General features: G+C 51.3%; 2 protein-coding genes across 2 annotated transcripts in view; one reads left to right on the forward strand and one right to left on the reverse strand.

Moving 5' to 3' along the window:
- LOC133357039 (homeobox protein Hox-B4-like) overlaps positions 1–8151 on the forward strand; it is an 18237-nt gene extending 10086 nt beyond the window's left edge. Inside the window, exon 2 of the mRNA XM_061574782.1 lies at positions 2622–8151. Within this exon, the coding sequence (XP_061430766.1) occupies positions 2622–2911 (290 nt within the window). The 3' untranslated portion in view covers positions 2912–8151. The remainder of the gene's footprint in view (positions 1–2621) is intronic.
- A 9579-nt stretch (positions 8152–17730) lies between these two features.
- On the reverse strand, positions 17731–29163 carry LOC133358832 (uncharacterized). The gene is made up of 2 exons (XM_061577283.1): positions 28541–29163; positions 17731–17734 (listed from the first exon to the last, which is right to left on the reverse strand). The coding sequence occupies exons 1-2, from the start codon at positions 29161–29163 to the stop codon at positions 17731–17733; spliced, it is 627 nt and encodes a 208-aa protein (XP_061433267.1).
- Positions 29164–72089: the final 42926 nt, after the last annotated feature.

Below are 72089 nucleotides of genomic sequence, written 5' to 3' on the forward strand. Positions count from 1 at the left end.
CACTCACTAACTCACTCACTAACTCACCCACTAACTCACCCACTAACTCACCCACTGACTCACCCACTAACTCACCCACTAACCCACTAACTCACTCACTAACTCGCCCACTCACCACCACACTGCAGGTCCGCTCCACTTTGTCATCTTTCCTCGCGTCATCCGTTCTCTCTTTTCCGCCCCCAAGCTTTGATAGTGCCACGTGATGATGGTGCCGCGTGATAGTGCTGTTAGTTGCTGTCCGCTTAGCGTTTTGGGACCGTTGGGCCCTATCTCGTGTGTACGTATATATATAGATACCGTACGTGTGTGTATGTGTGTACCTACGTGTGCACAGTGGATACGTGTGTGTGAATTTATAGAAAGTCAAGTGTGTGCATATATTTGTTTACACATTTTTTTATTTAGCAACATTTCACCTTGATTATCCCGTGAGATTGAATATTTGATTTTGTAAACGTGTGTAAGAGTCTCGATTTCTCCTGTATCTGAATGACTGCGTTTGTGTCCGCGTCTGTGTGTGTGTGTACGTGTGTGTGTGTGTGTACGTGTGTGTGTGTGTGTACGTGTGTGTGTGTGTACGTGTGTGTGTGTGTACGTGTGTGTATGTGTACGTGGTGTGTGTACGTGTGTGTATATGTGTGTGTGTACGTGTGTGTGTATGTGTGTGTATATGCGTGTGTGTGTGTACTTGTGTGTATATGTGTGTGTACGTGAGTGGTATTGGCCACCCACCCCCTCGTGTGCCCTGCCGTCCTTCATAGGTGCTACTCGTTAACAGCACTTGCCCCAACAATCTGTTCAAGCTATACGAAGAGGAGGGGGATCTTTGTCTTTGTATGTTTATGTGCCGAGCAAGTGTTGTTAGCGAGCACCTATTGAGCTATGGGAGGGGTGGGGGGTCTTTGTCGGGCGGTGTGTGGATGTGGTGGCAGAGTAAATGAGCGCAGCGTTCCTCCTGCGTCGAGAGCTTGGCAATTAGACCTCGAACGAAGCAGCATGTCGCAGCAATATTGTCAAGCCCATCATCGTGCTGTTGCATGCATAGCACGGAATAATACACGCAGACACACACACGGACACACTTCTGATGATGATGATCACGATAATTCGGGACGTTTGGTATTCGGGTCATGGCTCAAAGGGGCACGGCTGCTGCTACGTTCCACAGACGGTGGAGGTCCTGCCCTGATGCTATCACGTGGTAATCGTTTTACCGCAGTATCAACATCGTCATGGTGTTGATACCTGGGTCGCGATGACCCGATTATCGTGGTTACATCATTAAGCTCGACAACGGAAATCGTCATCCCCACCGCCATCGTCATCATCGTCGCCAGCACCACCTACCACGAAGCTGCCATTCGCCGCGAAGTGGCGATAGCGTCACCGCAGTGCTTGTGCCAGGCTAGGTTCACGAGGAGAGATTAATCGAGAGTACGCGTGACACGAGCGTCATCATGGCATTTCCAGCGTTGCGGTGATGATATCTAACTCTTAACCTTGTGGCCAACACCACCACCATCATCATCTTCACCATCGTCATCATCATCATCATCATCACCCCCACCATCATCACCACAACCATCACCATCATCGCCACTACCCCCAACATCACCAACATCACCACTATCACCACCATTATCATCACCACTACCACCATTGTCATCACAACTACCACAACCCCCATCATCACCACCATCATCACCACTACCACGACCACCACCATCACTACCCTATCATCACCACCAACATCACTACTGTCACCACCATCATTATCACCACGACCCCCGTCATCACCACCACTACCCCCATCATTACCACCATCATCACCACGACCACTATCCCCATCATCACCACCACTATCACCACCACCATTATCACCACCACCATTATCACCACGACTACTACCCCCATCATCACCACGACCACTAACCCCATCATCATCACCACCATCACCTCGACCACCATCATCACCACGACCACTACCCCCATCATAACTACCACTAACCCCATCACCATCATCACCACTACCACTACTCCCATCATCACCACTACCCCCATCATCATCACCACCACCACTATCATTACCACTATCATTACCACTATCATTACCACTATCATTACCACTACCGTTATCACCACTACCACAACCCCCATCATCACCACCACCACCACGATCACTGCCCCATCACCACCACCACCTCGACCACCATCATCACCACTACCACTATCCCCCATCATAACCACCACTACCACTAACCCCATCACCACCACCATCACCTCGACCCCCATCATCATCACCACGACCACTACCCCCATCATCATCACCACGACCACTACCATTGCCACCACCATTACCACCACCATTACCACCACCATTACCACCACTACCATTACTCCCATCATCACCACCACTATCACCACCATTATCAACACCACTATCATCACCACCACCATTATCACCACTACCACAACCCCCATGATCATCACCACGATCACTGCCCCCATCATCATCATCACCACCACCACCACCACCTCGACCACCATCATCACCACTACCACTATCCCGATCACCACTATCCCCACCACCGCCACCACCACGGCCACCGTTCTCGCAGTGGCTCCGAGCTGCCGTGGAAACGGGGAGCTGAAGCGTGCGCGCACCGCCTACACGCGCTACCAGGCGCTCGAGCTGGAGAAGGAGTTCCACTTCAACCGCTACCTGACGAGGCGACGTCGTGTCGAGGTGGCCGGCGCGCTCTGCCTGAGCGAGCGCCAGATCAAGATCTGGTTCCAGAACCGGCGCATGAAGTGGAAGAAGGACCATCGACTACCGAACACCAAGGTGAAGGCGACGACGGCGGGCGACTTGCAAGCTGCCTCCGTGACGACCATGACGATGACTTAAAGTCGCTGGATTTTGGTCGGCTGCAGTTGTCGGTCCGTCGTGGGTCGCGAGTGGTCGCACGCGATCCTATTTTTCGATCGGTGTTGGCGGGGAGTATCGCTGCTGCTGCTGCTGTTGTTGCTGTTGTTGGTGATGATGGTGGTGGTGGTGGGTGTGATGTTGATGGTGGTGGTAATGATGTTGTCATCGTTTGTTTGATGATGATGATGGTTGAGATGGTTGTGCGTGTGATGTTGATGGTGGTGATGATGATGATGGCTGAGATGGTCGTGCGTGTGATGTCAATGGTCGAGTTGGTGATGATGATATTATTATTTTGTTTATAGCTTAGACGGCTGTACGTGTGTAAAGTTGATGATGTTGTTGATGATGATGGCTGATATATTTGCGCACGTGATGATGATGATGATGCTGCTGCTGTTGAGATATCACTTGTACAGGGTATAAAGTTCGCTTAGCCAACCCGCACTGACCAGCCTGGTGAAATAGCTCCTCCCCCAGGGCCCAGGCCCTCATCCAGCAGTGGATTTGGCAAAGAGGGCTCCCTCCGTGTCGTTCATGCGCACCGCGTGATCGTGGGTACTGCTTGCCAGTGTCAGGGCACTTATTTATTCCCATGAACTGACGCATACCGATGGGTACAAGCGTAGCACGGTATAATACGTACGCGCAGACACATACGCACGAGGCGATACCAAACAACGCGCACGCTACACACACGCGCGCGCGCACGCTTACGTTATACATAGAGACACAGCACAGACGCGCGCACACACACAACAACAATAGTAAGTCAGCACATTTGGAATCGCTGCCGTCATTCAGGGCAGCACAGCTGTAGTTCAACACACTGCACCTCCGATTAGCACGGGATTTTTGTTTTTTTTGCTACGTACGGTGCGAAAAAAGTTAAACGTACTGTGTGCACGCTGAGTGCCGTTCCAACCGATAACATTTTTTGTCTTCTTTTAACGGCCACCATCAAGCAAGACGGTGCGTATTTATAATTTTTTATATTACTATATTATCGGCAATGCCAAACACCCGCAGTGATAACTAGGGCGGCCCGCGATTTCGAACCGCGAGCCTCGACGGAAAGTGGCGGACTGGCGCACAATAAGCGCCTACTAAATTTAAATGCAACCAAAACAGCAATCAATATAACATGCTACAATCACAAATGTGTCCTGTACGTACCCGTGTTGAAAACAAACTGATATATACACACACACAAACACACACGTGGAAATAACGATGCACGCGTATGATACATGCGCGTGCACACGCACGCACGCAAGTAGCGGACGATGAGACGCTTCAGAGAGGAATACGCGTCGCCACGTGTGTGTCTGTAATAAAGTTGTACAAATGTTGTCAATCACACAGCTCGCTCGCACACGCACAGCGTACACCGAGCACCGGATTATAAGACGCACACCACACACCCTCCCCCACTCCCCCAACTTTTTCGTTAAAATAACGCAGGGCCGTTTTTACAATGCGGAGTGAAGGGTAATTAAATACACCGCTACACTCGTATACGAAACACACACACACGTGTACGCATACATACGCACTCACCACATATACACATATACAGTACTTGCATTCCTCCAATGGCCTACACACATTCCTTAATACACGAGCCTTAGCTCGCATGGTATATATATACACAACAATGTATTGTTCTTATATTACGCGTCGACAAGTCTTTGTCTTGACGAACTCGGCTCGTGGTGACGACGACGATGCGACGAGCAGTTGCTCGCAGCAGGCGCAGTGTTTGTGTCGGTGTGTGTGTGTCAGTGTGTCTGTATGTGTCAGTGTCTGTGTGTCGGTGTGTGTGTGTGTGTGTCAGTGTGTGTGTCTGTATGTTTGTGTATCGGTGTGTGTGTGTCTGTCGGTGTGTGTGTGTCTGTCGGTGTGTGTTTGTCAGTGTTTGTGTGTCTGTGTGTGTGTGTCTGTGTGTGTGTGTGTCTGTGTGTGTGTCAGTGTTTGTGTGTGTCTGTGTGTGTGTCAGTGTGTGTGTGTGTCAGTGTGTGTGTCTATCGGTGTGTGTGTGTCTGTGTGTATGTGTCAGTCAGTGTGTGTGTGTGTCAGTGTGTGTGTGTCAGTGTGTGTGTGTCTGTATGTGTCAGTGTGTGTGTGTCTGTATGTGTCAGTGTGTGTGTGTCTGTATGTGTCAGTGTGTGTGTGTCTGTATGTGTCAGTGTGTGTGTGTCTGTATGTGTCAGTCAGTGTGTGTGTGGCCACCCACCCCTCGTGTGTCGTGCCGGCCTTTGTCGGTGCTCGCTAACAGCACTTGCCCCAACAGTCTGTTAAGGCTGTACGGGGGATCTTTGTCTTTGTGTGTCTTCGTCGTGTCGGTGTGTGTGTCTTTGTCTTTTGAGAATGTCAGTGTGCCCGCCTTCATATGTGCTGGCTAACAGTACTTGCCTCTACAGTCTGTTAAGGCTATACGGGGGGTCTTTGTCTTTGTAGTGAACGTGTCTTTTTAAGGTGGGTGGCGGTAGTGTGGTGGTTGGCGCGATGCGTACCCGGCGAGCCGAGTTCGATTCCCGCTCACAACCAACATCGGAGACGATTATCTGAACTGGTTCTGGGCCTCCCCTAGGTCGACTCAGCCTCAAATGATTACCCGGTGACGGTGTGTAAAAATCATCGCCACTGGGGAGACGAAGGCGGCCGGGCGTGGTGCTGGCCACCCACCCCCTCGTGTTGCCGTGCCGGCCTTCATAGGTTCTCGCTAACAGCACTTGCCCCAACAGTCTAAAAAGGTTACACAGGGTAGCTGTATCTTTGTACGCGAGTGTGCTTGTGTCACACGAGGTGTGTGTGTGTCAGTGCGTGTGTCTGTGCGAGTGTGTCATTGTATGCGTACGGAGTGGTGGCGCAGTGGTTAGCGCACTGCGCTACGAACCCGACGACCCTCGGTGGTGGGTTCCCGCTCACGGCCAACATCAGTGACGAATAACCGAACCGGTCCTGGGGTCGACTCAACGCGCGTATAAACATGGGCGCCAGGGAGACAAAGGCGGCCGGGCGTGGTGCTGGCCACATCAACCCCGTGGTGCGCCGTGCCAGCGTTCACAAGATGCTCGCTAATAAAGCACTTGCCCCGGAAGCCTGTTGAAGGCTACCTGGGAAGCTGTGTGTGAGATGGTGTTTGTCAGATCGTGTGTGAGATAGTGTTTGTCGGATCGTGTGTGAGTGCGTGTCGGTGTACGTGAGTGTGTGTCGATAAGTGTGCGCGACTATTGTGTATGGCATGTTGAACTTCTTTCGCACCGTACGTAGCCAACCGTGCTAATCGGAGGTGCGCGGGGGGAAGGACAACACACCAAACACGACATATACTGCCGTCGGAGAGAGTGTGTTGACTTGTGCTCGCTGACAGCACTTGCCCCAACAGCCTGTGGAGGCTACCCAGGGGATCTTTGCGTGTCCCTGTGAGTGTGTTGTCAATGTGTGTCGTGTACGAGTACAGTCCAGGTGAGTGTTGTCTCGCTCGCGTTTGCGAGGGTTGTGAGTGTCGTGTGTGAGGATGCGGCATCGCCTCAAAGTGCACCTAGCCTGGCACCAGGATCCGTGGTGACGTCGCCGCCACTTAGTGGCGTGCGTTTGGTTACTTGTTGATATTTTTTGCGCGTGAGTGTTAGAACGCTATAGCGCGTTACATTAGTGCATTGGCCGCCCCTTGTAACTTATTCGTTATTTATTTGCTGGTTGGTGTCGTTTGTTGTTGTTGTTGTGAATAGTTGTTTACTTTAGGCTGCCACTCGGGGCGCTTGGTTGTTGTGAGCACGTGGCCACGTGTAGCGCGATCACGTGGGTACAACTGAGCATCCCACAGTGACTGCGTCACAATAAACGATGATGATGGTGGTGGTGATGATGTTAGACACTAGTTGTAGCAATTGTAATAGTATTACTCTGCAATATGAAGTATGCCGTTTTGTGTAAAGACACCTAGCCTGGCACAGACCCCCACCCCGCGTCCCCCCCGGCCCCTGACACAGACAGGGTATAAATGTCTCCGATTCTTGTCGGCGTGTGTTTAAAGGCGTGCGCGTGCATGCAGGTGAGCGTGAATAATCCCGTAAGAGAGTGTGTGTGTGTGTCTTGCGTGTCTCGTGTGTGTGTGTGTTGTCCGTGTATCTTGTGTATATACACGTGTGACGCTCGTGTGTGCGTGTCTGTGTGTATGTGGGGAGCGGTAGTGTAGTGGCTAGCGCACTGCACTTCGAACCCGGCGACCTGAGTGACGACTATTTGAATCAGTCCTGGGCCTCCCCTCGGTCGATTCGGTCTCAAATGAGTACCTGGTGTGATGCGTAAACATAACCACTAAGGAGAGACAAAGGCGGCCGGGCGTGGTGGCTGCCACCCACCCCCTCGTGTGCCGTGCCGGCCTTCATAGGTGCTCGCTAACAGCACTTTCCCCTACAGTCTGTAAAGGCTACACGGGGGATCTTTGTCTTGGTGTGTGTTTTTTTGCTTTGTGTATGTTGCGCTCGTATGTCTGTGTGTATGTTTATGATGTGCGCTCCTCGTCTTTCTGTGTGTGCGCGCGTATGTTCTTTGTTTATGTGCGCGTTGGTCTCATGAATAATGAATAAAGCGACATTAAACACTGAGCTGAGTGCACGTGTCTGCGAATTCTGGGCGAGAGGCGCCGTCATTAACGTCCTCATCATCATCAACATCATCAACATCATCAAGAGACCATCGATACTGATCATCATTGTCACATCGAGCACCAATGAAAGCCGGCACGTCACCAGGGACAATCGCCAATAGCCACATAATAATAATCATCATCATCATAATCCTTATCATAGATCAACTCTGCAATCATCATCGCCACCACCACGGGTCATTAACAACAATCATCATCATCGAAATCGAACATGATCATCCGAGCTAATTCGCCACGTGACATCATTTTCGTCATAATCATACAAACGGCATCGTCATCAGCGATCGTTATGACGTCTTGTAATTACCGATAATAACCGATGCTCAGCACGGGCGCATTATCGTCAAACAATAATGATCGTCATCACAATGATCACGGATAGAATCATTATCACGTCATAATTACAGATCGTCATCAACGCGCCTTGCAGTTACAAATCATCACAATGAACCATAAATGGGCAATCATTTGGTGGTGGTGATGGCGGTGGTGATGACGGTGGTGATGACGGTGGTGGTGGTGATGATGATGATGGTGATGATGGTGGTAGTGATGGTGATTTTGGTGGTGGTGGTGGTGGTGGTGATGATGATTATGATGGTGGTGGTGGTGGTGGTGATGATGATGATGATGCTGGTGGTGGTGGTGATGATGATGGTGGTGATGATGGTGGTGGTGATGGTGGTGGTGGTGGTGATGATGATACCGGTGGTGATGATGATACCGGTGGTGATGATGATGCTGGTGGTGGTGGTGATGATGATGGTGGTAATAATGATGGTGATGGTGGTGGCGATGGTGGTGGTGATGATGATGGTGGTGGTGGTGGTGATAATGATGGTGGTGGTGGTGGTGGTGATAATGATGATGGTGATGGTGGTGGTGATAATGATGGTGATGGTGGTGAAGATGGTGGTGGTGATGATAATGGTGGTGATGATGATGATGATGGTGGTGATGGTGATGGTGGGGATGCTGATGGTGGTGGTGATGATGATACGGGTGGTGATGATAATGATGGTGGTGGTGATGATAATGATGGTGGTGATGGTGATGGTGGGGATGATGATGGTGGTGATGATGATACGGGTGGTGATGATAATGATGGTGGTGGTGGTGATGATAATGATGGTGGTGGTGATGATGATGATGGTGGTGATGATGGTGGTGGTGATGATGATGATGATGGTGATGATGATGGTGGTGGTGATGATGATGGTGGTGATGATGGTGATGATGATGATGGTGATGATGGTGTTGATGATGGTGGTGGTGATGATGATGATATCGTGGACAGGTGTTGTTTGCAAGAACGGCGCCTCTGGAGTCAAGTGTCCGGATCTCGCAGAAGGAAGGACGCAACGGCGTGGAGTGGTACAATTACATTGTTTTGGCCGGTGATGTTCTACGGTGTACATTATATTATGTACAGGCAGTCCCCGGGTTACGGCAGGCCCGACTTACGGAAGCCCGACTTTACGGAAACGCTCCCATAAATCATGTTACCAAAAAAAATGCCCGTACGCGGAAATGTTTACGTGAGTTACGTAACCGAAAATAGTGCGGCGAGGTTACGGATGAATACGGCGGAGCGAGGCGGAAGCATACACACGTACAGAGACAGAACCCCCTGTATAGCCTCTAACAGACTGTTAGGGCAAGTGCTGAAGGCCGACACGGCGCACGAGGAGGTGGGTGGCCAACACCAGGCCCGGCCGCCTTTGTCTCCCCGGTGGCGATGTTTACACGCCGGGCTGAGTCGACGTGGGGAGAGGCCCAGGACCGGCTCAAGATGATCGTCACTGGTGTTGACCGTGAGCATGAATCGAACTCGTGGAGTCACTAACCACTACGCCACCGCTCCACACATGCACACATACGTGTGTGTGTGCACACACGCACACATGCACACATACGTGTGTGTGTGTGTGCGCACACGCACACGTGCACACATACGTGTGTGTGTGCACACACGCACACATGCACACATACGTATGTGTGTGTGCACACACACACGCGCGCTATGAATATGCAGAGGTAAAAAAATCTTACACGTTTGAACATCGGCATTGGGAAGACAAAAGCGGTCGGGATTGCCATCAGTCTCTTCGGATGACTTTTTGTGTGTGTCTCCCCTGGCACCAACGTCCACACACTGAAGCGGGTCCTCATTTGAGGCTGAGTCGAGCTAGGGGAGGTCCGGGATCGGTTCTCAGATCACTTTGCTTGCCGTCTTCTATCCGTGGTCGCAATGTGAACTGAGGTGGCAACGATTTGTGGTCACTCGGTGTGCAAACAGCTGCTGCTGCTCAGTGCCGGACTAAGCTAGTGCGGGGCCTGTAGCATTTGTTATAAAGGGGCCCTAAATAAATAAATAAACACGTAAATATTAAAACACAATTTTTTTACTTTCATAGGAAAGTTATTGTATTTTTTCATTTGCTATACAGCCAGATAATACGACAAATCGCTAAGCTTATACACGCAGTCGTTCGTAAAAGTTGAAGGCGGCATAGTACTATAGTAATAGAGCAAATGCAGAATCACTGAACCGGAATTGATAGCTTGAAAGCATTTAGCGTGGGGCCCTTGAAAGTGCGTGGCCCGTAGCTCCGACACGTGTAGCTACTACATTTGTAGCTACTACATGTGTAGCTACTACACGTGTTGTAGCTACTACTTTTGCTACTACACGTGTAGCTACTACATTTGTAGCTACTACATGTGTAGCTACTACACGTGTTGTAGCTACTACTTTTGCTACTACAGTACCATAATCCGACACTGGTGCTGCTGCTGTTCCCAGCGATCTTCCACAATAGTTCACAACAACGAAAACACGTGTTCCTGGTAATTTCCTGTCAGTGAATAAACCCATTATTGTTGTTGTTATTATTATGATTAATATTTGCGGTTTGTGTGTCTTATGTGTACCTGTGAATAATGTGCGTGTACGTACGTGTGATGTAGTGTATGATGCATGATAGCATAATACAAAAAATATGTAAATATAAATCGTTGGGGCATACTGAGATTCAGCAACTGACAACTTAATTCAACAACTCATCCATTCAACAACTCAATTCAACAACAAATCAACTTCGCAACTCATCAACCGAACAATTCGTAGACTGAACAACTTCAACTCACCAACTTAAAAATAAAACTCACCAACTCACCAATTCAACACCCCATCAACTCAACAACTATCGAATCTCGATTTTAAACTTTCGTGACTGCAGGGATTCATCTTCTTGGTTCTTTTGGTAAAGTCACGTAGAAGGGAAATAATAAAATAATAAAAATAAAACAATAACATTCTCACGACGTTTCGATTGCAACACAAGCAATCATCATCAGGTGTGAAAACCACAGCAAGAAAATTTTCAATTTTTTTTTCAAATTTCAATTCAACCGATGTAGACGCAACTTGGGGCATTACAGCACGACCCTCTCCAATACTAAACTCACCACGCAGCTCACCAACACCGCCACTAAACTCACCACTCAACTCACCAACACCGCTACTAAACTCACCACTCAACTCACCAACACCGCTACTAAACTCACCACTCAGCTCACTAACACCGCTACTAAACTCACCACTCAGCTCACCAACACCGCTACAAAACTCACCACTCAACTCACCAACACCGCTACTAAACTCACCACTCAGCTCACTAACACCACTACTAAACTCACCACTCAGCTCACCAACACCGCTACTAAACTCACCACTCAACTCACCAACACCGCTACTAAACTCACCACTCAACTCACCAACACCGCTACAAAACTCACCACTCAACTCACCAACACCGCTACTAAACTCACCACTCAACTCACCAACACCGCTACTAAACTCACCACTCAACTCACCAACACCGCTACTAAACTCACCACTCAGCTCACCAACACCGCTACTAAACTCACCACTCAACTCACCAACACCGCTACAAAACTCACCACGCAACTCACCAACACCGCTACAAAACTCACCACTCAACTCACCAACACCGCTACTAAACTCACCACTCAACTCACCAACACCACTACTAAACTCACCACTCAGCTCACCAACACCGCTACTAAACTCACCACTCAACTCACCAACACCGCTACTAAACTCACCACTCAACTCACCAACACCGCTACAAAACTCACCACTCAACTCACCAACACCGCTACTAAACTCACCACTCAACTCACCAACACCGGTACTAAACTCACCACTCAGCTCACCAACACCGCTACTAAACTCACCACTCAACTCACCAACACCGCCACTAAACTCACCACTCAGCTCACCAACACCGCTACTAAACTCACCACTCAACTCACCAACACCGCTACTAAACTCACCACGCAGCTCACCAACGCCGCTACTAAACTCACCACTCAGCTCACCAACACCGCTACTAAACTCACCACTCAACTCACCAACACCGCTACTAAACTCACCACTCAACTCACCAACACCGCTACTAAACTCACCACTCAACTCACCAACACCGCTACTAAACTCACCACTCAACTCACCAACACCGCTACTAAACTCACCACTCAACTCACCAACACCGGTACTAAACTCACCACGCAGCTCACCAACGCCGCTACTAAACTCACCACTCAACTCACCAACACCGCTACTAAACTCACCACTCAACTCACCAACACCACTACTAAACTCACCACTCAACTCACCAACACCGCTACTAAACTCACCACTCAACTCACCAACACCGCTACTAAACTCACCACTCAACTCACCAACACCGCTACTAAACTCACCACTCAACTCACCAACACCGCTACTAAACTCACCACTCAACTCACCAACACCGCTACTAAACTCACCACTCAGCTCACCAACACCGCTACTAAACTCACCACTCAACTCACCAACACCGCTACTAAACTCACCACTCAACTCACCAACACCGCTACTAAACTCACCACTCAACTCACCAACACCGCTACTAAACTCACCACTCAGCTCACCAACACCGCTACTAAACTCACCACTCAACTCACCAACTCCGGCGCTAAACTCACCACGCAACTCACCAATGCCGCTACTAAACTCACCCACAGCTCACCCACAACTCACCAACACCGCTACTAAACTCACCACTAAACTCACTAACACCGCCACTAAACTCACCACTAAACTCACCAACACCGGTATTAAACTCACCCCACAGCTCACCCACAACTCACCAACACCGCTACTAAACTCACCCACAACTCACCAACACCGCTACTAAACTCACCCACAACTCACCAACACCGCTACTAAACTCACCCACAACTCACCAACACCGCCACTAAACTCACCACTCAACTCACCAACACAGCTACTAAACTCACCACTCAACTCACCAACACCGCCACTAAACTCACCCCACAGCTCACCCACAACTCACCAACACCGCTACTAAACTCACCCCACAACTCACCAACACCGCCACTAAACTCACCACTAAACTCACCACTCAGCTCACCAACACCGCTACTAAACTCACCACTCAACTCACCAACACCGCCACTAAACTCACCCACAGCTCACCAACACCGGCACTAAACTCACCACTAAACTCACCCACAGCTCACCAACACCACTACTAAACTCACCCACAACTCACCCACAACTCACCAACACCGCTACTAAACTCACCACTCAACTCACCAACACTGCCACTAAACTCACCCACAGCTCACCAACACCGCTACTAAACTCACCCACAACTCACCAACACCGCTACTAAACTCACCCACAGCTCACCAACACCGCTACTAAACTCACCACTCAACCCACCTGCTTCAGGACGCGTGACGGCAGGAGGCGGAGAGAAAGGCGACACGGGAGGCGAGGACATCCACACGCTCCCAGCGTCCCCTCGCGGGGTCTATCCCCTATCATCCCCTCGGGGTCCTGTCCCCTAGACCCCTGCGAGGGAGGGTCCCCTCTGCTACCCCCTCGGTGTCACTGGTGATCTCCACTCGAGGCGCACCCCGAGTGAACTTGGTTTGGGGGTCGCCCTTCGCACGACAACGAGAGACACGAAAAGTTTCTCAAGTTGTGTCGCCAACCCCCCCACCCCCCTTCACCCCCCCCTCCCTCCGCCCCTCCACCCCTTCTCCCCATCTCTCTTCTCGTGTCTCCATCACTCTCCGATCGTCTCCCCGTGCCTGGCTATCTCTCTCCCATCTCCTCCTCTGTCTCGTCTCTCTCTCCCATCCCTCTGTGTCTCCACCTTCACCTCCTCTATCACCCCCCTCCTCCCTCTTTGTCTCTCTCTCCGTCTCTCTCTCTCTCGCGTCTCCCCTCTCTCTCTCTCACTCGCTGTGTTTGCTCTCCACCGCGTGAGTTATGAGCCTTCGCTGTCGCTGTCCGAGAGTCGGGGTTAGTTGAGAGGGCATCCAACTGCCCCCCCCCCAACTCTTACCCCTCCCCCACCAGCCTGACCGAACGTCAGCTGACCCGACATGACCTCACGTGACCTGACCTTAATTGACCTGACCCGACTTCTAATCGCCCCCTAATGCTTCCAATGTCGCTGTGATTCGCTGCGGGTTGAGCGAGTCGCCCTCTCTGCCACCTCTCATTTTGACACGAATTTGGCTACGTTGCTGCATGTGGCGTAGCCGATTCACCTTTGCAATACTTTTTCATTCTTAAATCGTTTCTAGATGATCATCATCGCCATCGTTAGCCATTCGTTTACCTGTTGTTGTTGTTGTTGTTGTTATTTTTTAGTGAGAGCTTTGGTAACTGCATCGACTGTTCCAAAACGAGTGGATGGATTTCCGTAGGTTTCCCCGAGGCGTTCGTACTTTGCAACTTTAATCTCGGTGTAGGGCTTCCATTAAATGAGATGTTTTCCGAACATTGGATTTAGAACCAGGAAGGAATACGCCAAGTTTAGGAGACATTAACCATCTCAGATGTGGTTCGATGGACGTAGTCGGGATTGCATCCAATGGGAATGTATTTACGGTGCATGAATTTTCGACTTCAAAATTTCGTGACTGCAGGAATTCATATTCTATGGTTCTTTCGGTAAAGTCACGAAGATAGAAAAAAAAATAACAATAACATAATAAAAATTAAGTGAATACAAATATCACGACGTTTCAATAGCAACACCGCTTGTTTTTATTCACTTTATCTTTTTATTTTATTGTTATTATTTTTTCTATTTACGTGACTTTACCGAAAGAACCATAGCATATACAATTACAGGGCAAGATTACGAAAATCAGGCGACGTTTTGGACAATGGCCCTTCTTCACGTCACACTAAGAGGGTGGGCAAGTAGAGTGCATCACCAATATGTATTTATTTAATACAGGATAGCAGGATTGTGAAACCATTGTAAATAAGGCCGCAGAGTAAGGCTCGCGATATTAATGAGCACAACAACAAAAGTCGTCTACAACAAGTTTACTTGACGAAAACGATGACATTTGTGGGAGGAACACCACTGGGAAAACGCAGCGCTGCATTGATCCATCATTTGTTTTATTGGGTTAGGCTGCGTGTTAATGTTGTGCCACGTGGTAGTTTTATTTCTCACGTCATATTTTTATGCCACGTGGTAGTTTTATTTCTGACGTCATAGTTGTAAACACGTGGCAGTTTTATGTCACGTGGTAGTATTAAGCCACGTCATCGTTTTAAACCACGTGGTAGTTTTATTTCTCACGTCATATTTTTATGCCACGTGGTAGTTTTATTTCTGACGTCATAGTTGTAAACCACGTGGCAGTTTTATGTCACGTGGTAGTATTATGCCACGTCATCGTTTAAAGCCACGTGATCGTTTTATGCTGCGTGCTAGTTTTATGTCACGTGGTAGTATTAAGCCACGTCACAGTTTTTACGTCACGTGGTAGACGTATGCCACGTGGTCGTTGTTATACCGTTAAAAATCAGTTCGTGTGTGCGTGCTAAGTGGAGTCTTACATCGTCGGAGCGCGAGAGGTGGCGACGGCTTTGAGAGAGGCCTTCATCCAGCAGTGGACCAATCGTGGCTGCTGGTGATACTTTTGATGATGCGTGCCATGATTAGACACGAACCCCTTACCCCCTGTGTGCACCCTCCCCCTCCCCCCGCTCTCACTCCCACTCGTATTGGTATCCCCGCATGCTAATGAGGCGACAGACGGGAGCAGGAGTCTGGGTTGGAGGGGTCAAACACTGGCCACGCTTTGTGTCTCGGCCTGGGAACGAAGAAAACTGGGGAGACAGGGAGTGGTGGTGGTGGTGGTGGCGGGGGAGACACGAGGGGGGTAGGGGACGAGGAGGGGGGGGGAGACACAGGGGGACAAGGGGGGACACGGAGTGACCCCCGCCGCGATTAAAGATTAAACTGACGCGACTCTCAAAAGCGGCCACTGGCACTCAAAGCGCACACAGAGCCGCGTGGCGTCAAAGTCACGGAAATATTAATGATGCCGGGAATGGAGGGGGGGGGGCACGGGGAGTATGGGGTAGGGAGGCGAGGGGGTGGTAGGGGTGAGAGACAGGGTAAAGAGGGGTAGAGGAGATAGGGGGGAGGGGGAAGACGAGAGAGGGCGAAAGAGCCAGAGGTGAGGTCTGGAGAAGAGAGATGGGAGAGAGATGGGAGACAGAGACGATTTAAATGAGATGGAGGGAGGAGAGATAGGGACGAGAGAGAGAGAGGGCGAGAGGGGGGAGAGGGGGGAGACAGAGGGTAGATAAAGGGAAGAGATAAAGGGGAGAGCGGAGAGGTAGGAGAGAGAGAGGTGTGGGGGAGCGGTGGTGCGGCGGTTAGCGCGCTACGCTACAAACCCGGCGAGCCGAGTTCGAATCCCGCTCGCGGCCACCAACACCAGTGACGATTATCTGAACCGGTGCCGGGCCTCCGCTAGGTCGGCTCAGCCTCAAATAAGTACCTGACGCGACGTGTAAACATCGCCACTGGGGAGACAAATGCGGTCGTGCGTGATGTTGGCCACCCAGCCCCTACGCGTGCCGTTCCGGCCTTCCTACGGGGGTGGGGGGGGGGGAGATATTTGTGTTGCTATTTGGTGCTTCGCGCACGATGCCACGAACCTCGCAGCACAGTTCGATTCCTCGGCCACGGCTGACATCAGTGGGTGAGTGAACAACCAATAAACCGGTAACCGTTTTCCAGAGTCGATTGCTGCTTCTGAAAGTCAGGAAGCGCTCGCCGCTTGGAGTGTGAATCGAAGTCGTGACGAATGCACAGACAGCAAGCACGCTGTCTCCAGCCGTTCTCAACACACCCGCCGGGAGATGGAGGCGAACCCACGAGGTGTGGATTTGCGAGCAAGCAGCGTGGAGGGGAATTCTCACCCCCCCCCCCCCACGCGCTCTCCACCCCCTTGTCGAGAAGCAGCAAATCCATTCAGGTCTCGCTCGCTGCACCCGCAACGCAGCGAGTCGGGAGTCAGCGAGTGGGGACTCAGCGCGTGCCGCACGAGTCGTGAGAGGGCTGTGGGAGCGGTGCCGCCTGCACATCGCTCGTGATGGACGACTGCTGCTCCGCTCCGCGCTCTGAACTCTCTCCACTCCACCCTCTCTCACTGCTCCACTCTCTCTCTCTCTCTCTGCGCCACCCTCTCTCCACTCCACCCTCTGTACCTGCTCCACTTCACCCTCTCCACTCCACCCTCTCTCACTGCTCCACTCCACCCTCTCCAATCCATCCACTCCACTCCACCCTCTCTCTCTCCACCCTCTCCACTCCACCCTCTCCACTCCGCCCTCTCCACTCCACTCCACCCTCTCTCTCTCCACCCTCTCTCAGTGCTCCACTCCACCCTCTCCACTCCACCCTCTCTCACTGCTCCACTCCACCCTCTCTCTCTCTCCTCTCCACCCTCCCTCTCTGCTCCACCCTCTCTCTCTCTCTGCTCCACCCTCTCTCTCTCTCTCTCTGCTCCACTCCACGCTCTCCCCACTCCACCCTCTCTCTCTCCACCCTCTCTCTGCTCCACGCTCTCTCCACTCCACCCTCTCTCTCCCCTCCACCCTATCTCTGCTCCACCCTCTCTCTCTCTCTCCACGCTCCCTCTCCCCGCTCCACGCCCCTCACCGCTCCGCTCTCTCTCCGCTCCGCGCCCCGCGTCACCTGCACGGAGCCCCGGGGGGGACGCGGGGGGGGGGGCGCCGTTCCTCGCCCCCCGTCACGCCGGGGATGACGGAGCGGGTTCACGCAGGGGACACGGGCAGCCCCCCCATCCGTCTTTGTCTCTCCGCCGATTGCGTTGCACTTTTGGCCCCGCGGCGGGGGAGGAGGAGGAGAAGGGGTGGCGGGGGTGGAATTGGAGGAGAGTGGTGGGGGTGGGGGACGGTGGGGGGAGGCCTTTGACCCCAGAACCCTTGACCTGTAGGGACCCCCTGCGGAGGGGAGGGGCTGTGTCGGGGTTGACCGCGGGGTCGTGAGGGATTTCACACTCACACAGTCACGTGGTCACACTCACACAGTCACGTGGTCACACTCGCACTGATACAATCACACTCACAGTCAGACTCACACTGACATAGTCACACACTCACACACGTAATTTCGCGCACACACCTATACAAAGACCCCCCGTGTAGCCTTAACAGACATTTGGTGCAAGTGTTGATAGCGAGCGCCTATGAAGGTCGGCACTGGCATACGTGGGAGCAGCCTTTGTCTCCCCTAGTGGAACTCTTTGAGGCTGATTCGACCTAGGGGAGGCCCAGAACTGCTTCATATCCGACCCTGTCACCCACATATACAAAACAAGACAAAGATCCCCCGTGTAACCCTTAACAGACTGTAAGGGCAAGTGCGGTTAGCGAGCACCTATGAAGGCCGGCACGGCACACGAGGGGGTGGGTGGCCAACACCACGCCCAGCCACCTTTGTCTCCCCAGTGGCGATGTTTTTACGCACAGCACCAGGTACTCATTTGAGGCTGAGTCGACCTAGGAGAGGCCCAAGACCGGTTGAGATAATCGTCACTGGTGTTGGCCTTGAGCGGGAATCGAACTCGCGTGGCCAGGGTTCGTAGCGCAGCGTGGCGCTAACCGCTACACCACCGCTCCCCCACTCACAATCACACACACATACACACGCACACACACGCACACACACAATCACACACACGTACACACACACAATCACACACACACGCACACACACACAATCACACACGCACACGCACACACACACACACGCACATACACACGCACACACACGCGCACACATACATATACACGCAATCACACACATACACACACACAATCACGCACACACACACGCACACACGCTCCACCGTTGCACGCCCACCGATATTTAAGGGAGCAAACCGTGCACCGGTTTCGACCTCGTAGGTCTCATCAGCGGTGCCGAGATTGCTTAGAACGGCAATGGTGCTGGGCTACCACGTGGTCCCGGCAAACTCCACCTCGCGAGTAAGACTCCCACTCGCGAGTAAGACTCCCACTTCAACGGGAAACGAAACCCCCACATCGGAGAACCGTGCAGGCGTAATCAAAAGCAAATGATAATGATTATCAATAATTAATTGTAGAACTGTGCAGTAGACATTATTATTAATAATTATTACTGTAATTATCATCGGCTCAGACTGATGTAGTGATTCGCAACGTCCTTGCGTACAGTAATAACATATTCCAAACACGCAAACGTAACGAACACCGCATGCACTGTGCCAGTTTCTATACGAACGCACATGTGATATTATAAACGAGCAAAAACATATCCACCCCTCTACAGAAGAACATTTTAAAACATTTAGAAAAATTACACATCACATCAGCTCCACTGCCATTATCAGGGAGCGAATATCTGAATCGGGTCTGGGCATCGCCTAGGTCGACTCAGCCATAAATGAGTAACAGGGAGAGAGAATGCGTCAGGCTCTCAATGGTCTAACACCACCGCCGGTCTGATGAGACGCTCAGAGTGAAAACCCGGTCCGAAGTTGAAACCAATATTTCTGCATAATTTCAGAAATATTGGTTTCAACTTCGGACCGGGTTTTCACTCTGAGCGTCTCATCAGACCCGCGGTGGTGTTAGACCATTGAGAAGCCTGACGCATTCTCTCTCCCTGTTACTCATTTATGGCTGAGTCGACCTAGGCGATGCCCAGACCCGATTCAGATATTCGCCCCCTGATAATGGCTGTGAGCGGGAACCGTAGCGCGGCGCCCTGAGCACTGCACTACCACTCCCCACAACAAGACAAAGATCCCCCGTATAGCCTTAATATTCTTTTGGGGCAAATACTTTTAGCGAACATCGATGACGGTGGTGAGATGTTAGCTGCCTCGGCCTGAGTTCGTGGGTTCAATTCCGACCCTGACGCCTGCTGCTGTATATTTGTAGTTTGCAGTGTCTCTTTCTCCCCCCGTGAACGTGTGGATTTTTCTCTGGGTCCTCCGGTTTTTCCTTCCACATTAAGAATCGACATCACGCGTTTAGAGCATTTGGCTGCTGTTCATGAACACGTGCTAAGCCCACTCCGTTGAGCTATCATCTGTGGCCAGGTCGCTTCTGAAAAGAGCTATATAGCTCAGTGGGCCCTACCTGGTAAAATACAAATTATACTCTTAGGTTTTTTCGGTAAAGTCACGTAGCTAAAAATAATAATAAAAATAAATAATAGAAATAAACTAATTATTTTATTTCTAAATAACTAATTTATTTCTAAATAATTATTTTTTTAATATTATTATTGATATTATTAATTTTTTATTATTTCTTACCTACGTGACTTTACCGATAAAACCTAAGAGTATGAATCCTTGCAGTCACGAAAGCTTCAAATCTAGAAAAAAAATAAAAATGTTTGTTTAGTTTTAGATTTACACGAGGGGGTGGGTGACCAGCACCACGCCCGCTCGCCTTTGTCTCCCCTAGTGGCAACGTTTGCACACCGCACCAGGTACTCATTTGAGCACGTAAACACAAACACACGTACACACAAACACGCGCAGACACAAACACGCGTACACACAAACACGCGCAGACACAAACACGCGTACACACAAACACACGCAGACACAAACACACGTACACACAAACACACGCAGACACAAACACACGTACACACAAACACGCGCAGACACAAACACACGTACACACAAACACGCGCAGACACAAACAGACGTACACACAAACACGCGCAGACACAAACACACGTACACACAAACACGAGCATACACGAATGCACACACGTGCATAACGTGTACTCAAGCCAAGCTATGGGTCGCACAGTGAACCCACTGTGGGGGGTCTGCGCTCCTTCAAGAGAGGGGGAGGAACAGCGACACGACACGAACTCTCTCTCTCTCTCTGCTGGAGCACTCTCCCCTGCCCGCTTCGTTGGATCTCTATGTGTCTCTGTGTATCTCTATGTGTATCTGTGTATCTTTGTGAGTCTCTGTGTATCTCTATGGGTCACTATTTATCTCTGTGTATCTGTGTGTCTCTGTGTATCTCTGTGTGTCTCTGTGTATCTCTATGAGTCACTATTTATCTCTGTGTGTCTCTGTGTATCTATGTGTATCTTTGTGTGTGTCTGTGTATCTCTGTGTGTCTCTGTGTCTCTTTGTGTCTCTGTGTATCTCTATGGGTCACTACGTATCTCGATGAGTCTCTATGTATCTCTATGAGTCTCTATGTATATCACTGTCTCTATGTATCTCTATGAGTCTCTATGTATCTCTATGAGTCTCTATGCATCTCTATGTATCTCTGTGTGTCTCTGTGTTTCTGTGTGTCTCTGTGTATCTCTGTGTGTCTCTGTGTATCTCTATGGGTCACTATATATTTCTATGAGTCTCTATGTATCTTTATGTATCTCTGTGTGTCTCTGTGTGTCTCTATGAGTCACTATTTATCTCTCTGTGTCGTTATGTATCTCTATGAGTTAGTACGTGTCTCTATGAATCTTTATGTATCTCTGTGAGTCTCTATGTATCTCTGTGAGTCTCTATGTATCTCTATGAGTCTCTACGTATCTCCATGAGTCTCTATGTATCTCTACGTGGCCCTGTGGTTCGTAGTTTGGGCTGCATGGTCACAGCGGCACTCTGCTGTGGCTCCTGCCTTTTGTTTTCCATGTATGAAGCGGATGCGTGCATTTGCGGTTATGATGGATTTTCTTGTCACATTTGGCTGCTGCTGTTGTTGTTGTTACTCATATTGTTGCTGCTGTTGCTGCTGCTGCTACCGCTGTTGCTGCTGCTGCTACCGCTGTTGCTGCTGCTACCGCTGTTGCTGCTGCTACCGCTGTTACTGCTGCTGCTACCGCTGTTGCTGCTGTTGTTGTTGCTGCTACCGCTGTTGCTGCTGCTGCTACCGCTGTTGCTGCTGCTGCTACCGCTGTTGCTGCTGCTGCTACCGCTGTTGCTGTTGCTGCTACCGCTGTTGCTGCTGCTGCTACCGCTGTTGCTGCTGCTGCTGCTACCGCTGTTGTTGCTGCTACCGCTGTTGCTGCTGCTGCTACCACTGTTGCTGCTGCTGCTGCTACCGCTGTTGTTGTTGCTGCTACCGCTGTTGCTGCTGCTGCTACCGCTGTTGTTGTTGCTGCTACCGCTGTTGCTGCTGCTGCTACCGCTGTTGCTGCTGCTGCTACCGCTGTTGCTGTTGCTGCTACCGCTGTTGCTGCTGCTGCTACCGCTGTTGTTGTTGCTGCTACCGCTGTTGTTGTTGCTGCTACCACTGTTGCTGCTGCTACCGCTGTTGCTGCTGCTGCTACCGCTGTTGCTACTACCGCTGTTGCTGCTGCTGCTACCGCTGTTGCTGCTTCCGCTGTTGCTGCTGCTGCTACCGCTGTTGCTGTTGCTGCTACCGCTGTTGCTGCTGCTGCTACCGCTGTTGCTGCTGCTGCTACCGCTGTTGCTACTACCGCTGTTGCTGCTGCTGCTACCGCTGTTGCTGCTTCCGCTGTTGCTGCTGCTGCTACCGCTGTTGCTGTTGCTGCTACCGCTGTTGCTGCTGCTGCTACCGCTGTTGCTGTTACCGCTGTTGCTGCTGCTGCTACCGCTGTTGCTGCTACTGCTACCGCTGTTGCTGTTGCTGCTACCGCTGTTGTTGTTGCTGCTACCGCTGTTGCTGCTGCTGCTACCGCTGTTGCTGCTGCTGCTACCGCTGTTGCTGCTGCTGCTACCGATGTTGCTGCTGCTGCTACCGCTGTTGCTGCTACTGCTACCGATGTTGCTGCTGCTGCTACCGCTGTTGTTGTTGCTGCTACCGCTGTTGCTGCTGCTGCTACCGCTGTTGCTGCTGCTGCTACCGCTGTTGCTGTTGCTGCTACCGCTGTTGCTGTTGCTGCTACCGCTGTTGCTGTTGCTGCTACCGCTGTTGCTGTTGCTGCTACCGCTGTTGTTGTTGCTGCTACCGCTGTTGCTGTTGCTGCTACCGCTGTTGCTGTTGCTGCTACCGCTGTTGCTGCTGCTACCGCTGTTGCTGCTGCTGCTACCGCTGTTGCTGTTGCTGCTACCGCTGTTGCTGTTGCTGCTACCGCTGTTGCTGCTGCTGCTACCGCTGTTGCTGCTGCTGCTGCTACCGCTGTTGCTGCTGCTGCTACCGCTGTTGCTGCTGCTGCTACCGCTGTTGCTGCTGCTGCTACCGCTGTTGCTGCTGCTGCTACCGCTGTTGCTGCTGCTGCTACCGCTGTTGCTGCTGCTGCTACCGCTGTTGCTGCTGCTGCTACCGCTGTTGCTGCTGCTGCTACCGCTGTTGCTGCTGCTGCTAACGCTGTTGTTGTTGCTGCTACCGCTGTTGCTGCTGCTGCTACCGCTGTTGCTGCTGCTGCTACCGCTGTTGCTGCTGCTGCTACCGCTGTTGCTGCTGCTGCTACCGCTGTTGCTGCTGCTGCTACCGCTGTTGCTGCTGCTGCTACCGCTGTTGCTGCTGCTGCTACCGCTGTTGCTGCTGCTGCTACCGCTGTTGCTGCTGCTGCTACCGCTGTTGCTGCTGTTTCGGGCTCAGAATGGAAGCGGGCGACAGCGGCTGGAGGCGGTGAGTCGTGCGCTCCGTGAATGCGCGCTCTGTCCCTCGAGACTCGCAGCTCCCAGACTCCAGACTCACAGATCCTGGACTTGAGACTCGCAGCTCCCAGACTCCAGACTCACAGCTCCTAGACTTGAGACTCGCAGCTCCCAAACTTGAGACTCACAGCTCCTAGACTCACAGATCCTAGACTTGAGACTCACAGCTCCGAGACTCCAGACTCACAGATCCTGGACTTGAGACTCACAGCTCCTAGACTCACAGATCCTAGGCTCACAGATCTTAGACTCCATACTCACAGATCCTAGACTTGAGACTCACAGATCCTAGACTTGAGACTCACAGCTAGCTCCGAGACCCACAGCTCATAGATTCCCAGCTCTTAGACTCTAGAATCACAGATCCTAGACTCCAGACTCACAGCTCCTAGACTCACAGATCTTAGACTTGAGACTCACAGCTCATTGACTCACAGCTCCTAGACTTGAGACTCACAGCTCCTAAACTTGAGACTCACAGATCCTAGACTTGAGACTCGCAGCTCCCAGACTCCAGACTCACAGCTCCTAGACTTGAGACTCGCAGCTCCCAAACTTGAGACTCACAGCTCCTAGACTCACAGATCCTAGACTTGAGACTCACAGCTCCGAGACTCCAGACTCACAGATCCTGGACTTGAGACTCACAGCTCCTAGACTCACAGATCCTAGGCTCACAGATCTTAGACTCCATACTCACAGATCCTAGACTTGAGACTCACAGATCCTAGACTTGAGACTCACAGCTAGCTCCGAGACCCACAGCTCATAGATTCCCAGCTCTTAGACTCTAGAATCACAGATCCTAGACTCCAGACTCACAGCTCCTAGACTCACAGATCTTAGACTTGAGACCCACAGCTCAGCTCCTAGACTCACAGCTCCTAGACTCACAGCTCCGAGACTCACAGCTCCGAGACTCACAGCTCCTAGACTCACAGCTCCTAGACTCACAGCTCCGAGACTCACAGCTCCGAGACTCACAGCTCCGAGACTCACAGCTCCGAGACTCACAGCTCCTAGACTCACAGCTCCGAGACTCACAGCTCCGAGACTCACAGCTCCGAGACTCACAGCTCCGAGACTCACAGCTCCGAGACTCACAGCTCCGAGACTCACAGCTCCGAGACTCACAGCTCCGAGACTCACAGCTCCGAGACTCACAGCTCCTAGACTCACAGCTCCTAGACTCACAGCTCCTAGACTCACAGCTCCTAGACTCACAGCCCCGAGACTTGAGGCGCGCCGGCGCGCAGAGCACTCGTTGGAGTCGGAAGCGATCCATCACGCGGTGCGCGCGCGCAGCCTCGCGATTAATTAACCCGGAAACGGGCGCGGATGCGAGGGAGAGCCGGGGCGAGGAGAGAGGCCCAGATACACACAGGCACCACTGTGAAGAGAGGTGTGGGCGTGAGGAGGAGGTGATGGAGGAGGTGGAGGTGAGGGATGATGTTGTCGAGGAGGAGATGAGTGTGTGCAAAGAAGTACGCGTTCTAGAGGACGATAGCAGAAAATGATGGCGATGATGTAACTTTCCTCACCGCGCCTACTGAACGTCTGTTAAATAGAGCTTCATAGCTCATCGGATTCCTCCAATCCAAATAAAGATTCTGATGATGATGGTGATGGTAGATGTGGAGTCGAACGAGGAAGAGATGTAATGAGAGGAGGAGGAGGGGGAAGATGGTGATGATCATCATTAGCATCATGATCATCATCACCGTGACGTCGGTGCGGCTGCTGCTGCTGATGATGATAATGCTGCTGCTGCTGATTAGGATGCTGCTGATGCTGCTACTGATCTCGCCGTCTCGAGACGCAGTACATCGCTCCCGTCCCACGATGGCGTTCCACTTCCAGCTCGCTGCGTCTCCCTGGCCGAGCAGAGGCGAGCCCCGGGAGACGCGCCCGAAGGTCAGGGGTCAAAGGGTCAGGCAGGGTTACGTTCAAGGTCACGCCTGGGTTAGGTTAGAGTTCGGCCAGGGTTAGGGCTGTGGTCAGGGTCTGAGTGTCTGCGTCAAGGTGGCTAAGACCACGAGTTGAACTAAAACGTTATTTTTTTTTTACCAGGTAAGGCGCCACTGATCCATGTCGCTCTTTTTCATAAGTGGCCTGGCCACAAACGATAGCTTAGGCGAAGTGACGTATTATCACGTGGATAAGTATAGCAGCCAAAAACTCTCAACGCGTGATGATGATTCTAAATGTGGAGGGGAAAACCCGGAGGACCCGGAGAAAAATCTACGCGACCATTAGGAGAAAGACACGCAGACTCCAAATATATAGCAGGCGTCAGGGTCTGAGTCGAACCCACGATCTCCTGTATACCAGGCAAAGGAGTTAACATCTCTCCACCGCGGAATTTTCTCCGGTCTTTCCCTCCACATTGAGGATCAATACACGCTTAGAGCATTTGGCTGTTGTACATTTCCACGTGATCAGCCGCTCAGTTCAGCTCTAATTTGTGATCGCCAAGTCGCTTGTGAAAAAATAGCTACGTAGTTCAGTGGGAACTTACCTTGTAAAATAGAAATAAATGTTTCGTTATTTTAGTTATTTAATCCGGGAAACTCAGAGCGGAGGAGTTCCGCTCCTGTTCACCATCACGACTCTCTCGCTCCCATCACAACTCTCTCCCACGTACCATTGGCCAAACATCCCCGTATCGTAGAAGAGCCTTTTTGGCGAGGCTTACCTGGCTAAATAATTAATTGTATTTATTGTTGTTGTGGTGGTGGTGGTTGTTGTTGTTGTTAAGCGCTTGTGATGAATCACACGCGCGGCGCCGTGACGGCCCCCAACATCGCCATCCCGGGCGCGCGCCGAGCAGCGAAGTCGATAAATCAGTGGCGCTCGCGCGGCCACGTGCTGGTGTGTCGGTTGTTGTTGATGTTGTTGTTGTTGATGTTGTTGTTGGTGATGTTGTTGTTGATGTTGTTGGTGATGTTGTTGTTGGTGATGTTGTTGTTGGTGATGCTGTTGTTGATGTTGTTGGTGATGTTGTTGTTGGTGATGTTGTTGTTGGTGATGTTGTTGGTGTGGATGTTGTTGGTGTGGATGTTGTTGGTGATGTTGTTGTTGGTGATGTTGTTGGTGATGTTGTTGTTGATGGTGATGTTGTTGTTGGTGATGTTGTTGGTGATGTTGTTGTTGGTGATGTTGTTGTTGGTGTTGTTGTTGTTGGTGATGTTGTTGTTGGTGATGTTGTTGGGGATGTTGGTGATATTGTTTTTGTTGTTGGTGATGTTGTTGTTGGTGATGTTGTTGTTGTTGTTGGTGATGATGTTAGTGATATTGGTGGTGATGTTGGTGATATTGTTGATGATGTTGTTATTGTGGATGTTGTTGGTGATGTTGTTGTTAATGTTGATGATGTTGTTGTTGGTGATGTTGGTGATGTTGTTGGTGATGTTGTTATTGTGGATGTTGTTGGTGATGTTGTTGTTAATGATGATGATGTTGTTGTTGGTGATGTCGGTGATGTTGTTGGTGATCTTGTTCATGATGTTGTTGTTGTGGATGTTCGTGATGTTGTTGGTGATGTTGTTATTGTGGATGTTGTTGGTGATGTTGTTGTTAATGATGATGTTGTTGTTGGTGGAGATGTTGTTGTGGATGTTGGTGATGTTGTTGGTGATGTTGGTGATGTTGTTGGTGATCTTGTTCATGATGTTGTTGATGATGTTGTTGTTGTGGATGTTGGTGATGTTGGTGATGTTGTTGGTGATGTTGGTGGTGATGTTGTTGATGTGGTGATCTTGTTAATGATGTTGTTGGCGATGTTATTGATGGCGGTGTCGTCGTCGTTCATGGGTTTATCTTTGTCCGTGGTGGTTCTGCCGTCGGTGGTGGTGGTGACAAAGACGAGAGACGAGAGATACAGCCAAGAGAGATGATGATGATAGTTAGATGATAACAATAATCATCATATAATTCACATTGATTAGCCTAGTAAAGTTTATTATGATATTAATCCGAGCTGAAATTTGGTTTACTCCATAATTGCTTAATTAATCCTGGGGGGCGGGGGGGCTTGTCTTGGTCCACTTGGTCCCCATAAGCGTCATTCTTCGAGTTTCCTTGGACCCGGAGCCAGCACCACTCAGTGGAGACACGTGGAGACACCAGGAGACACGAGGAGACAGGAGGAGACACGTGGAGACACGAGGAGACACGTGGAGACACGAGGAGACACGTGTAGACACAAGAGACACGTGGAGACACGAGGAGACACGTGGAGACACGTGGAGACACGAGGAGACACGTTGAGACACTAGAGACACGTGGAGACACGTTGAGACACTAGAGACACGTGGAGACACTGAGAGACACTGAGAGACACGTGGAGACACGTGGAGACACGTGGAGACACGTGGAGACACGTGGAGACACGTGGAGACACGAGAGACACGTGTAGTCACGAGAGACACGTGGAGACACCAGGAGACACGAGGAGACAGGAGAAGACACGTGGAGACACGCGGAGACACGTGGAGACACGAGGAGACACGTGTAGACACGAGAGACACGTGGAGACACGAGGAGACAGGAGGAGACACGTGGAGACACGTGGAGACACGTGGAGACACGAGAAAACACGTTGAGACACGAGAGACACGTGGAGACACTGAGAGACACGTGGAGACACGTGGAGACACGAGGAGACACGTGGAGACACGTGTAGACACGAGAGACACGTGGAGACACGTGGAGACACGAGAGACACGTGGAGACACTGAGAGACACTGAGAGACACGTGGAGACACGTGGAGACACACAGAGACACGTGGAGACACGTGGAGACACGTGTAGACACGAGAGACACGTGGAGACACCTGGAGACACGAGCTACGCGTTCGCGTTTCCTTGAAGTCATTAACTGTGAGCTGGTGGTGGTGGTAGTAGTGGTGGTGGTAGTGGTGGTAGTGGTGGTGGTAGTGGTGGTGGTAGTGGTGGTGGTAGTGGTGGTAGTGGTGGTGGTGGTAGTGGTGGTGGTGGTGGTAGTGGTGGTGGTGGTAGTGGTGGTGGTGATGGTAGTGGTGGTGGTAGTGGTGGTGGTGGTAGTGGTGGTGGTGGTAGTGGTGGTGGTGGTAGTGGTGGTGGTGGTAGTGGTGGTGGTGGTGGTAGTGGTGGTAGTGGTGGTGGTGGTGGTAGTGGTGGTAGTTGTGGTGGTAGTGGTGGTGGTGGTAGTGGTAGTGGTGGTGGTGGTGGTAGTGGTGGTAGTGGTGGTGGTGGTGGTAGTGGTGGTGGTAGTGGTGGTGGTGGTGGTAGTGGTGGTGGTGGTGGTAGTGGTGGTGGTGGTAGTGGTGGTGGTGGTAGTGGTGGTGGTGGTAGTGGTGGTGGTGGTAGTGGTGGTGGTAGTGGTGGTAGTGGTGGTGGTGGTGGTAGTGGTGGTGGTGGTGGTAGTGGTGGTGGTAGTGGTGGTGGTAGTAGTGGTGGTGGTGGTGGTGGTAGTGGTGGTAGTGGTGGTGGTGGTGTCACACTGATGAATGCGGAGGTGCATCCCGACTCCATGAGCACTAATTGATTAGGGGGAGGTTGTGGGGGGCGAATGGGGGGGGGGGAGATGCGACGCGTAACGTGCCGGCATCACATCCATCACCACATCTACAAAGACAAAGATTGTTGGGGCAAGTGCTGTTGGCGAGCACCTATGAAGACCGGAATTGTACGCGAGGGGGTGGGTGGCCAGCACCACGCCCGACCGCCTTTGTCTCCCCAGTGGCGATGTTTACTACACACCGCACTAGGTACTCATTTGAGGCTGAGTCGACCTAGGGGAGGCCCTGGACCGGTTCAGATGATCGTCACCGGTGTTGGTCGCCAGGTCCATAGCGCAGCGTAGCGCTAACCACTGCACCACCGCTCCCACTACGCGCACATCACCACATACATCACACAAGCATCACATCCATCACATCACATATATCACTTACACACATCACGCATACATCATCATACGCACATACACAACACACATACATCACATACACATTACGGATACATCACACACGCACCACATACATCACACACACATCACGCCCATGCGTGACATACACAAATCACGTTTCCATCACACACACACATCACGTTCATCGCACGCAAACATCAGATAGATTGTATACACAACACATATCTCACGTTACGTATACAGGCAGTCCTCTACTTACGATAGAGATGCGTTACGACGACCACCTCGTAAGTCAAAAATATCGTAAGTCGAAGATGGCCTAGCCTACCCAGGAGTCTTCAAGAATGGTGATGATTTAGCAAAACAGAGCAATTTACAGTACCGTACTGTATAAACTATACTAGCAGAAGTACCCGGCGTTGCCCGGGTGAAAAATATATTTCTTAATAACCTTACATATATACACAGATGGGCTGCTACCCCTGCTCCCCCCCCCCCAGCCACGATCTCCTCGGCCGCTGTGCAGTAGTATGTACGGCCTATAGTTTGGTGGTGTGTCGAGGCCTAGTAGCGTGCAGAGCCTCCGGCCTCGCCTAAATTGCCCACCCGGCTGAGGCTGGGTACCGGGGCCGTTACCCCCCCCCCGCGCTACAATAATACTGTGTAATCGCTATAATTTTATTATCTACCGACCCTATAATAGTAATTGCACACATTGGGGTGGTGGGGGAGTGAAGAGGACGTGAAAGTTTGATGAATTTACCTCAGAGTCGCGTGGTGGGTGTCGAGGCCTAGTACCGTGCAGAGCCTCTGGCCTCGGCAAAATTGCCCACCCGGCTGAGGCTCGGTACGGGTGCCGTTCCCCCCCCCCCCCCCGCGCTACAATAATACTGTCTAATCGCTATAATTTTATAATGTACCGACCCTATAATAGTAATTGCACACATTGTGGTGGGGGGGAGTGAAGAGGACGTAAAACTTTGATGAATTTACCTCAGAGTCGCGTGTTAATGCGTGCGCCTATTTTTAACGGGAATTAAAAATGGCGTCCACCCCGCGGCAAATGCGTCGGTACCCATTGCCAGGGGCAACCGCCGGACCAATCGTGTCTCGCAAATCCCTGACATTTCGTCCAATGAAACTGCGTATGGTCCGATACACAGACACACACACAGACAGACAGATAGACAGACAGATTTGCGATTTTATATATATAGATACCCTATGTATTAATTACAATACTGTATTGCACAGTAAAATGTAAAGTAAAAAAACAGGGTAAATTCTTAGCCTACCTATATGGATTGTTCAGGAAACAATCCTATCGGCTAAAAAAACTTTTAACATTCATTGAACGTATCGTATCGTGGTAACCTTAAAATGAATTCGCTAAAGCTACGTATCATACATGCATTGAACGTATCGTAACGTATCACATTGTACTGCACTCACCAAGATTCTGTCCGTCGTCTGCACACTTGAACGATGTTAGGTTGTTGATGGCAATTTTGTCGTATCGCCATCGTAAGATCGAAATATCGTAACTCGGGGACTACCTGTATACGTAGCCGTACGGTGCGAAAGAAGTTCAGCATACGTACAATAAACATACGTGTACATATATCACATGCGAATCACTTTAATCACACACTCATATCAAGCACGCGCACACACATCACACACTCTATGTTCGTATACGTATCACACAAGACACAAGACACACACACACATCAAGTTCCAAGTTTATTTTGTGTGACCGGGGTGATCATTCAGGAGAACGTGATCAGAGTCTCATCTGCAAGAGTAACCTGGCGTCACCGAAATGACATCGCATACGTCATAGGCATCACGTGTAGGTGCGGTAAGTCCTCGCTTAGCACGCGTTCACACAGCGCGTTTTCGCTATAACGCGGTTCTCGATTAGGGGCGACACTTTTCACACAACTGCGTAGTATGATGCAATACGTGGAATGATACAGTGACGCAGCAGCATACCCTCAGTTATTTGTCCCGTGATCTTACTGCGCGTGCCTCGTCAAACTTTATCGTTAACATTATTTACGGGGAAATAGTTTTCGCTGAATGTGGTATTCCCTAAACGCGGCACTTTCAGGAACCCACCTACCGCGTGAATTGAGGAATTACTGTGCTGCATATCACACGCATCATACAACACACGCGACATACGCATTCAATATAAATATCGCATCACACACAGACACACGCATCAAAATCCCGGGCAAGCGCGCGTCAACATAACGCTGCAGTGACGTCATTGGTCACGTGCTCTTGTCCGTCTCGCGCACGTGGCCGCCGTCGTTCGAGCGCCACCATTAGTCGCACGCGATGTCCCCTCTCTCCCTCTTACTTATAAATGTTGGGCCTCAGTCAAGGTGTGTGAGTGTGTGCAGATGTTACATAAGAGCTTTCTGGAGGTTTCAGGGGGGAGGGGGGGCGGGATGGGGGTGACGTCATTTAAATAAACGAATTTCCGGTGGCGATTAGACAGATTTTTTCGAGGCGCGATCGTGGTTTTGATTGGTTGTTGCCTGCTGGATTCTCCCCGTTGTTTATTCGAGATATCGGTAAACATTACACGCGAATGAAGTCAAACACAGCAACTCCCTCCGCCAAGCGCGAATGGCCACGACCCAGAACTTCACCGGACCACAGGGAGGGGAGGGGGGTGAACGGGGGGAGGGGGAAGGACGGGGGGAGGGGTTGGTTGAGCTAGTTCCATATCGATTTACCGTGGAATCGATTTGCGGGTGGAATAGATGTAACATTTATATACACGACGTTGACATTGGTGGCATTACTGTTCGGGAATTGAGTTCTGCCGGAGGTGAAATGCGGTGTGGGTGTGTGTGTGTGTGTGTGCGTGTGTGTGTGGGTGTGTGTGTGTATGTGTGAGGGTGTGTGGGTGTGTGTGTGTGGGTGTGTGTGTGTGCGTGCGTGTGTGTGCGTGGGTGTGTGTGGGCGCGTGTGTGGGGGTGTGTGTGTGAGGGTGTGTGGGTGTGTGTGTGTGGGTGTGTGGGTGTGTGGGTGGGTGTGTGTGGGTGTGTGTGCGTGGGTGTGTGCGTGTGGGTGCGTGTGGGCGTGTGTGGGTGTGTGTGTGGGTGTGTGTGTGCTGCTGATGTTGGCAGTAGGGTCGTGGTTAACGCACGCAATACGCGATCCGAGTTCGACTCCGGCTGACAGAACCGGAAAACCTCATAAATAAAACAGCTCACTTCGTCTTGCGTCTTCTGCTCTATGAAGAGCAACGAATATCTTAATCGGTGCCGGGCTTCCCCGAGGTCGACTCAGCCTCAAATGAGTACATGTTGAGATGTGTTAAACATAGCCCAGTGGGGAGACAAAGGCGGCCGGGCGTGGTCCTGGCTATCCCCCTACCTCGTGTGCCAACACCGGCCTTCGTTGTTGCTCGCTGACAGCACTTGCCCCAACAGTCTGTTAAGGCTATCCGGGGATCTTTGTCTTTGTGTTCCCCGACCTTCTCCAACTCCTCCCTCCCATATGCTCCCCCCTCGCCCCCTCCCCCTCCTCCTTCATTTGCCTCCCCCTTTGATCGCTGCGTTTTTACGACTTCGCAGGAAACTGACGCGGAACGTGAGCGGATGTGGGGGTGATTGCGTTGGTAATTAGGGCAAGCGGCTCATTAACCGCCCCCCACCCCTCTCTCCCATTCTCCCTCCCCCATTCCGCAGCGGTGACCCCACTGGATTGGAAATATGGCCAAGAAGGAGGAGGGGGGGCAGGGGGGGTTAGTACCCCCCCCCCCCCAAACTTTTGGACAGCACCGGTAAACCTCTTAAAGTAACGGCCCTATTCGTCTTACGTCTGGTCTATGAAGAGCGACCATGAGGTGGTCCGTCCGTTGTTCAGTGATACAGGGCCGTTCCATTGTTTTATCTGAGAGTTCCTGACCTGCGGATGCGCTCATTCACCCAACCACTCACTCACCCACCCATTTAGTCACTCATCCACTCACCTACCCACTTACCAACTCATCCACCCTCCCACTCATCCACTCATTTACCCACCCACTCATCCACCCACCCATTCACCCACCCATATAGTCACTCATCCACTCACCCACTCATCCACTCATTCACCTACCCACTCACCCAACCATCCAATTACCCACCCATCCAATTACCCACCCGCCCACATAGCCACATACCCACTCACCCACCCACTCACCCACCCACTCACTCACCCACTCACTCACCCACCTACCGACCCACTCATCCACTTACCCACCCACTTACCAACTCATCCACCCACCCACTCACTCACCCACCTACCCACTCATCCACCTACCCACTCTTCCACCCACCACTCACCCACCTACCCACTCATCCACTCACCCATCCACCTACCCACTCACCCACCCACCTACCCACTTACCCACCCACCTACCCACTCACCCACCCACTCACCCACCTACCCACTCATCTACCCACCCACTCACCCACCCACTCACCCACCCACCTACCCACTTACCCACCCACCTACCCACTTACCCACCCACCTACCCACTCACCCACCTACTCACCCACCCACCTACCCACGCACTCACCCACCCACCGCCTGCACGTGGAAACACGTGGGCAGTGCCAAGTTACACAATCCATGGTCTGGTGTTCGTTGCCGCAGTTGCGCTCAAGAGGGAGAGAGAGAGAGCGTCTCTGGTGTGCTCCAGGTATCCGCAGCCCCCCCCCAAAATGGCTACTTCCCCCCCTCACCCAGCTCCCCTCCGCCCCCCTTTATAAACCCACGTTACTTTGATTTTTTTTCTTACATTTGGTAAATGTGAACCATTACCCACCTGGCCTCTCCTGAATGAAACGTTTCGAGAAAAAAAATGGAATTGGTCCCAGCCAAATGTTCTTCCTGGAAATGTATTTTTACGTAATGTCCCATTATATATGTGCGTATGCATTTTAAACTAAGCTCAACTTTTTTTATTATTATTTTATACCAGGTAAGGTACCCACTGAGCGATGTCGCTCGTTTTCAGAAGCGACCTGGCCACAAATGATCACTGAACGAAGTGGCTTATCAAGTGCAACTTTACAGCGGCCAATTACTCTAAAAGCGTGTTACTAAATGTGGAGGGGAAAACCAGAGGACGCGGAGAAAAATCCACACTACCACGGGGAGAGATACACGCAGACGCCAAATATACAGCAGCAGGCGTCAGGACCGGTATCGAACCCACGACCCTCCCGCACACCAGGCGAGGTAGTTAACATTTCCACCGATTTCTCTTTGCTCCTATGTCTATGCATATCCGTTGCTGTAGAGTGCTGTGATTTTACGTCGTTGCTTCATTTCCACTTTGCTGACGCCTGGTGCACTTGTTGCAAGCGTGAGGCTCCGACCCCCCCCCCCCCCCCTGGTTCTCTTCGTGTCTCAACCAGTTCAACAAAATCAACTTGAAACTTCGCCGCTTGCCAGCTTCGCGCCTGCTCAGCAAACACCCGGCCACTCTCCCGACCGAGACGGCGGGGATCGAGCGTTGCTCCCTCGCCGCAAGGCGTGGGGGTTTCTCCGGGTGCTCCGGTTTACGATTTGGGCGTCTGTAAAAAATAGCTTTTTTGTAGCTCATCGGATTCCTCCAGTAGGAATCGATTATTCTGATTCCGATTCCTCCCCACGCGAATAACGAACTCGACTCGCCATTAATTGTCTCAAAACATCTCGCGGTCAAAACCCAAACGTGGCAGCGGCAAGACCCTCCCAAAATGATCCCTGCGACTCGGCGTTCCTCGCTTCCCAACGATTCGATGAATTGTCACAATCCGTGGGCCGATGAATCGATTAGTTAATTTGTTTATTTATTTGTTTATTCATCTCGTCCGTTGCAGTCGCCCGAGACGTCCACGTCGCGTGACATGTTTTTGATTTTGCCGTGAATTGTACGCGAATCGACTGATCGCTTCACTTGCCGGCGTCTCTCGAGCGGTTGCTTTGATTGGTCGCTCCTCCTCCTCGGCCATCTGCGGGAAAAAAAGAGCTTCATAGCTCATCGGATTCCTCCGGGCGTCAATAAATAAATGATAAATAAATAAATAAAACGGCGATTATTGTGGACCTCGTCCACGTGGGGGAAGGGGACTCCCAACAGCTGCGACGCGCTCCGATCTCGAAGCGCGGGTCACGCGGTAATTGGTGATGATGATGAACAACACGGAGCGTCCCTCGGGGGTGGGACGGGGTGAGGGTCTGGGGATGTACCCCCCAGTGTCACGGGTTAGGGTTCGAGTCGGGGTTCAGTCCCGGGGTGACGAGGATAACGAGACGGCACGAGGCTATACGGGGTATCTTTGTCTTTGGATGTCTCGTTGTTTGATCGATTTCCACACTTTGTGTCGCTCCACTGCTGGATGAAGGGCTTTTGATGATTAAGGGGGGGGGGGATTGGTGGCGCAGTGGTTAGCGCACTGCGCTATGAACTCGACGTTGCTTAGAGCGTTTCCCACTCACGTTGCAAATATTTGAACCGGTCCTGGGCCCTGGCCTAGATCGACTCATGTGTACCTCATGGTGGGGTGGGTGTGTGTGTATATAGACATCAGTAAAAGGGGAGACAAAGGCGGCCGGGCGGGGTGTTGGTCACCCGCGCACTCGTGTGCCGTGCCGCCCTTCGTAGGTGCTCACGAACAGCACTTGCCCCCACAGTCGGTTGAGGCTATACGGGGCAGCTTTCTCTTTGTCGTGCACATCTACCCAGGACGTCTGTGGGTACTTCGAGTGTCACATTATGTACCAGAAAGTTGACACGCGCGTAAGCAAAAATAAAATCGACTTGACGTGCAGACGTCGTGTGTGTGTGTGTGTAACGGTAATCAACGATTACAATTTTCATTTTAACAATTCCTCTCGCGATTCCATTCAAGTAACTCGTGTGTTTTCTGATGGGGTGGTATTATTTCTCTTGCCTCTTCTCCGAGCACTATTTTGCGGCAATGCTGTTCGCATTTTTTCGTTCCTTGCCAACCGCCTTTATGATGTTGGGGGCGTTTTTTTACCAGCAGCGAAACAACGCAAATCGTTAAACGCGTCGTGTCGACAGCTCTCCAACGACGACGACTCCACCGGACAGGGGGAGCTGCTGCTGCTGCTGCTGAAGCGACAATCCATTGTCTACGTCTGTCCATCACGTGGCAACGACAGTCATTGGCCGTGTCGGGTGGAGGAGGGTGTACGACACAACACACGTGGGGAGCGGTGGCGTAGCGGTGAGCGCTGCGCTGCGCTACGAACCCGGCGGCCCGAGTTCGATTCCCCGCTCGCGGCCAATACCAGTGACGGCCATCTGAACCGGTCATGGGCCTCCCCTAGGTCGACTCAGCCTCAACGGAGAAACTCGTGCGATGTGTAAACAGGCGATGGGGTGTTGTCGTGCCGGCCTTCACAGGTGCTACTCGCTAACGGCGCTTGCCCCAACAGTATGTTGAGGCTATACGGGGGATCTTTGTCTTTGGTTTCCGACACACGTGTTGTTTTACTTACACGGCGATCTGGCCCCAACAACAACAACAATCAATTGTGAATCGAGCAAGCACTCGTCGCTGATTGGCTGAACGCATCTTGATCCTTGTGCGCGCGCCTCGTGTGCGTTCGGGATGCGGGAGCGGTGGTGCAGCGGTTAACGCTACGCTGCGCTACGACCCCGGACGACCCGAGTTCGATTCCAGCTCACGGCCAACACCAGTGACGATCATCTGAACCGGTCCTGCGCCTCCCCTAGGTCGACTCAGCCTCAAATGAGAATCTGGTGCGGTGTGTAAACATCTCCACTGGGGAGACAAAGGCGGCCGGGCCTGCTTCTGGCTACCCACCCCGACGTGTGCCTTGCCGGCCTTCACAGGTGCTCGCTAACAGCACTTGCCCCGACAGTCTGTTAAGGCTACACGGGGGATCTTTGTCTTTGTGTGTTAAAGTGCATGTTTGAGTTAGGGCGGGCGAGTGTTTTCGGTGCCTGGACATGTGTATGTATATATATGTGTGTGTGTTTAGGCGCACTTCAAAGCGCACTTAGCCTGGCACAAGCGCCGTGGTGACGTCACTGCTACTCGTTTCTACAGCACTTGCCCCGACAGTCTGTTAAGGCTATACCGGGGAGGGGTCTTTACCTTTGTTGGGGCTGGCACAGCGTTGCGGTGCGACGCGGTCACACGACGCGACAAGCAACGTCGCTATCAAATTTCGATTTAAAGCTTTCGTGACTGCAGGGATTCATCTTCTTGGTTCTTTCGCTAAAGTCACGTAGAAAGGGAAATAATAAAATCTTCACCTGAGGACGGCTGCTTGCGTTGTAGCCGAAACGTCGTGAGAATTATTTTATTATGTTTTATTCTTATTATTTTATTATTTCCCTTCTACGTGACTTTACCGAAAGAAGCACGAAGAACGTCGCTATCGCAAAACGAAACGACACCGAGGTCGATTTTAATCGATTACTCTTCCGACCCCCACCCCTGCGCCCCCCACCCCCCCATGTAAGAGGGGGGGGGGTTGTGGGGTTCCGTATCGTGGGATAGAAGCAGCAGAAGCAGCAGCAGTAGCAACAACAACAGCAACAGCAGGGGCCGTCCATAAATGACGTCACGCACCTGGGGGGGGGGGTCAGACATTTGTGACGATGTGTGACGGGGGGGGGGTTGAGAAATGTGACGTCACATCAAAATGCGCAACTTTAAATAAATATAGACAACACGTTCTACTTATTTAAATAGACTTTTTAATATATTTTTCGCCTACAACATCAGAGTGCAGCGCCACATTAAATACTCACTACAATGACAATAGTTTAAAGCGATTTGAAGCATGTTTTATTTTATTTGGGGGGGGGGGGGGCAGAGCTTTGTGACGTCATATTTGAGGGGGGATCTGACTTTTTGTGACGCCATGTGACGAAAGGGGGGGGGGGTCAAAAATCGTCCAAAATCGCGTGACGTCATTTATGGACGGCCCCCAAGATCATCATCAGTGGGAGTAACAAGAACGGAAGCAGTAACCAGCAGCAGCAGCAGTAGGATTAACCAACAAAGATCCCCCGTGTAGCCTTAGCAGACTGTTGGGGCAAGTGCTGTTAGCGAGCAGCACCTATGAAGGCCGGCACGGTACACGAGGGGGTGGGTGGCAAGCACCACGCCCGGCCGCCTTTGTCTCCCCCAGTACGCGATGTTTACGACACACCGCACCAGGTACTCATTTCAGGCTGAGCCGACCTAACCAACAGCCGCAGACTCGGGCATGGATGAGCGCGACCCCCCCCCCCACCCCCCACGCTCTCTCTCTGCCCCATCTCCCCTCCCTGATCTCCCTAACTCACCACATCTCCCACCCCCCCCCACCTCTCCCATTATTAATGAATCCCCAAACCTTTGTGCCCTCTATCTCTCAATCTATCTCCATATCTCCCGCAGCGCGTCTCGCTTTCTCTCTCTCCCCACACTCTCTCTCTCTCTATGCCCCGAACTCTCCCCCCCCCCCCCCCATCGCTCTCCCCACACACTCTCTCTCTCTATGCCCCGAACTCTCCCCCCCCCCCCCCCCCATCGCTCTCCCCACACTCTCTCTCTATGCACCGAACTCTCTCCCCCCCCCTCCCCATCGCTCTCCCCACACTCTCTCTCTCTCTATGCCCCGAACTCTCCCCCCCCCCCCCATCGCTCTCCCCCCACCCTCTCTCTCTATGCACCGAACTCTCCCCCCCCATCGCTCTCCCCACACTCTCTCTCCATCTCTCCCCTCATTGATCCCCTTCCCTCGACCTCACAGCCTTGCAATCTCTCTCAATATCTCCCTCTTCAGCTCTCATTCTCTCTCCTCCTCCTCCTCCTCTCTCTCTCTCTCCATGCAGCCACTCTCGCCCCATCGCTCTCCCTCTCTCGCTCCACACATCTCGTCCCCTCTTCCCCCTCGCTCTCCCCTTTCTCTCTCTCTGTGTAGCGAGGCTGTGATTTATGAGTCGCTGTGATCGGCCCTTGGTTCATTCTGAGTTCACGCGCCTCCAAGTGCGGCTAGGCATAGGGTTGTGTGTGTACGTGTGTGTGCACGTGTGTGTGTGTACGTGTGTGTGTACATGTGTATGTGCGTGTGTGCACGTGTGTGTGCACGTGTGTGTAAGTGTGCATGTGTGTGTACGTGTGTGTGTACGTGTGTGCGCACGTGTGTGCGTACGTGTGTGCGTACGTGTGTGTGTACGTGTGTGTGCACGTGTGTGTGTGTACGTGTATGTGTACGTGTGTGTGTACGTGTGCGCACGTGTGTGTACGTGTGTGTACACGTGTGTGTACGTGTGTGTGTACGTGTGTGTACGTGTGTGTGTACGTGTGTGTACGTGTGTGCGCACGTGTGTATATGTGTGTGTGTGTACGTGTGTATATGTGTGTGTGTACGTGTGGATGTGTGTGTACGTGTGTGGACACGTGTGCGCACGTGTGTGTACGTCTGTGTGCACGTGTGTGGACGCGATTGCCCGGTGCGGTGTGAGTAGTAAAACATCGTCACTGGGGGGAGACAAAGGCGGCCGGGCGTGGTGCCGGCCACCCACCCCCTCGCGCTGCTCGCCAACAGCACTTACTCCCAACAGCCTGCCGAGGCTACACGGGGGACCTTTGTCTGTGTGTGTGTGGCCTGTTGAGGGCAGCCTCTCATGTCCAGTGGAGGTTTGCTGGAGCCCTCTTCAGTCTCTGCCCCCAGACGCGGCGGGGTGAAATGTCTGCCAGGGACTTCCATTCTGCGGCGCGCGCTCGTGGTTACGCACCGAGACACAGCGACTGTGCACACAGCCAAACGCAAACGACACATCGCGTTGTGCTCCTCATGTGTCTAGGGACACAGACAAACAGGATGATGATGGCGGCAGCAGCAGCGAAATGTTCAGGAGCTCTCGACGCACGATGTCGGGGTCTTGCTGCTGCTTCTGCTCACCGCGACGACAGGGCTTTAGCAGAGAGAGAGAGTTCGTGTCCTCCTCCTGCGTCGAAGGAGCGTAGACTAACATCGGGGTTTACTGTGCGGTCTGTAGTCTGCGCCTCAACGTGCACCTAGCCTGGCACACGGGCCCCGTGGTGATGTCACCGCCACGGAGTGGCGGGCTTTGCCGTGTGGACCAAAGTAATGGGGCTGCGTGGTCACGGTCACACGGCTGTGGCTTGCCTTTCACGTACCTCTACGTGTCTCTGTGGGTCTCTGTGTGACTCTGTGTGTCTCTGCGGGTCTCTGTGCGTCTCTGCGTGTCTCTGTGGGTCTCTGTGTGTCTCTGCGTGTGTCTGTGGGTCTCAGTGTGACTCTGCGTGTGTCTGTGGATCTCTGTGTGTCTCTGCGTGTGTCTGTGGGTCTCTGTGTGTCTCTGCGTGTGTCTGTGGGTCTCTGTGTGACTCTGCGTGTGTCTGTGGGTCTCTGCGGGTCTCTGTGTGTGTCTCTGCGTGTCTCTGCGCGTCTCTGTGTGTCTCTGTGGGTTTCTGTGTGTCTCTACGTGTGTCTGTGGGTCTCTGTGTGACTCTGCGTGTGTCTGTGGGTATCTGTGTGACTCTGCGTGTGTCTGTGGGTCTCTGCGTGTGTCTGTGGGTCTCTGTGTGTCTCTGCGTGTGTCTCTGCGTGTCTCTGCGTGTCTCTGCGGGTCTCTGCGTGTGTCTCTGCGTGTGTCTGTGGGTCTCTGCGTGTGTCTCTGCGTGTCTCTGCGTGTGTCTGCGTGTGTCTCTGCGTGTGACTCTCGTAGGTTCAGTTGCAAGGCCACAATCGCACTGCTGTGGACAGTGCCGGGTCAATGTTCTGTGTTCACTGAACTTGTGTGTGTGCGTGTGTGTGTATGTGTGTATGTATGTGTGTGTATGTGTGTGCGTGTGTGCGCGTGTGTGCGCGTGTGTGCGGGGAGCGGTAGTGTAGCGGTTAGCGCGCTGCGTACGAACCCGGTCACCAGAGTTCGATTCCCGCTCACGGCCGACACCAGTGACGATTACCTGGACCGGTCCTGGGCCTCCCCTTGGTCGAATCAGCCTCAAATGGGTACCTGGTGCGGTGTGTAAACATCGCCACTGGGGAGACAAAGGCGGCCGGGCGTGGTGCTGGCCACCCACCCCCTCGTGCGCCGTGTCGGCCTTCATAGGTGCTCGCTAACAGCACTTGCCCCGACAGTCTGTTAAGGCTACACTGGGGGGATCTTTGTTTCGTCGTTTTAAATCGGTGGTTTTGCCGAGCACTGCACAACATTTCTGTGTGACGTCTGGGCCATCAACAGGGCGGCGTCACACGCAGATTCATTCGTCCACAGAAGACACCACAAAGACACCACAAAGATGCCCCGTGGAGCCTTCAACCAAACTCGGGGCACGCCACACGATTTGGCGGCCAACACCACACCCGGCCGCCTTTGTCACCCCGGTGCTGCTGTTTAAACACCCCACCTGGAACTCATTTTAAGGCTGAGTCGACCTAGTGGGGGTGAGGGGGGCGAGGCCCAAGACTGGTTCAAATATTCGCCGCTGTTATTTATTTGGAATGTAATCGTAGTCGCCGGGGCTTGTAACGCAGTGCGCTAACCACTGCACCACCACTCCCCACGTACAATGCAGTCGTCGTACTCAGATTGTAAATGTTGTGGCTTGGCTCTCCAACACAACCGGTGTTGCTGTACTAGTGACGAATTGGCCACGTTCTGTTTACGTGACAACCCTTACTAGTTGGCTGTGTCGGGTGGTGACGGGTTTTAACGACACATTTATATATTTATGCGATCTAACCCAAAAAACCTCTCCTATTAATGCAGTAGTACATTCACACACGCACACACACGTGTATGCACAGACTGTGCACATACGCATCACATACACATGACACACATGATACGCACAAAGATAAATATTCCGCGTGAAACATCGAGCACTGTTCGAGATCACTGGATAAAGCCGAAACCACACCCGGCCGCCTTTGTCTTCCCAATAATAATGATTATAATCGGCGTGGCCGGGGTTTTTAGCACAGGGCGCTAACCACTACGCTACCGCGTCCCACAGCATAATGACAAAGACAAAGATCCCCCGTACAGCCTTGAACAGACTGTTGGGGCAAGTGCTGTTAGCGAGCACCTATGAAGGCCAGCACGGCACACGAGAGGTCCGTTGCCAACACTACGCCCGGCCGCCTTTGTCTCCCCAGTGATGTTTATAACACACGCACAGACACATGTATAAATACATATATATAACACATATACATTAGCATACATGAAATAAACACATTTAAATATATATATACACAGACGTGTGCACGTGTATAAATACATAATAATAAAAACGCAAACACACGCACGTACATATACCCACACACAATTCACACGCACGCCTTATGAACACACACACACACGTATTTAATGTACACAAACGTACGCAGTGCACACGGACACACATACACACAACATACACACGGACACACATACACACAGACACACAGACAGCATACACACATCGACACACCAAGTACACGCACACATATACACACAACATACACACAGACACACATTGACATGCCATACACACAGACACACCATGTACACGGACACACATACACACAACATACACACAGACACACATTGACATGACATACACACAGACACACCATGTACACGGACACACATACACACAACATACACACAGACACACATAGACATGACATACACAGGACACACATACACACAACATACACACAGACACACATACACACAACATACACACGGACACACATACACACAACATACACACAGACACACATACACACAACATACACACAGACACACATACACACAACATACACACAGACACACATACACACAACATACACACAGACACACATACACACAACATACACACAGACACACATACACACAACATACACACAGACACACATACACACAACATACACACAGACACACATACACACAACATACACACAGACACACATACACACAACATACACACAGGCACACATAGACATGACATACACACGGACACACATAGACACGACATATACACAAACACACATACACACGACATACACACAGACACACATGACACACACGGCACAAACACACACCTTCAAAAAGTCACACGAGCTACGGATCAATACTGTACTGGGGTCGTTAAAACCGGTTAGTTTTTTTGCATGACCGGTAGCCACATGAAACCGGTTACTGGGTTGCTGCACGTGTACACAAAAAAAATCACAAGAACGACAATACACACAACGCTTGTTTTTTTAACTCGAGAAGCGAGAGAAAATGTAACCGCTCCGTAACCGAGGCTGCCGTGCGGTTTGTCCGTTCGCGCGGGGCGTTCTATGCACTCGTTACGAACAACTCCACTGATAACGGTAACCGGTTTCACCGTATTTTACCGGTTTTCGTTTAACAACCCGGATCAAAACGAAAGAATGAAAACACACGTTTTCATAAATGTAAAGACAAAGATCCCCCGTGTAGCCTTAACAGACTGTTGGGGCAAGTGCTGTTAGCGAGCACCTATGAAGGCCGGAACGGTGCACGAGGGGGTGGGTGGCCAACACCACGCCTGGCCGCCTTTGTCTCCCCAGTGGCGATGTTTTTACACACCGCACCAGGTACCCATATACACGTACACACACACACGTACATACACACAAGCACACACAATACACACGTACACAACAAAAATACCAAGCGTAGCCTGTATAGACACACCCATATATACATACATTTAAATCACACACAACGCACACACAAACACGCATGCACACATCGACCCATACAAACACTCGCATGGACACGTACAAAGACAACGTTACCCCGTCAGGCCCCACAACAGACTGTTTGTACACGTACGTACATGTATACATACGTATACTCACGGACAATACACACACACACTGCGCACGCTGCTTACACACTTAAAACACACACAATGCTCACACACTACACACTGCTTACACACATACATACACACAGTGTACACTGCTTACACACATGAAACACACAATGCACACACATTACGCACACTACACACTGCTTATACACTTAAAACACACACAATACTCACACACTACACACTGCTTACACACATGAAACACACACAATCGACACAATACATACACACTGCACACTGTTTACACACTTAACACACACATTACACACGCACGCATAAACACACTGCATACAAAATAAAGATCCCCGTTTAGCCTTTAACAGACTGTTGGGGCAAGTGATGTTGGCAACCAACACACACACACTCAACACGACATTCACACACACACAATGCACATACATTAACACTCACTGCACACACAGTGCACACTGCTCACACACATACACACACGCTCACCGCAGAGACTCGGGTTTTTGTACATTTCGTTGTTTTATTGTTTTGGCAACAGCATTGTACGCGACGCATACATCACGGATTTAAAAGCATCTCCACTGGGCCCTGTTGACGTGAGGAGCGGTGGCGCAGTGGTTGAGCGAAACTGCGCTCCGAATCCCAGAGCTCAATTCGACCATTTACGGCTGGGAAAATATTTTCACCGGTTCTGGGTCTCCTCCTAGGTCGACTCGACCTTAAAACATGTGTACAGTGCCCGGTTACGGTGTGTAAACGTCAGCGTTTGGGAAGACAAAGGCGGCCGGGCGCCCTATGCTGGCCACCTCTTCGTGAGCCGTGCCGGCCTTCTAAAGAGCACTTGCCCCAGCAGCCTGTGGAGGCTACACGGGGAATTTTTGTCTTTGCATGCATGTACCGTGCATATGTGTGTGTACACACGCACCCTCACGATACAGGGCCCACGTATTGAGCACGCACGGCTCACGACCGCGTGTACGTGTGCGAGTGTGCACGCTACGCCCATGTGCGTACACGTGTATAGATAACGCTGCAGATGTACGAGCCCAGCCTCCGATGAGCACAATTGGCTACGTACGGTGCGAAAGAAGTTCGACGTACGTGGTGAAGTATGGTCAGACAAACCCTCCATGACCAACACGCCGCGGGGAGGCGTTCATCCAGCAGTGAAATATGAAAGTACACGTGTGTGTGCGTGTGTGCGTGCGTGTGTGCGTGTGTGTGTGCGCGCGTGCGTGTGTGTGTGTGTGTGTGCGTGCGCGTGTGTGCGTGTGTGCGTGCGCGCGTGCGTGTGTGCGTGTGTGTGCGCGCGTGTGTGTGTGTGTGTGCGCGTGTGCGTGTGTGCATCAATCGTGGGGAGCGGTGGTGTAGCGGTTAGCGCTACGCTGCGCTACGAACCCGGTGACCCGAGTTAGATTCCCGCTCACGGCCAACACCCAGTGACGATTATCTGAATCGGTCCTGGTCCTCCCCTAGGTCGACTCAGCCTCCAATGAGTACCTGGTGCAGTGTGTAGTAAACATCGCCACTGGGGAGACAAAAGCGGCCGGGCGTGGTGCTGGCCACCCATCCCCTCGTGTGCCGTGCTGGCCTTCATAGTTGCTCGCTAACAGCACTTGCCCCAGCAGTCTGTAAAGGCTAGACGGGGGATCTTTGTCTTGGCATCACTTGTAACGCATTCTATCGGCTCTATGGTTAACAAATATACTCAATTTGTTGAATATCTGATTTAAAGTGTGGATTGATGAACCATCAAAACATTTCAGATATAAACATTAGTCAAATGTTATTTACATATTTGAAGTTTTAAAAATAACCCGAACAGATGTTAGATTTCCTAATTCCAAAGACGTACGCTTCATAGATTACCATCTGATGATCGTTATTATTATTATTATATAAGATACCTTTTGACTCTCAATATCGCAGGATCGTGAGATGCATGGGCCTGTTTGGGGAGGAACTTCATCCAGCAGTGGATTGACCAAGGCTCACGATGTTGGCAATGATATTTGTTATCTATTCGGTACTTTCCCAAACAATCAGATCGAAAGTTCCGTAGGCCGAGATTCAATCACCAAAGTAATCCTCAATCTTTGCGCCCAACGTATCTTGGAAGGCAGAAGCATTTTGTTTTCGTACTTTGGATTTTTTTTTATAGTGAAGAGCAGCTCGATGGACTCGACTTTTGCTTTTTGCCAAATGTCAGCTCTCTCGCCCTGCCAGAACATCGTTGTAACATCCACGTCTTGCCTGCGGACTCAACTACAACATCTGTTAATGCTGCGATCGCTGTGGTAACCCAAGCACGGCTAATCATATGCAACACCCACAACAACAGCATTCGTCAATAACACAATGGCCTTAAAATAAACAACAACGATGCAAATGTATGAATTATGTTATAAAGGGGTCATGGACCGAAACGTCGCCCTGATTTTTAAGGCCGCACTGTGATATCGACGTATGTGCCGAGTTGATGATGAATCGTTCTGAGATGCACGTTCCACAGGCACATTACCTCTGTTGATGTCGCATTGTCGCACACGTGGACATAATTAAATGCAATCACTTCAGCTCTACGTTGGCGTTTACTAAATGCCTCGTGCTGGTAATTGTGTATACAGCACACACGCAACGCGCATGAAGAGTGCATTCACGTTTGCGTGTCTATTGTTGTTGGTGTGGTGGGGTAAAAGGTGGGTTACTCCCACCCTCTGCCAAGCTGTGTGGAAGAGTAGGCCTAATATCCTCCGAATGCCCAGTCAAGAGAGACATATTTGGAAGTGGATATTATAAACGGGGTCATTGTACACACAGAGATGTAAACATCCACCCGTGCCCCTGTTTAGGATATATACACAAAGATTAAGATCCCCCGTATAGCCTCAGCAAATCCTTGCGGCAAGTGCTGTTAGCGAGCACCTATGAAGGCCGACACGGGGGGGGGGGGTGCCAACATTACGCTCGGCCGCCTTTGTCTCCCCAGTGGCGACGTTTAAACACCGCACCAGGCACTCGTTTAAGGCTGAGTCGACCTAGATGAGACCCAGGACCCGTTCAGATAATCGTCGCTGGTCGTGGCCGTGAGCGGAAATCGATCTCTCACACGCACGTAATGATACATACCATCGGCGTCGCGTATGAAACATATCGACATACGTACACACACAATGATAGCAGATTCATAATAGATAGTTGGGTTACGTCACGTAGCGATGTTACCGCATGTGTCGTAAACCCCTCCACCAACCTGTCAACCAAAACGCAGAGCAATCGTCACGAGCATTCACGTTTAACAGCACGCTGATTGCTCTCATTATGACTACTACCACTATTTATTTCATCTAATTTCACCGCTAAGTTAGAGAACAATGATATTGGAGCCATGGGCTGCGTCGGGTGGTGGAGGGTTTTAACGGCATAGATATCATAGTGACGTGGCCACGACCCAAACTTCAATTACAAATCATTAGACCGGCTGCGAAACCCCTACGCGTTACGTTAACAAGTATATGTACATACACACAAGTATATATATACATACATCCACGCGAGTGTGTGTGTATATATATAATTCTACACAAGTCCGCACACACATGGCAGCATATCCAGGTGGGTTTAAGTTTGTTGCGACGTGAGAAGTGGCGGCGGACCCGGGAGGCCTTCATCCAGCAGTGGAATCACCACGGCCGATCACGATGATCCACGAGGTCCACACAACAGCCACGCACGCGCGTTCGGCACGCGGACTCAGCGTGTAGAACGCGTGGACATTCATCGTACGGTACACACACAACAAAGATCCCCCGCCGTGTAGCCTTAACAGACTGTTGGGGCAAGTGCTGTTAGCGAGTAGCACCTATGAAGGCCGGAACGACACACGAGGGGGGTGGGTGGTCAGAACCACGCCCGGCCGCCTTTGTCTCCGGAGTGGCGATGTTTACACACCACGCCAGGTACTCATTTGAGGCTGAGTCGACCTAGGGGAGGCCCAGGACCGGTTCAGATAATCGTCACCGGTGTTGGCCGTGAGCCGGAATGGAACTCGGGTCGACGGGTTCGTAGCGTAGCGTAGCACCAACTTCTACACTGCCGCTCCACGCATGAATACGTACACAACATTGCATGCACATATATACATAGCATTACAAATACCAACACAATATATACGGGAGGGTTGTTCAAATGATTTCGCGGTAGCCGGATTCGAGGGGGCGAGGGAGGAAACGTTTACCGGTTTGCCGCACTTGTGTCTAGCAATGAACGTAACTTGCTTGAACTTTTTAAAAGGCAGCCTGCCACAGTGGTGGTGGTGGCGGTGGCGGTGTAAATGGTCAACGCACCGGACCTGCCACCCAGAGACTCGCCAGGTTCGATCCGATCTCACGGCGCGGCGTTTGAGAGCGAGTTCCTTGACCCCCCCCCCCCCACCCCCCGCGCGTAGTCGATCGTGGTTGTGCTCCACCTCGCCCCAAGACGTCGGGTGAGTGTGGAAGAGTAGGCCAAATACGACTCTGGAGCAGCAGCGGCGCGAGCGACAGACGGTGACACTTTGGCCAAACGAAGGCCGCGCGGTGACTTGCGCGTGCGTGATTGACTTTCGGAACGGTTAATCGATTATCAAAACGGTTACCGGTTTAACACCTCGAACGTACGTGCGTAAAAAGGATGCTCCGTGTAGCCTTGACAGACTTGGGGCAAGTGCTGTTAGCGAGCACATATTGAAGGACGGCACAAAACACGAGGGGGTGGGGTGGCCAACACCACGCCTGGCCGCCTTTGTATCCCGAGTGGCGATGTTTACACACCGCACCGGTTACTCATTTTGAAGCTGAGTCGACCTAGGGGAGGCCCAGGACCGGTTCAGATAATCGTCATTGGGGAATCAAACCCGGGTCGCCAAGTTCGTAGCGCAGCGCGCTAACCACTACACCACCGCTCCCCACTATGCACAACACACAGACACAAAGACACAGGAACAGGCCTGCAAACACTTTTGCAGTACAACATGAAGCACACACGGTCCTGTATATATACACACACAATACACGTGCGCGTTCAACAACTTTACGACAGAGGCATCCCCAATGAATACAGTGTAGGCGAACCACTAATCGCGTACCGTGCTAAGTAAGTAGCACGCGACATACTTAGACCTGGGTACTTGTAGGCGGTAGGCAGAAGGAAGCGGGGCTCTCTCCTCCAAGCGGCGTCTCTCTCGGGAGACTCGGAGAGACGCGAGGGGCGGAGCTCCGCGCGGAGTCTCAGGACGGGATTTGTCACCCCCCGGCGACCCGGGTCACGGGGGTGCCGAGGATGAGGCTCCTACACCACCCTGGCCGCCTCGTGAGCTCTCACACCCCCCCCCCCCCCTCCACGGCTACACGAGGCGGACTCAACAACAACGTTGCCTCCCGTCCTCGACTCTACCCACCCACGCACACCTCCCCGTCTCCTCTCTACCCACGCACACCTCCCCGTCCTCTACTCTACCCACGCACACCTCCCCGTCTCCTCTCTACCCACGGGTCCCCCATTTACCCCCCGGGTCCCGCATTCCCTTCGGGAGCCACCGCTCTCTCCCCTGGGAATTCCTTCCCCCCCCCCCCGCGTCCTCCCCCCCCCACACCCCCACCCACACACCCACACACCCACACAACCACACACCCACACACCCACACACCCACAAACCCACACACCCACACAACCACACACCCACACACCCACACAACCACAAACCCACCCACACACCCAACCACACACCCCCACACACCCACCCACAAACCCACCCACACACCCCGACATACACACCCACACACCCACCCACCCACCCACACACCCACACACCCACAAACCCACAAACCCACAAACCCACACAACCACAAACCCACCCACACACCCAACCACACACCCCCACACACCCACCCACAAACCCACACACACCCCAACATACACACCCACACACCCACCCACCCACACACCCACCCACCCACACACCCACACACCCACACACCCACACATCCACAAACCCACCCACACACCCACCCACACACCCCCACACACCCACCCACAAACCCACACACACCCCGACATACACACCCACAAACCCACCCACACACCCACCCACACACCCACCCATACACCCCCACACACCCACCCACAAACCCACCCACACACCCCCCGACACACACATCCACACCCACACACCCACAAACCCACCCACAAACCCACCCACACACCCACAAACCCACCCACACACACCCCCACACACCCACCCACACACCCACAAACCCACCCACAAACCCACCCACACACCCCCACACACCCACCCACAAACCCACCCACAAACCCACCCACACACACCCCCACTCCACACCCTCCCACATCCACCCCACCCACCCACACCCCCAATCCCACACCCACCCACACCCCCACACAAACCCACCCACACCCCCACACCCACCCCCACACACACCCCCACAAACCCACCCACCTACACCCCCACACCCTCCCACACCCATCCACGCACACCCCCACACACACACACCCCCACCCCCACACCCTCCCACCTACCCACCCACACCGCCCCACCCACACCGCCCCACACACACCCCCACCCACACCCCACACCCCCACACACACACCCCCACACACACCCCCACCCACCCGCACCCCTCGGGCTGCCGTGGCTGTGATTTATGAGCTGGTTGCCCCGAGCGCTGCGGCTGGGGTCTGGGGTGTGGGGTCTGGGATCTGGGGTCGGGTTTCCCCGGCGCGGCTTCAGCGCCGGGGAAACCACGACGAGGTGACGCGCGGGACGGGAGAGGAGTGTGAGTGGGGAGAGTGTGAGGGAGTGTGAGTGAGTGGGAGAAGAGTGTGAGTGAGTGTGAGTGAGTGTGAGCGAGTGAGCGTGAGAAGAGTGTGAGTGAGTGACTGTGAGGGAGTGTGAGAGAGTGGGAGAAGAGTGTGAGTGAGTTTAAGTGTGAGTGAGTGAGTGTGAGAAGAGTGTGAGGGAGTGTGAGGGAATGAGTGTGAGTGAGTGTGAGTGGGAAGAGTGTGAGGGAGTGTGAGTGTGAGAGTGTGAGAAGAGTGTGAGTGAGTGTGACGGAGTGAGTGTGAGTGAGTGAGTGAGTGGGAGCCTAGTGAGTGAGTGGGAGCCTAGTGAGGGTGAGTGAGGGTGAGTGAGCGTGAGAAGAGTGTGAGACGAGTGTGAGAAGAGTGTGAGTGAGTGAGGGAGTGTGAGTGAGTGTGAGCCTAGTGAAGGTGAGCCTAGTGAGTAAGTGTGAGTGTGAGTGACTGTGAGTGTGAGAAGAGTGTGAGTGAGTGTGAGTGAGTGAGTGTGAGTGAGTGACTGTGAGTGAGTGTGAGTGAGTGCGAGAAGAGTGTGAGTGAGTTTAAGTGTGAGTCAGTGAGTGAGTGAGTGTGAGTGAGTGAGTGACTGTGAATGAGTGTGAGCGAGTGTGAGCGAGTGAGCGTGAGAAGAGTGTGAGTGACTGTGAGTGACTGTGAGTGAGTGTGAGGGAGTGTGAGTGAGTGAGTGTGAGTGAGTGACTGTGAGTGAGTGTGAGCGAGTGTGAGCGAGTTTAAGTGAGTGAGTATGAGTTGTGTTCGTGTGGGACTAGGCGTGGGGTGAGTGAGTGTGAGATGTGAGGAATGTGTGGGGTGTATGTGGGTGTGCTGTACATGGGTGTGTTTTGTGCAGAGCGAGCGTGTGCGTGTGTGCCGTGCCGGCCTTCATAGGTGCTGCTCGCTAACAGCACTTGCCCCAACAGTCTGTTAAGGCTATACAGGAGGATCTTTGTCTTTGTGTGTTTGTGAAAATGTGGTGTGTGATGTCGCAACACTGATGTTAATGTCGCGCGATGCAACCAATCGCGTCTCACACGAGAAGGACTTTGGTTCGATTCCAGACTTGGTGTGCCTCTCTGTGTGGAGTTTGTGTGTTCCGCCCCCCCCCCCCCCCCTGTTTTACATGGCTTCTCCGCTTCTCTCCCATAGCGACTAAAACAAACAACAACAACGCACTGTGACGGATATTGTGACCCAAAAAAACCCAACAACCCAATGCTGAATTGTTACATCGCAAAATGTTACTCAATTGGCAATCACACTCAGCAGCACATCAGCAGCAGCATCATCATCATCGCCCGCCCCTACTGGCAGGACCATCCTGCACGCGAATCTCTAGTCTGGCTGAGTCTCGCGTGGGTTAAACAAGCGGGCTCGTTAATAATGCAGAACAACACGGCGCCGCGTGTTTAATGAGTGCCAGGGCAACCTCTGCCGGCCCTCATCTCGGTCAGTCGAGTCCACGGCACGCGGCTCGCTCTGTGCCGTGACCTCCTTGCCAGCGAGCGTCCGACACGTTGGGTCATCTCAGTCGGTGAACCCGTGGCCTTCAAGTGCACCCAGCCTGGCACAAGCGCAGTGGCGACGTCACGGCCACTTAGTGGCGAATGGCGGCTGTTGTTGTTAATGTCTAGCGATGTGATGAATGGGTGTCGTGAATGTGATGGCTGCGATTGTAGAATGTACTTGGGTGGGGGGGAGCGGTGGGTGTAGTGGTTAGCGCGCCACGCTGCGCGCTTGGCCACCCGAGTTCGATTACCGCTCACGGACAACACCGGTGACGATGATCTGAACCGGTCCTGGGCCTCCCCTAGGTGGACTAAGCCTCAAATAAGTACCTGGTGCCGTGTGTAAAAATATCGCCACTGGGGAAACAAAGGCGGTCGGCCGTGCCAACCACCCTTTCGTGTGCCATGCCGGCCTTCATAGGTGCTGCTACTCGCTAACAGCACTTGCCCCTACAATCTGCTTAGGCTACACGGGGGATCTTTGTAGAATAGAACGACGCCTGTGAGTGTTTTAGAGTGAATGATACAGCTTTCAGAGTGAATGTAACGTGAGTTTGAAGGCAGTATGGGGTGTGTGTGTGTGTTACGTGATGTCTGTGTGCACAGTTAATGCGATGTGTGTGTGTGCAAAGTTAACGTGATATGTGTATGAATGTAGTGTGTGTGTGATGTGTGTAGAGTTAATGTGATGTGTGTGTGTGTGAGTATAGGTAATGCGATTAATATATGAATGTGTTTCGTGTGTGCTGTGTATATATAATGTAATTGTGAATGTGCGTAGAATGTGTTCATGTGGTGGGAGTGTGTGTGTGTGCTATGTTGTGGATGTGATCTGTGTGTGAATGTGCTATGCATGTGTGTTCTAGGACAGTCAGTAATGTGGTATATATTACATATTAATATAATGTATATGTAGAATTCATGCATTCTGGGTGAGTGTGGTGTTTGTGTGTCGGATGAAGAAGGTGGATGTGGTCTGTGTGTGTGTGAATGGGTTATGTGTGTGTGCATAATGATTGTGACGTGTTGTTGTTGTTATTATTACAACGAATGGCACGACTTGATGCTCAACGAATGTACAGCGTGTGAGTGTGATATGTGTGTGTGTATGTAGCATGGATGTGATGTGTGTATGTATGTTTGATGTGTGTGTATGTAGAATGGATGTGAGTGTGTGTGATGTGTGTGTATGTAGAATGGATGTGAGTGTGTGTGTGATGTGTGTGATGTGTGTGTATGTAGAATGGATGTGATATGTGTATGTATGTAGAATGGATGTGATGCATGTGTATTAATGTAGAATGGATGTGATATGTGTATGTATGTAGAATGGATGTGATGTGTGTGTGATGTGTGTGATGTGTGTGTATGTAGAATGGATGTTATGAGTGTGTGTGTGGATGTGATGCATGTGTATTAATGTAGAATGGATGTAATATGTGTATGTATATGTGTATGTATGAGTTTCGATTAGAAGTGACGTGTGTAATGTCTGTGTATGTATGTATAATGGATGTGATGTGAATGTAATGTCTGTTTGTTTGTATATATAATAGATGTGATGTGAGTGTGATGCCTGTAAATGGGCTGTGTGTGTGTGTGTTTAGCGGTTGTGCTTTGTAAGTATCCTGAATGCAGTCTGTGCGCGCGTGTGCGTGTGTGTGCAGTGATGAAAAGCAGGCAATGGAAATCGCCCTAGAGCTTTGCCCCACTATAGAGATATTACGAAACGTGATCCCATCCGCAAGTCTCATAGGCCGATAGATTTGTGAGACGTTTTGTGTTTGTTTAAATGAAGAATATTTTTTTTATTGGGAAGAACGCAGATCGTTCATTACACGTCATGTAGTGGTCAGTTAGCGCTACGCTGCGCTACGAAACCGGCGTCCCGAGTTCGATTCTCGCTCACGGCCAACAGCAGCTTTACGATCATCTGAACCGGTCTTGGGCCTCCCCTAGGTCGACTCAGCCTTAAATGAGGAGCAGTTGCGATGCGTAAATGTCGCCACTAGGGAAACAAAGGCGGCCGGGCGTGGTGTTGGCCACCCACCGCCTTGCGTGCCGTGCCCGCCTTAATAGGTGATCGCTAACAGAACTTGCCCCAACAGTCTGTTAAGGCTACACGGGGATCTTTGTCTTTGTAGTATTGAAGGGTTTGGTGGCTGTGGTCGAGATTCACGACGGAGTTGTCGTCCATGTGAGCGGGGGGGTAGAGGTGGACACGCCAGCGTGGAGGTGACAGATGGATTCGTGACATCGCAGCTCGCCCGTGAGAGACGTGTGCACTGTATGTTGAACTTCTTTTGCACCGTACGTAGCCAACCGCGCTAATCGTAAGGATAACAAAACTAAACGCAACAAAGCAGTTTCTAACGAAGTGAGTTTGTCAATCTGGATGATATGAAAGTGCATGGCTCCAGTGGCGTCCTGATATCGGAAGGAAGAACGTTCCAGACGGCCGCAGAAGCGCATCTGAAAGCACAGGGCGATGCGGTGACCACCGCCTTTGTTCGATGTGGCGACGGCTTTGGGAAGGTTTTCATCCAGCAGTTGATGGATCATAACGAATGTTGATGATGATGATGACGGTGATGATGACATACGCTCATCATAATAAACACGCTGAACCCACGACACACTCAACGCAGCAAACCGACGTTCCCCCCGCCAAGTGGCGGCATAGTGACCTCGGCGCTTGTGCCAGGCTAGGTTCACCTTGAACACGTTCACCCGTAATCACATATATAGTCCTACGCATAAATATTGCAGACCATCAATCACATTTTTAAAAGACACGGCGATGCGTTTATGACACACTCGGAAGATATATTTATTTTGCGGGGTGGAATTTTGAGAATTAATTTTAGAATTATTTCGAAAATGTATTCGAAAAAAATCGAACTTGAAACGAGGTCACCTATCCCATCATCGCCCCCCAACCCCATCCCCTCTCCGTAGCCCGGCGCTTGTGGCCTCGTGCAGCCGCACATCCCGTGCCACCAATAGCCTCTGCACTGCCGCTCTTGGCAGCTAATGCAGATTCTAGATTTGAAGCTTTCGTGACTGCAAGGATTCATATTCTTAATTTTTTCGATAAAGTCACGTAGGTAAAAAATTTAAACTAAAATTAATAAAAATAAAAATAAAATAAAAAATAAAAATCACGACGTTTCGGAGGCAACACAAGTCTCCGTCATCAGGTGGGACCGTCACAGCCAGATTTGCTTTATCAAGTGATATATAGGAGGGCAGGAGTGCGCGCGCGTGCGGTGGGGTGGAGGGGGTGGAGGGGGGTGGAGGGGGGGTGGAGGTGGAGAGGGGGGGGGCAGTGGATTTTCAAAATCCATTTGGCGAGCCCCGTCGGAACGGCGCGCGCACTCCGCGCACTCCGCGCGGCGTTGGGAGAGGCGAAGTCTCGGGCCGGGAGCGCGAGCCCCGACTGACGGGGCCGCTCGGGGCTGATTGATGGGACGGGAGCCCCACCCCACCCCCCCGCCTCCTGCACACAAGAGAGGGAATGGTGGTTTAATTGTTGTTGTTGGTGGTGATGGTGGTTCCTGTTATGGGGAGCGGTAGTGTAGCGGTTACCGCGCTGCGCAACAACCCCACCCCCCTTCCCCTGCGCCGAACCGGGTTCGATTCCCGCTCACGGCCAACACCGGCGACGATTATATCTGAACCGGACCTAGGCCTCCGCTAGGTTGACTCAGCCTCAAATGAGTACCTGGTGCGATGTGTAAACATCGCCACTAGGGAGACAAAGGCGGCCGGGCGTGGTGTTGGCCACCCACCTTCACGTGTGCCATGCCGGCTTTCATAGGTGCTCGCTAACAGCACTTGCCCCTACAGTCTGATAAGGCTACACGGGGGATCTTTATCTTTATGAGGGGCGGTGGCGTAGTGGTTAGCGCGCTGCTCTTAGAAGCCCGCCGACTTGAGTTCGATCCCCGCGCGCGGCGATCATCTAGAACCGCTGCTGTGGCTCCCCTCTCGGTCGACTCAGCCTTAAATGAGTACGCGTAAACGTCCTCGCTGGAGAGACAAAGACGGCCGGGCCTACCATTAGCCATACCGCCCCCTTCGTGGGGGGGGGGTCTTCATAGAGGCGCTCGCTACCAGCGACTGCGCGAGGCTACACCAGGGGGAGCCGGCAGGTGCCTCTTTAAAGGGGCTGCTGCCGTGATGTTGTTGACATTGCAACGCGGCTCTTCGAAATATTGAGGTGGTTATTTGTGATAATTGTTTTTTTTTTACCATTTTATCTGGCAACAAAACTGACACATTTTTTTTACAAGGAGTCATGTTTGCATAGACCACAATACCTGCAGTCATAATGCAAACAAAAAACATAACTCTGATAATGTATGCACTGTCCTTTTTGGTTTGCATTATGACTGCAGGTATTGTGGTCTATGCAAACATGACTCCTTGTAATACATGTGTCAGTTTTGTTGCCAGATAAAAGGGTAAAAAAAAAACAATTATCATATTTTTTACTGGCAAATGAGGTTCCATTTACCGAGTTCGAAACAAACAAAATGTCTCTTAGTTTTTTTATTACTTTGGTTTTGCCGACCCCGTTGTACTCTACAGTACTGCGCTGTGCGTGGTCCATCCACTGCTGGATGAATTCCTCCCCCGTGCCGGAAGCAATGCCGCTCAGCTCGGGCTATGAATATGCGAGAACGTGAGATGTTTGGGGGGTGGGGGGTACAATGGGGAGGGGAGAGCTCACGAGACAGACTCTTCTCTCTCTCTGTGTACGGAGCAGGAGGAGGATGGAGACTCGTCAATCACCACTAGAATAACTGGTCCCGGGATCGAACCCGGGTCAGCGGGTCAACCCCGCCCCCCCGCGGGCCCCGGTCACTTCGCACGCTGCAGCTACGTCAGCCAAATTATCTGCCCTTAATGATCGTCACGAACCACCCATTACTGACGTACGCGCGCGTCTATGTGCGCGCGTGTACATGCAGGGGAGGTGGGAGGCTCGTGAAGGACGCTACCGGTCGGTTGGAGGCAGTCCCCCCTACAGCAGAGGAGCGACGCTCACAACAACGAGAGGAGCGCCGGGCGGTTAAAATATCGCAACAGTACGGGGGGCACAGCTCGTGCATCTTCCAGTCATCTCAGTCGGTCAAGCCGTGGCCTCGAAGTGCACCTGGCCTGGCACAGGCGCCGTGGCGACGTCACCGTCCCACTTAGTGGCGAGTGGCGCGTGTATTGGTATTGGTGCGTACAGGGGGCGGAGCGGTGGCGCAGTGATTGGCGAAGCCCTCGATCCGATATTCTTATTCTTAGGTTTTTTCGGTAAAGTCACGTAGGTAAAAAAATATAAAATTAAAATTAATAAAAGTAAAATTAAAATTAAAATCACGACGTTTCGGAGGCAACACAAGCTTCCGTCTTCAGGTGGAACCGTCACAGCACGATAGCTGTATCAAGTAAATGAGAGATTACAAGAGATACCACTCCGTTTATATAATGGTTGAGGGGGGGGAAGCCCTCGATCCGAGTTCGATTCCCGTCCCGCGGGCACCCGTTCAGCGACGAAGTCGGTCCTGCCTCCACCAACCCCGCATTGGCCAACACGGTAAAGTATCCATAGTAGAGGTTTGTTTGGGTGAGATCGCGTAAATATATAAATGTGTCGTTAAAACCCGACACCACCCGACACAGCCAACTAGTAAGGGTTGTCACGTAAACAGAACGTGGCCAATTCGTCACTAGTACAGCACTAGTGTGTCGTGTAGTGTATATTAGTGTAGTGTATAGTGTAGTGTATAGTAGTGTAGTGTATAGTGTAGTAGTGTATAGTAGTGTAGTGTATAGTAGTGTCGTGTATAGTGGAGTGTATAGTAGTATAGTGTATAGTAGTATAATGTAGTGTATAGTGTAGTGTATAGTAGTGTAGTGTATAGTAGTGTAGTGTATAGTGTAGTGTATAGTGTAGTGTATAGTGTAGTGTATAATGTAGTGTATAGTAGTGTATAGTGTAGTGTATAGTGTAGTATACTAGTACAGCACTAACCGGTGCGTTGGAGAGCCAAGCCACAACATTTACAAACTGAGCACGACGTTTCCCCAGTAATCTGGCGACAGCCAGGTGTGTGGAGAAGTCCACCTGTTTCGTTCCTTATATAGAGGCGTAGATGTGGTGACCACCCTTCTGCGCTCAGATTGTAAATGTTGTGGCTTGGCTCTCCAACACACCGGTGTAGCTGCACTAGTGACGAATTGGCACGTTCTGTTTACGTGACAACCCTTACTAGTTGGCTGTGTCGGGTGGTGGCGGGTTTTAAAGACACAGTTATTTATTTACGCGATCTAACCCAAACAAACCTCTATCATGGACGATATTGGTCGCAAAAGCCTGATACGTGTTAAGTGGTGAAGTATTGTCAACAAACCCGTGACCAGTGTGGCGTTGGAAGGCCTTCATCCAACGGTGGATGGAGAATGGCTGGATTTATTCACGTTACATTCATCACAAAGATAGCGATCCCCCGTGTAGCCTTATCAGACTGTCGGGGCAAGTGCTGTTAGCGAGCAACTATGAAAGCCGGCACGACACACGTGAGGGTGGGTGACCAGCATCACGCCCGGCCGCTTTTATCTCCCGAGTGTCGATTTTTACTACACACCGCACCAGGTACTCAATTGAGGCCGAGGCGACCTAGGGAGGCCCAGGCCCGGTTCAGATAATCGTCAGTGAAATCGAACTCGTAGCGCAGCGCGCTAACCACTGCACATCAAATAACAACACACACATGCGCAGATGTACATGTGCGTTTTATAACGCTATGTTCATATGCCCCAATATTTTGAAATAGTTTAGATACTTACACGCATTATCCACCAAGTTAAAGAACAATTGCTATCAATTGAAGGCACGTGCATAGCTGTTAACCCGAATCGTTCTGCTGCAACTTTGATACCAGTGCTGCTTGTTGCAGGCCGTTATGACGTGGTTGGAGCTTTGGAAGCCCTGCGTTCGGCTTTTTTATTATTATGATGATGAATGCGTTCCCGTTTAATAATCTAGAAAGGGATTCGGCGTAATGATAGTTGATATCCATTTGTGTCCGTCTCATTCCTGCACGAATCTTGATTGATATTTCTACTCTCGTGTAGCATGGCAACGTGACGGGACAGCAAGGGCACGTCGCTGCAGCCGCGGTGACGATTGTGGAACACAAAACCACGGACGCAGCGGTCTTAGAACGCGGAACAAACACTTGGGAGCGCGCAGAGACAGAGAGAGAGGGAGAGAGAGAAGGAGAGAGACAGGGAGAGAGACAGAAAAAGACGGGGAGAGAGGGGGGGGGGGAGAAAGACAGAGAGACACAGAGAGACAGAGAGAGAGACAGGGAGAGAGACAGAGATAGACAGAGAGATACACAGTGAGAGAGATGGGGAGAGAGACGGGGAGAGACAGAGAGACAGACGAGAGAGAGACAGAGAGAGAGAGACAGAGATCGACGGGGAGAGAGACAGGGAGAAAGACACAGGGAGAGACAGAGAGACACAGAGAGAGAGAGACAGACAGGGAGAGACACAGGGAGAGAGACACGCTGCGTGAACATCGCCGTTTATCCAGCAGTGGATCGCAAGCAGGACATGTCACATACCCCGCCGTAGAATACATCACTGCCTGGACACACGCTCCATATATACACACACACACGTACACTATCCCATTATCCGTATATTTAAAACCAATTAGGTATACAGTACTCTGCAATTGCACTTAATAATAATATAATCCTAACGACGTTGTAACGTGTAAATGTGCACTCCGTGAATGATCACGCAAACTGCACACGAGGTGTCATCTAAACGGAGTCACAACTCGAGTTCTATCGCTGGCCACGTGTGCGCCGACTCTGCTCCCGGCTGACACATCCCCTGCAGAGCAAGCGGTGGAAATTCTACATTCCTATGGCGCGGCGGTGTCGACGGCGAGTCCCGATGTCGAGGACAACGGCCGTTGCGACCTCCACGCAATGTGGTTGTAGGATATTTTATCGACCCCCGGAGGAAGGGATGATGGTGGTGGTGGTGGGCTGAGTCAATCGTTGTGAGCCGCTCGCTCTAATGACTGATTTATACATTTAGATTTAAAGCTTTCGTGACTGCAGGGATTCATATTCTTGGTTCTTTCGGTAAAGCCACGTAGAAGGGAAGTAATAAAATAATAAAACATAATAAAATACAAAATTCTCACGACGTTTCGACCACAACGCAAGCAGCCGTCCTCAGGTGAAGAAACAGAGCTGTCGGAAAGACAGCGTCTTAATGAACACTGCTAAGCTTGATTTATATATGCAGACAATCGTGTTCATAAAGCATTTATACCCGTTATACATCCTGAGCGTAGAAAAATAAGCGAATATGGGCACGAGCGTTGTGTGTTGTGCGCGTGCATGACTATGCAACGTCATAAAAAAAAACACAGTTACGGGGTGATCCATTTATAGATACCCCTTTCGCTTGCCTCCCAAACAGCTCCAAATTGCTCAGGGCGAAAGCGACGGGTCCTCTCTCCTCTCCTCTCGCTCTCTCTCTGCCTTACAAACGACAGTTGCCTGGTACGAGGGTGCAGCAAGTCCCGTGGGGACCGGCGGTAGGACGCGCGTCGAGGTTGTGACAGGGACACGTTTTGTCCACCGTGTACCACCCCCCACTCCCCCCCCCGTTCATTACGCCGGGTGTCTCTAAATGGATCGCCGTGTGCTTGAAACGCAGTGCGCGGCGGAGTCGTACACACTTTGGCGAAGATTGTTCACTTAAATTTCGATGTAAAGCTTTCGTGACTGCAGGGATTCATCTTCTTGGTTCTTTCGGCAAAGTCACGTAGAAGAAAAATAATAAAATAGTAAAAATAAAACATAATAACATGTATATGTTAATAAAATAATAAAAATAAAACATAATAAAATGTATTATGTTTTATATTTATTATTGTATTATTTCCCTTCGACGTGACTTTACCGAAAGAACCAAGAAGATTGTTCACTTATTTACAGATTGCTTATTAGACACAGAGACACCAGCCCATTGAACTATGTACATACACATAGCGCTACGTAGTATGCACGTGTAGGTACGTGTACATACGCATGCCGTACATAGGCATGGCGTGTACGATGAGCCTCTAGACATATGTGTAGTAGTACATCCTGTGCAGTGGTTACGCAGACTACGTAGCCCGACATTTGCACACAGACCCCACCGCCGACACCACCGACTAAAAAACCTCAGCAGCGTCCGTCACTAACACCGTGGCCTTGAAAGTAAATATGTACAGTAGAATAGGCAACGTTTCGGACGACGACCCTTCTCTGCAGAGGACATTACCCGCCTAGGAATGAATGCCGTGGGGTGACCTGCGATATTGCATTTTGTAACGATGACAAAAGCGTCACATTTCACGATGTGACGATTATCAGGATATGTCCGTGTCAACAATAACACTCAACAATAACACTTTGTGATTGCATACCGTGTCGACCCACACGGTTCAGCCTCGTATTCTTGTACAGGGAAATTTAGTTTTCAGGTCCATACGGCGTACAGCTCTTTCAATACGAGCAAAAAATATCTAATTTGTCTATTTGTTTGTGTTTCTCTCTTGTGATGGGACTTTGTAGGATAAACGTTGAGATGTATACGGGGCATGGGGTGACCAATAAGGTCTGATAAGGGGTTGACAGGTATGGTGATTGTGCTGTGAGTATGTTTATTGACGGGTCGGGGTCACGGCGCTCTACATAAATATACACTATACTCGATTAATTACACAAAGTTGAACGGTAGTTTAACTTGAACGGTAGTTTAACTTTGTGTGCGTGGCGTTGTTCGCTCCTCTCGGCCTGACATTCTCAGTGGACCGCCCGTTGCCTTCAACTTATATCGGTTGCGCGAATGAACAATTGAATCATTGCAAGGTGTACAGACGGCAGACCCCCTCTTAACGGCGGTGATTGGTTCCACAAAACCGGTCGTGAAGTGATTTGGTCGTTAAGCGAGTATAGGAAATACCTGTAAGCAGGCTTAATTCATACTATTTGGTTCTTTCGGTAAAGTCACGTAGCGAGAAAAATAATCGATCACGACGTTTCGATCTACCTACGTGACTTTACCGAAAGAACTAAAGAGTATGGATTCCTGCAGTCACAAAAACTTCAAATCAAGACAAGCTTAATTCGTTCCGATAGCATCGAAAGTTACCCAAAACGTACTTTATAATATTTTAACAATGGATATTAATACAAGATACTAACAAATTTATAAACATGTAATATTAAAAGCAAAACGGTTAATCAATGTATTCATTAATATTTACTGTGCCCACAACAGCCCTTCGTTAACAGGGGAATGGTCAGTAAGCAACCATATTGGGCTCTATGGAGGCAATACACTACATTATACACTACACTACTATACACTACACTACATTATACTACATTATACACTACACTACATTATACACCACACTACATTATACTACATTATACACTACACTACATTATACACCACATCAAGTAACTTTACTCTTGGGTGTTTTCAGTAAAGTCACGTGGGTAGAAAATACAATTAAAATAAAAATAAAAAATAAAATCACGACGTTTCGGAGGCAACACAAGCTTCCGTCTTCAGGTGGAACCGTCACAGCACGATTGTTGTTAATTGTATTTTCTACCTACGTGACTTTACCGAAAAAACCTAAGAGTATGAATCCTTGCAGTCACGAAAGCTTCAAATCTAGAATGAGTCGAAGGAAAGATGCTGATTCCGACCCCCTCAACATTGCCATCGAGCTGTTGAACTCATTGCAGCCACGCTCAAATGTTACGATCAATAAACTCACCACTCGATCCGATCGTCGTATATTTTGCGCGTGGATATCGTGTAAAAGTAATAGACGTCAATGTTTACGACTCTCATGATGATGTTTGTATATGTTTTGTTCACACTGCACTACTATACACCTCACGGTGTGTGTGTATATCATGTAAAAGGAAAACACGCATTTCTCCGAGCACTCATTATAGCGGGCAATAGACGTCAATGTTTACGACTCTCGTGATTATGTTTGTATATTTTGTATATTTTTTAGTTCAACGTGAAACGGTCATTAAATGTGTCACAGTTTAGGTAAAAATTTAAGAGCGTTAACCCCACTGTGTTCACGACGTGACGATGCTTTGTTGCGAGAACGGTCGATGCGATGTGCAGTATCGTAGACCGCCGTTTCGCAGCCACAATTAAAGTAACTACGTAATCCGACGGACTGCAAAGCGCTCGATAAATGCGCCGCTATTTAAATTCGACCTCAGAATAATGAGTTTGTTTTGCTTTAATTGTACGCCTAATTATTTTGTCCAAGTTTTTAAATATTATCGTAAAACGTTTTTTTTTGTCAACGGAAATGTTTGTATCCGTTGAATTCCACAACTAGATTTTCATCGCTCCATCCCCCCCCCCCCACCCCGTGGAAGAATCTCGGGCACGATTCCCTCCTTTGGCTGCTACTCCGTCGCCAGCCTTGACCCTTGTAGCCGGATCGCGTCCTGTCGACTCAGCCCCTGCGCTTTGCTCAGCAGTCAACGCTCCACCCCTCGCCTGATCATCCCGTCTCATCCGCCGTGTTCCTCTCTCTACGGGTCTCTGTGAGTCTCCATGTGAATCACTGGATCTCTATGCGGGTCTCTATGTGAGTCTGTGGATCTCTATGTGAGTGTTTGCTGTCTCTATACGGGTCTTTACGTGAGTCTATGGGTCTCTATGTGAGTCTATGGGTATCTAGGTGAGTCTGTGGATCTCCACGTCAGTATCCACGCAAGTCTCTAAGTGAGTCTCTACCCAAGTCGCTACGTGGGTCTCTACGCGAGTCAATGTGGGTCTCTATGTGAGTCTGTGGATCTCTATGTGAGTCTGTGGGTCTCTATGTGAGTCTGTGGGCCTCTATGCAAGTCTGTGGGTCTCTGTGAGTCTGTGGGTCTCTGTGTGAGTCTGTGGGTCTCTATGTGAGTCTGTGGGTCTCTATGTGAGTCTGTGGGTCTCTATGTGAGTCTGTGGATCTCTATGTGAGTCTGTGGGTCTCTATGTGAGTCTGTGGATCTCTATGTGAGTCTGTGGGTCTCTATGTGAGTCTGTGGGTCTCTATGCAAGTCTGTGGGTCTCTGTGTGAGTCTGTGGGTCTCTATGTGAGTATGTGGGTCTCTATGTGAGTCTGTGGGTCTCTATGCAAGTCTGTGGGTCTCTATGTGAGTCTGTGGGTCTCTATGTGAGTCTGTGGGTCTCTATGCGAGTCTGTGGGTCTCTATGCGAGTCTGTGGGTCTCTATGCGAGTCTGTGGGTCTCTATGTGAGTCTGTGGGTCTCTATGCGAGTCTGTGGGTCTCTGTGTGAGTCTGTGGGTCTCTATGTGAGTCTGTGGGTCTCTATGTGAGTCTGTGGGTCTCTATGCAAGTCTGTGGGTCTCTATGCGAGTCTGTGGGTCTCTGTGAGTTTGTGGGTCTCTGTGCGAGTCTGTGGGTCTCTATGTGAGTCTGTGGGTCTCTATGCGAGTCTGTGGGTCTCTGTGTGAGTCAATGTGAGTCTCTATGTGAGTCTGTGGGTCTCTATGCGAGTCTGTGGGTCTCTGTGTGAGTCAATGTGGGTCTCTATGTGAGTCTGTGGCTCTCTGTGCGAGTCTGTGCGTGTAGTTTACTATTCTCCTCTTGTAAGCCAGAACCCCCATTCGTCGCCGTCTTCGTTCCTCCGCGCGCCTCTCCTCTCCTCGTTCTGCCGAGAATCGCCGCGTCTCGCCCTCCGCATCCCTCTGCGCCCCACGTGACCCGCACCAGTGGCACCTACAAAGCCATTCCCATCCACGACCTCTCTATGACCTCTCTATGACCTCTCTCCCTCTGGCCTCTCTCTCTCTCTCTGTGCTGTGATGAAGCGCCATTGCCCAAAACGTTGCCTATTGTATATTTGTCTTTATAAGGCCACAGTGTTATTGACAAATGTGCTGGGCTCTTTTCCTTATTCTAATCTACGGGTTTCTGTGCAAGTCTGTGGGCCTCTGTGTGGGTCTGTGAGTCTCTGTGTGAGTCTATGGGTTTCTGTCTGAGTCTATGGGTCTCTGTGTGAGTCCATGGGTCTCTGTGTGAGTCTGTGAGTCTCTGTGTGAGTCTGTGGGTCTCTGTGTAAGTCTATGGGTGTCTGTGTGAGTCTATGGGTCTCTGTGTGAGTCTATGGGTCTCTGTGTGAGTCTGTGAGTCTCTGTGTGAGTCTATGGGTCTCTGTGTAAGTCTATGCGTCTCTGTGTGAGTCTATGGGTATCTGTGCGAGTCTATGGGTCTCTGTGTGAGTCTATGGGTCTCTGTGTAAGTCTATGGGTGTCTGTGTGAGTATATGGGGTTCTGTGTGAGTATTTGGGTCTCTGTGTGAGTCTTTGGGTTTATGTATAAGTCTGTGGGTCTCTGTGTGAGTCCATGGGTCTCTGTGTGAGTCTATGGGTCTCTATGTGAGTCTATGGGTCTCTGTGTGAGTCGATGGGTCTCTGTGTTAGTCTATGGGTCTCTGTATGAGTATTATTTGTCTGTTTTCAACATGAGTGACTAAGGCTCAGACTCTAACCTCCATTCTTCACTTCCCTATGCGATATTCCCAACACCAATGTGCCCTGCTACAGCTGTAGTCATATAATAGTACACTCACACTCCTTAATCAATTCGCTGCTGGAAGAAGGCTTCCCCATGCATGCCGTGTCATGGGTCTGCTTTGACCATACTTCATCATGCTGGTCAATGAGGGTTGAGATCCAAATATCGCTCGCGACCGATGTTAGTTTTAGCCGTGGCCGGGAATTGAACTTGGGTCTCCAAGTTCATAACGCACTGCGCTAACCATTGCGCCACCGCTCCGCTCAACACACACATACAGTACTGTAGACTGTACCGCGTGCAGTGTAACACACGGGGTGGAGCGGTGGCGCAGTGGTTAGCGCGCTGCGCTACGAACCCATCGACCCGAATTCTATTCCCGCTCATGGCCAACACCTGTGACGAATTTCTGAACCGGCCGTAGGGCCTCCCCTTAGGTCGACTCAGCCTCAAATGCCTACCTGTGTAAATATCGCCACTGGAGAGACAAAGGAGGCCGGTGCATGGTGCATGCCTGTCAACCCCTGATCAGTGCCAGACCTTATCACAGACCAATTCAGACCACATTGATCACCCCGTGTCCATCCTACAACGTCCCATCACAAGGGAGAAACACAAACAAATCGACAAAAAGAAACACGTTGTTGCCCGAATCGAAACGGCTGTCCGCCGTACGGACCTGAAAACTCAATTCCCCTACGCAAGAATACGGTGTGAACCCGTATGGGTTGACAGCTTTGATGGTGCTGACATCCCACCACCTCGTGTGCCATGCCGGCTTGCATGCGGTGTCTGTCATGGGCGTATGTTCTCTGATACGCGTGCTCTTCTCTCTCTCTCTGTGTCTCTCACCGCAATGCCAAGCTTGCGTCTGTATGTATGTGGAACTTCTTTCGCACCATACGTAGCCAACCGTGCTAATCGGAAGGATAGCAAAACTAAACACAAAAAAGCAGTTTCTAAAGAAGTGAGTTTGTCAATCTGGATGATATGAAAGTGCATGGCTCCAGTGGCGTCCTGATATCGGAAGGAAGAACGTTCCAGACGGCCACAGAAGCGCATCTGAAAGCACAGCGCGATGCGGTGACCACCGCCTTTGTTCGATGTGGCGACGGCTTTTGGGAAGGTTTTCATCCAGCAGTTGATGGATCATAACGAATGTTGATGATGATGATGACGGTGATGATGACATACGCTCATCATAATAAACACACTGAGGTACGGCACTCGCTAACAGCACTTGTCCCAACAGTCTGTTTCAGGCTATACGGGGGGGGCGGTGGGAGATCTTTGTTGCGTGGTATAAGTGGAACCTCGCCACTGTCTCTACCCACGTGCAACTCAATCCGCTGTTTACGATGTGGCCTGAAACTTGTCACGCACTCTGAAGGGTACTGCAGGCGTCGTGGTGGTCTCGTGGGTGTGGCGTGGGCTCTCACATGGCCTTCGATACAAACGCAGGTCTCTGCGGGTTACACAAAAGTAATGAAAAGTATTAAAAAAGTCGCGTGGCTTGAGTCCAGGACGCGCCGCGGCTTGCAGATGATGACGATGAGCGCACGAGACTAATGACGGGAGTGTTCGTGAGATGATTAGATACAGTTGGTGGTGGTGGTGGTGATGATGACGCGATGGGGTGTAACATGAGGGCGGCACCGGATTGACATGAGACGAATATAATTGACAACTTGTCACGAGAGAGAGAGACAGAACCACGGCTCGTGGTGGCAGCAGCAGCAGCAGGAGCCACCGCGTCACGAGTCGGCACCACGACTGTCCATGCTCTGTGGTGTCCTCTCTTCCCTCTCTTCCCTCTCTTCTCTCTCTTCCCTCTCTCTCTCTTTTTTACAACAAGAAGATGCTCGGTGTATTCAGCACTTTGCTTCGTTCATCATTTGGTAATTTTTTATTTAAAATTTTAAACTTTGCTTTATGTAAACCCCCACCTCTAGCTCACTCTCTCGGTCACTCTCTCGTTCATTCTCTTCCCTCTCTTCCCTCTCTCTCTCTCTCTTCCCTCTCTTCCCTCTCTCTCTCTATATAAATACAACATTTATACAGAGTGCTTCAAACAAAATGTGAACACTTCTGAGAATTTGCAACAACGCCACGAGAAATGTGCCTCCGGGCTCTGGAGACCACCTGGAGAGGATTCCTTGGCACGTGTTGACAATGATGGCGAACACGTGGGAGAGATTCTTTGACTTTCTGAAGATATTGACATTGACATTTGTGATCGTGTTACAGTGTTATTATTATTATTATCCGTTCTTTTTTCCACTAAAAACGAGAGTCCCATATCAGTCGTTAACACTTTTTGAAGCACCCTTTACCGCATGCGCATATCCATTGGGAACTCCTCCAGCGAGCTGTGCGGAAGACGTGGCACCAGAATCCGTGTACCACAACAACAACAACAACTACCGCCCACCACTTTGCGTGTGTGTGGCCCAAGAAGTCAGCGTCCTTCACGTGTCTACCCAGCCGGAAGAGTCCACGAGCGGAGTGAACGAATCGCGATCAAACTTTCTTCAAAGTTCCCTGGGGAGCGTCAACGTGCCGAGACGTTCAACTCGCTCCCACACGAGACGTCACTTGACGGATGGCCCTACTCCGGATTCGAACCCAGGCCCTCCGCCGTGCAAGCTCAGCGTCTAGATATTGACACGGCCATCCGCACTGATTCCTCCACCCCGTGCTGTTGAGGAATGGGACCTCTACCAGGCACTCACCGTCTCGTCTCATCCACCACCACAAAACTGCAGGTCACAAGAACTCACTCACCCACTAACCCAGTCACTCCCTCGCCCACTCACACACCCACTCACTCATTCACTCACTCACTCACTCACCCACTCACTCACTCATCGAATCACTCACCCACTCACTAATTCACTCACTCACACACTCACTCATCCACTCACTAATCCACTCACTAATCCACTCACTAATCTACTCACTCACCCACTCACTCACTCACCCACTCACTCACCCACTCACTCACCCACTCACTCATCCACTCACCCACTCATTCACTAATCCACTCACCCACTCACCTACTCACTCAACTCACTCACCTACTCACTCACTCACCCACTCACTCACCCACTCACTTATGCACTCACCCACTCACTCACTAATCCACTCACCAACTCACTCACGCACCAACTCACCACACTGCAGGTCTCAATTCGATTTCTGCTTCTTCTTTCACACTGCTCCACTTTGGAATTCCCTCCTCCCGTCATCGACACTTTTCCAAAGCTCTCATAACCTTGCTAAATTCAAGAAAAGCGTTACATTCTCATTCACTGTTACAACTTTGATCGTGCTGTTTGTTGCTGACCGCTTGCCTCACTGTGCTCGGGAATTGTGTAAACAACAAAAAATCGTCAACCTTCCCAGGACACTGGGCTACATCACGTAATTAGCTTGCAGACCGCAGCACTCACTAACTTACCCGCTCACCCACACAAAAATGTAACTCACCCACCCTCTCTCCAGCACCCAATGACTTTCACTCAGTCGCTCACTCACTCGACTCTTAACTACTCAATACCTCACTAACTTGCTTACTCACTAATGCACACACCCACTCACTCACTTACCCACTCGCCCACTCACCCACTCACTCACGCACCCACCCACTCACTTACTCACTCACCCACTCATTCATAACCCACTCACCCACCCACTCACCCGCTCACTAATCCACTCACCCACTCACTAATCCACTCACCCACTCACTCACCCACTCACTCACCCACTCACCCACCCACTCACCCGCTCAGCCACTCACTCACTCACTCACCCACTCACTCACTCACCCACTCACTCACCCACTCACTCACTAATCCACTCACCCACCCACACACTCACTCACCCACTCACTCACTAATCCACTCACCCGCTCACCCACTCACTCACCCACTCACTCACTAATCCACTCACCCACTCACATCCACTCACCCATTCACCCACTCATTCACCACCCACTCACCCACTCACTCATCCACTCACTCACTCACCCACTCACTCAAATCACCCACTCACCCACTCACTCACCCACCCACTCACCCACTCACTCACCCACTCACTCACTAATTCACTCACCCACTCACTCACTAATCCACTCACCCACTCACTCACATGATGTCGCGCCTAGTCCGAGCTCCGATCGGTCGCGTCCTTTAACTTCTCTCGCAAAAGCCCCAACGTGAAGCTCGCGAACCTCACTCACCCTGCCGATCTTCACTCCTCCTCCCCCGCTCCCCCTGCCCCCCCCCTCCCTCCCCCTGCCCCCCCTCCCTCCCCCTGCCCCCCTCCCTCCCATGGCATCCTCCCCCGACCTCGCTGCCCTCCTGGTTAGTTATTTATTTAGTAATTAGCGGCCACCCACGTGCTCAGGCGTGAGCGCAGCGCCTTCAAAAATCCCGAGCATCGGTCGAGCCGCGCGACTCCGACTCTAAGCCAAGTCGCCCAGCCGCACGCTATCCACTGCTGGATGAAGGCACCCCCACCCCCACCCCCCACCCCCCACCCCACGCAAGCCGCGACTGTTGCCTATGACCTCTCGATGCAACAATCCATTCACCCATCTCGCACCTGTGCACCGCACGAGCTGATTGCATCGCTCCATCTTCCTTCCTCTCCGTCGACTTCCGATGGGTCGTCAGTCTCGACCAGCCGGTCGTCGTTTCATTCCCAGGAGCGAGTTCTGATCCGGGCTCCGCGTAACTTTTCTTCGCAGCCAACGCGGTGTTTGTCATGCGCGGATTTTCTCTGATCCACGCGCTCCTATCTCTGTCTCTGGCTCTCACCGCAAACCCAAGCATGCGTCTGTATGTATGTGGAACTTCTTTCGCACCGTACGTAGCCAACCGTGCTACTCGGAGGTGCGGCGCTCGCTAACAGCGCTTGCCCCCGCAGTCTGTTAAGGCGATGTCTCACGTTTCCAATCCGGGTGTCAGAAGAGGAAACATGCAACCGATCAAAAATCGAATTTGCATGAACCTATACGGATAAATACAAGGTACCATTATTATTATTTCTCTGCTGGGGGTGGGGCAGGACGTGGTTAAAGGGAGGACTGCTATGCCCCTGGTTGTTGTTGTTGAGTTGTTGTTGCTGTTGTTGTTGCTGCGCCCCGGGCCACGTGTTCAGATTTCCACGCCTCGCTCATCCATCACCGAACATTCCCCTCCCAACGTGCAAGGCCCTGGTGCTGGGAATGGGAGAGAAAAAAGGCGCAGCCCCTGCAAGTGCTCGCTCGCGCCACTGTTGGCGGAAGCGCCCTCCTCCAGAGGAGGGCAGCTGCGGAGGGTGGATTTTGGTCTACTCTTCCACACTGACAGGAGACGTCCCTCGGAAGAGGCGGGGCGTACCCACGCTTTACCCCGCCTTGTAGGTGGACTTGCCGATTGACAAACTTGCTGGGTGGAGAAAGGCGAAGGGGAGATTTTGAGATTTGAGTGGGCGCCACGGTGACTAGGAGATGTCAACTACCTCGCCTGGTACACAGGGGGTCGTGGGTTCGATCCCGACCCTGAGGCCTGCTGTATATTTGGAGTTTGCGTGTCTCTCTCTCTCATCATCGTCACGGTGGCTAGGAGATGT

The sequence above is a fragment of the Lethenteron reissneri genome, chromosome 7 (assembly GCF_015708825.2).
Source record: "Lethenteron reissneri isolate LAM-NWPU_2019-01 chromosome 7, ASM1570882v1, whole genome shotgun sequence".
Taxonomy (NCBI): domain Eukaryota; kingdom Metazoa; phylum Chordata; class Hyperoartia; order Petromyzontiformes; family Petromyzontidae; genus Lethenteron; species Lethenteron reissneri.

Bases quoted from the DNA above. Each gene is read 5' to 3' on its own strand.
- LOC133358832 (XM_061577283.1), bottom strand. From the start codon at position 29,163: ATGCACCTCCGCATTCATCAGTGTGACACCACCACCACCACTACCACC.